The following is a 72,089-nucleotide window of genomic DNA, read 5'->3' on the forward strand; positions in this document are numbered from 1 at the left end:
GAGACTGGGAGTTCTAGTCCTGCCTTAGGCATGGAAGCTAACTGGGTGACTTTGGATCAATTAACAGGAGACTGGGAGTTCTAGTCCTGCCTTAGGCATGAAAGCTAACTGGGTGACTTTGGATCAATTAACAGGAGACTGGGAGTTCTAGTCCTGCCTTAGGCATGGAAGCTAACTGGGTGACTTTGGATCAATTAACAGGAGACTGGGAGTTCTAGTCCTGCCTTAGGCATGAAAGCTAACTGGGTGAGTTTGGATCAATTAACAGGAGACTGGGAATTCTAGTCCTGCCTTAGGCATGAAAGCTAACTGGGTGAGTTTGGATCAATTAACAGGAGACTGGGAATTCTAGTCCTGCCTTAGGCATGAAAGCTAACTGGGTGATTTTAAGTCAATCGGCAGGACACTGGGAATTATAGTCCTGCCTTAGAAATGAAAGCTAAACTGGGTGACTTTGGATTAATCAGTAAGAGACTGGGAGTTCTAATCCTGCCTTAGACATGAGTCAGTTGGGTAACTTTGGGCCAATCATTCTTTCTCAGCCCAACCCACCTAAAAAGGGTTGTTGTTTTGGGGAAAATAGAAGGAAGGAAGAGTTATTAGGTATGTTCACCGCCTTGAATTGATGATTAAAAAAGGATTTTAAAAAGTCTATTTTTTTAAAAAAAGCTAGTAATTTGCTATTTATTGGTAACCCATGATACACTCCATCAATACCATCAAGCGCAATATACAAGCCAGAGACGCAGCATGTGTATCTGTAAGAGTTTGTGTGTCTTTACCTTTGTGATAACAAAAAAAGGAACAGATCAATATTGTATGCAAAGACATCTGCTTCCAATGATATCTGTTTACATATTAGTGTGCAGGACAAATTTGTAAACATGTACATTTGAAACCTGGGGAGAAAATAATACCGGCTTTCTCCTTTTATTGGAACAGTATGGCATGGTGGCATGTGAACCACACATGTAAATAGCTTTCATATTGGACAGGTTTCAAGGAGCACATGTACCTTTTTGCCTGTTTCGCATTGCCATCCAATCCAGGTCTGTTTATATAATTCCAATGCAAATTATCATCTAATTGCAGGCCTTACTGGAAGAGAATCTACGGAGGAATACATATCAAAGTGAAACCACCACAATTACAAGCATGCATTCAGTTTCTTTTAAATTTGTACCGTAAACACGACAGCAATTTCTGGGGGCAGGCAGCTGGGACGCTGAAGTTGGATACCAGCTCATGATTTAATTTGGACTCGTAGAGGATCAAAAACGTAATGCATTTCAAAGAGGTCGTAAAATCACCATACTTTAAATACTGTCAAATCCATTCACCCACTTCTGTAAATGTAAGCAGACATTCCAAGGTAGACAGGATTGGGAGGGAGGTTTTTTAAAAAGGAAAAACACACACACACACCCCTCAAAAGAAAAGCCCTCTTAAGATTGATGTATTCTGGGCAAAAGTTAGAATATTTATCACGTGGGGGTATTACCTTTCTAAGGAATTGTAAGGGAGAATTCTGCAGATAAATTGGAGGCGATCCTGTTGAAGGTGGGAGAATTAAGTGAGGAGTCATATTGTCTTATGAACCTTTTGTGTGTACAACGATGCTATTAGGTATTGATTTTGATACACTCGTGCAGGTACAGAAAACAGAAGGGGGCCAAGTTTGAATAATGGATGAATGGAATTCATTATTCAAATTTGGAGGCCCAAATTTGAATAATGAATGTTGGAAATGTAAATCAGCACATGGCACATACTGTCCTATATGGTGGACGTGCCAGGAAACAAAAAAATCTGGAACAAGTTTCAAAATATTGTCTTTGTCTTACATATCAGATGTACAGTACAGTATGTATGTATGTATGTATGTATGTATGTATGTATGTATGTATGTATGTATGTATGTATTTATGTATTGATTGATTCATTGATTCATTGATTCGTTCATTCATTCATTCATTCATTTCATCTCCTATTCATCAGTCTGTCTTTCGCACTCCCCTCCCTCTACCTTCATCACTTCTTCCTACTTTCTTACTCCATCTCTCCTCTTTCTTTCCTCCATTCATTCATCTCTCTTCCTTAACTCTCTTCCTTCGTTGGCCCTCTATTTCCATCTTTACTTTCTTCTTCTCTCCACCTTCTACTTCCTTTGACTTCTTCTCCTCTACCATCACTTTCTACTTCTTCCTTCCCTTTAGTTATTTATTCATTCATTCATTCATTCAATTTTTATGCCGCCCTTTTCCTTAGACCTAGGGCGGCTTACAACATGTTAGCAATAGCACTTCTTAACAGAGCCAGCATATTGCCCCCACAATCTGGGTCCTCATTTTACCCACCTCGGAAGGATGGAAGGCTGAGTCAACCTTGAGCCGGTGATGAGATTTGAACCGCTGACCTTCAGATTTACAGTCAGGTTCAGTGGCCTGCAGTACAGCACTCTACCTGCTGCGCCACCCTGGCTCTTTAGTGGAACAAGATTCTAGGAAACACTATGAACTAGAGTTAAAACCCAAAATGTATCTCTTAGGAATAATTAGAGGACAACATGAGAATGATAATTATTATTTAATAACGCACATATTAACTGCGGCACGATTGGTTTTTGCTCAAAATTGGAAAAAAGAAAGCATACCATCTGACGATATGGTAATTAGGGAAATATTAGAATGCACAAAATGGAGCAAACTTACACTAGAGTTACAGAACAAACAGGGGAAAAATACTATGTTGTGTGGAGTAAATTCTATAATTGGGTTGATGGAAAAAACGGAACCAAAATTGGGGAAACCAAAGAAACAGAAATGTAATTGTAAATATGTCTTTAAGTTTGATGTCTTTGTTGTCCTATGCCCTTTTTTTGTTTTTAAAAACCAAATAAAAGTTACCAAAAAAAAAGAAAAAGAAAACAGAGGGGATGGAGCCAGATACAATGACTTGAAAATGTATAGGCTTCTAGTCCTCAAGTATTCTAAAAAAAACCATGGAGTGATTCAAGGAAACAATTTCATTCGAGTTTAACTGGGCATTCTTCAGTCATGCTAGTTCGACCCTGTGCTCTGAGAATAGAGGTGTAGAAATGAAGGGTGTGTGTGTTTGTGTGTGTGTGTGTTTGTGTGTGTGTGTGTGGTATGTCTAGGACTTATGAGCATGATTGAGTTATGGGGCAGTAGACCAGCCCTTGAAATCTCAAGTTCCAATTCCTGGATAAAGGTATCGTTTCCCTCGCTAATCATGCCTGACTCTAGGGCACATTGCTCATCGCCATCTCTTGACAGAGGGAGCGAGCATTATCTGAAGATATTTTCCAGGATCATGTGGCCAGCATGGTTATAACACCAAAGATGTGTAGAACACTGTAACTTTCCCACTGAAGTGGTTCCTGTTCATCTACTCGCATGCTTTCTACTCGTGGGCAGGAGCTGAAGCAGGAACAGAAGCTCACCCCATTGCGTGATGCTTGGGTCACGAACCTGGGCTCTCTCTCCCTCCCTCCCTCCTACTTCACTAAATTGTCATGGGACAAAATAGGAGGAGGAAGTGCTCTATAAGATCCTTGAACTAGGATAGATCTATTTCAGCCTTATTTTGGCCTCATCAGCTAGCCATACCCTCACTGTGACTTGAACTTGCAACCTTGGACTTGTAAGGCAGAGAATTAACCTCTAGGCTACAGTATCTAATCCCTTCAGCTTTGTACCAGGGAAGGGTTACATGTTTTTTTGAGTTGAATCACCCTGGTATATTGAAGGAACATCACAGCTCCTTTTTACTGTAGCCTAGAAGATAATTCTCTGCCTTACAAGGCAAAGGTTGCAGGTTCAAGTCCCAGTGGGTATGGCTAGCTGATGAGGCCAAAATAAGGCCGAAATAGATCTATCCTAGTCTCCCTTAATTTTCAAATTCAGCAAAAAAAAAACCCCATGTGACACATACAGATAGAATTGTCGACTATCAATAAAATTAACTGCCTTGGAAATGGCCCTGGGTTGGGCCGAGAGGCAAAAAAGGAGCTGTGATGTTCCTTCAATATACCAGGGTGATTCGACACAAAATGTAACCCTTCCCTGGTGCACAGCTGAAGGGATTGGATACTGTAGCCTGGAGGATAATTATCTGCCTTACAAGGCAAAGGTTGCAGGTTCAAGTCCCAGTGGGTATGGCTAGCTGATGAGGCCAAAATAAGGCCGAAATAGATCTATCCTAGTCTCCCTTAATTTTCAAATTCAGCAAAAAAAACACATGTGACACACATACACACACACACACACATATGTTTTCGTAGATTTTCATGGGTACAGATATGAAGGTCTTGGCATATTCGGGTTTCTTCCCATGTAGGATTTAGAGATTTCTGGCGACGTTTCGATGAAGTCCCACTCGTCATCTTCAGGCTGGTGTTTCTGTCCTTGTTCTAGGGTGAACACAGCGAGACCTGAGCTGCCCTCCCTCTATAAATACTGGTGGGTGGGTGTGGTTTGAATGCTCAGCAGCTGCAAGCTGTGTTGAAACTTCCTGGTGAGTCAGTGGAGTAACACCTGGGGTCGTTGATGTAATTGATGTATGCTGATTAGTTGATGTTTCTGGATTGGGGGTGATATCCTGAGTAGTTGGAACTTGCAGGCTACTTAGCTGTTTTGTAATGTATGTCTGGGGTATAACAATTTTTTTTTGGCTGTGAGATGTTTTTCTATCTCAATGGCTTCCATGATTATTCTTTGGTTGTATTGTTCTGTTTTAGAAATTAATTTAGTTGTGTCAAAATCAATTCCAATCAATGCCCACAGAGAGGATACTGCATGCTATCTCTGGCACGTGTGCCATAGGTTCTCCATCACATCTGTATATCTATGTATTTCTCTCTGTGTGTGTCTTGGAATGGTGAACTCACACACACACACACAAACATACACACACGCACATTTCTGTGGCCATATACATAGAGAAAGAGCCACAGAAATGTTTAGTCTGCTATCTCCAAAAGTGTCAGTGATAACTTGATGATCTGCGTAAGTGAAGAGTTGTAGAACAAAATCAATTGGTGGAAGAGATCTCCTCAGTAGTTTCTCATCAGGATGATGGCACGGAACCTCAAGGCTGAGAAGTGAAGCACAATTTGATCGCAGACAACCACGAAAGAGGAAGACAAAGTTTGAGCTTCCTAGACTGCTGGATTTCAGCTGTGGACACTGGAAGAGAAACTCCAGCAGTTTTGGACCCAGATGTGGAATTCAGCAGGTTCTGATCAGTTCTGGAGAACCAGGAGCGGAAATTTTGAGTAGTTTGGAGAACTGATATACCACCTCTGAAAGGCCCTGCCCTCAACTATTCTCTGCCTTCTGAGTCCCAGTTGCTTAGGAGGAAATGGGTATTTTGCAGTATCCTTCCCCCAGGAGTAGAGAGGGAATGGAGATTTTGCAATGTCCTTTCCCCAGGAGTGGGGAGGGAATGGCGATTTTGCAGTATCCTTTCCCTCTCCATCCTTTTCCCAGGTCTTTTTCAATGCTGTTATTTCCTTCCTCCCTTCCTCCCTCCCTCCCTTCCTTTTTCTCTTCCTTCCTTATTCCCTCTCTATTTCATTCTTTCTACCCTCTCTATTTCTTCCTTCTTCTCTCTCTCCTTCCTTCCTTCCTTTTTCTCTTCCTTCCTTCTTCCCTCTCTATTTCATTCTTTCTACCCTCTCTTCCTTCTTCCTTCCTTCCCTCCTTCCCTTCCTTCTCCCCTCTCTCCTTCCTTCTTTCCTTCCTTCCCTCCAGTGAAGAGCTACCAAAATTTTTACTACAACATTGTGGGTGTGGTTTTCTTTCAACATCTTTCAGTGCAAATTGGGTGCTTTGGGGTGGAGATCCATCTTTGCTACCCCACTGCGTTCCCCCCACTCTGTCCGGGCAGTAGCCCACCCCTGCTTCCCTCCTTCCCTTCCCCCCTCTTCCTTCCCCTCCAACTTTCCCCTCCTTCATTTGCATTCTATTCAGCTGTATCCCCTCCCCCCCCATACCTAGGCATGAACCTCTGTTCCATGCTGGACCATGTGCAGTGTAATTTCTTCCTTTTCTATGTCATCTTATTCTTTAATCCGATGACAAACCAATGACTGTTGACTTCTATTTTCAGCAGACTGAAACTCAGATCAGGGGACTTGCCTAGCTTCTCACATTACCTTCATCCGAAGGTGTGTCTTTCATTGCACAGCCTTCCTCCCGTGACTCTGCAGCCTCCTGGGTTCCCTGCATTTCAATAAAGTTCTAAGAGAAGACGTCCCAGGACTGGATATTCCCACCCACCAATTCCCAGGATCAGGAAGCAAGGACAGCTGCAAAGATTGCAACACTGCAACCATTCATATTATATTACCCTTTTACTACTTTGCAATCCTCAGGTATATTCAAACCAGTATTGGGTTGCAGCCGGTGCAGCTGGGATCAGGGTTCTGGTAGCGGAAATTGAGATGCATATGCATCTCTGCACACCCCAACGCATGTGTGCACATGCCCGCATGAGATTTGGCTTCTGCGCATGCACAGCAAATGAAATCTCACACAAGGATGCTCTTGCACATGATATTTCACTGATTTTCTGCATTCTTTTGCTCCTATGCATGCACGAGAGCAAAGGAAAATCAGTTAAAATCAGCAATCTCAGTGCATGAGCATCCTAGTGCAAGATTTTGCTTGCTGTGCATGAGTAGAAGCCAAATCTCACACTTATGGGTGCACATCTATCCGCACGATGCACTCATGCCTGCAACAATCCCAGAGAATGTAACAATAACGACCCTTAAGTGCAACCCCCACCTGATTCAAGCATCTGTAAAATCTAATTTTTGTTTTTAAAAAAATCTGAGAATATGTGTTTAAAGGAGCTGGGGGGGGGGAGGGCAGTAGAGAATAAGTTCAGGAAAGCGGAAGTTTTTAAGGAAACCTTTTCAACAACAGCAAAAACAAAAAGCCCATCCTCATGTTTTCAGGGGACCAAATTTAGATACGTCAGGACTATTGTTGACTGTGTGTGCATCAGAAAACTTTTCTGACCTAGATTTCCCCCCCCCCCGGAATGCACAATTTAATTTATGTAGAAGATGGTCATGGATCATATACACACAAGGGAAGAACATCCAGAAATAGTCCTAACTAGAGGTGGGTTCTGATCGGTTCGCCCGAACTGGTAACAAACAGCTGGTGACATCATGATAATTTCACAGAATCAGATTTTTCGGTGCCAGTCCATGGGCACCGCCATCTCTTTAATATTTTTTAAAAAAATATTATTTCATTTTTTTTAAATCCTAAGTTTTATTTTTTTCTGTGCATACACAGAAACTGAATTTCCAGCACAGCACATGCATTACCACCTGGTTTTCAGGATGTTGGGAGTTTTTTTAAAAAAAAATTCAGATTTTTCAGCATAGCGCATGCATGCCTATGTGGCATGGGAGGAAGTGAACCTCCAGCAAGGTTAATTGGAACCCACCCCTGGCTCCTAACCATAGGCAGGAGATGACTCCTTGCAGTAAATAATAATATCAATAACAATAATTCTATGCTACTGAATACAGTAGTACCTCTACCTACAAATGCCTCTACTAACGAACTTTTCTAGATAAGAACAAGGTGTTCAAGATTATTTTTCCTCTTCTCAAGAATCATTTTCCACTTACAAACGCGAGCCTCCGAAACTGTAACCGGAAAAGGCAGGGAGAAGCCTCCGTGGGGCTCTCTAGGAATCTCCTGGGAGGAAACAGAGCTGGAAAAGGCAGAGAGAAGCCTCCGTGGGGCCTCTCTAGGAATCTCCTGGGAGGAAACAGGGCCTCCACTCTCCCTGTGGTTTCCCCAATGGCACGCATTATTTGCTTTTACATTGACTCCTATGGGAAAAATTGCTTCTTCTTACAAACTTTTCTGCTTAAGAACCTGGTCACGGAATCAATTAAATTCATCAGTAGAGGTACCACTGTACTTTGAAGTTGACAATAAGTAGTTACTATGGAAGGGGATGAGATAATGAAGTGCTTTTACTCAGGAAACCATTGAAGAAAAAGAATGAATAGCATAAGCTCTTTAAAAGAGCCAAGAAACCAACTTGAGGATTAAGTGATATTCTCAAAACAATTCTCGGATGAAAGATACAAAAAATAATAATAATAATAATAATCTCACGAATATTTGGATCACAATACATTTCGATCGTGATGTGACATTTAAATTCTGCTGCAAAGTGCAAATATTCCAAGAACAAAGCTGTACTTTTTCAGCCAGGCAACCCAATAAATTAGCTTTTAAGACCTCCGCTATCCTACACGTATAAGAACATCCCCGACACTAATTGGTTCGTAGTGCTTTGTATCTGCTTATCAGATGTTTTGAGGAAAGTTGGCGAGATAGCTTGCTTAGAGTTTGTTAAGGTTTCTTTTCCCCCTCTCTTGTGAAAATAATTTCCTGTCCTGGTCTGTGTAGCAGAGCTGACACGAGTCTTGCGAGCCTCATTGTGTTGCACTTCGTCCTGCAATTTTTTAAGTTTGGCGAATTAAGGAGATGTCTGTCTGAGTCACTTCTGAATATTATTTACCTGTTGCCGACCTTAAGTATGTTTCATATCCCGCCCCCTCCATCATCCTGGCAAAGGAACTTGCAAACCAGAGGCAGGTTCCTACTGGTGCAGTTTGGTGCAGGCACCTGTTGATGATGCAATTTAGGCGTGACGGCTCTGGTGCCGTCTTTCCTTGTCCACAAGGGTCGCCATCTTTTTTTGGTAATTTTCGGCTCGAAATATCCTTCTGCGCACGCACGAAAGTAGAATTAGTGCTTTTTCGTGGTTTGGATGGCTGTGTTTCAGCTTGAAATTTCCTTCTGCTCATGTGCAGAAGTAGAATCACGCAGTGGGATATGCGTACACAAGCATAGCAAGAGCATGCACGCAAAACATCGCAATGCGCACCGGTAGTGAAAGGTAAGTGGAAAACCACCACCCCCTGCTGCAAACCTCCATCAAAGTTCATCTTCTATATTTCCCAACTTATTACCCGCCTGCTCTGATGGGCCCAGAGCAGTGTTTCCCAACCTTGGCAACTTGAAGACATTTGGACTTCCAGAATTCCCCAGCCAGCAAATGCTGGCTGGGGAATTCTGGGAGTTGAAGTCCAGATATCTTCAAGTTGCCAAGGTTGGGGAACACTGGCCCAGAGTTTTCCCTGTCTATGAACAGAAATAACATTCCAGGAAGCCCTTTGGTCCATCTCCTTGTGTTTTTTTTTGCAACATTCCAGACATCGCAGTCCGTTAGTGTTTGGTGAAGGATGTGGTCCAGATATGGTTGGTGGCCTGACGTTCGAGAGGCTAAAAGTCTTTTTTGTTTAGAGGCAGTGGTTCACTGTGGATATCCAGGGGGAATGATTACACCTGCTGTCCTGGAGCAGAGATGGCATGCTGTCACTCACTTTGAAGTGGCTCAGTGAATTCATTAGCCTAGAAGGCACTGAGAAGTTATAGCCGTAGAACCCATAAGGAGGGTGCAAGGCACAGTTTAATGTTTCTCGGGCAACGGGCGCTGACGGGAAAATGTTTCCAGATGCATGCAAGCCATACAACATCTGGGCTGCAGAACTGGGCCCTTGGGACACTGCTCCATCTAGGTCTTCTGCTTTGCCGCTCCTGACGTTGCCAAGGCTCAGAGAAGACAAAGTGGGTACCTCCACCATGAAGTGGGGGAAAAAATGAGGACTGGCGGCACTTCCCAACTTATGGTGGCTTGGGAACATTAGGGACGGCTGTCTTAACAGATTGCTCGGGCAAATCTTGTAGCAGATGGGTAGACCAAGATGGTGCAGGTAGGAATCCGGGCAGGGCACGCCAAGGTTGGTTGCAGAAAGGTGAAAAGTAGAAGGAGACCCCGCAGGAGGAAAGAGAGAGCCGAGCGGTGATGGGATTCCCCCAGAAGGTGTCGCGGGAGATGAACCAGAACTTTCACCTAGGATAAAAAGAGTTAAAATGACAATATGAAATGATGGCAAACCCAACAGGATTTTTTTCTCCACTTATAACTTTATAATACTCAAGTTGGAAACATTTACGGGAGAGAACTTGAGATGCCGCTTGGCCACAACTTTAGATGCCGCATGAGTCCGAGGACCGGTTAGGTCTCACAGAGTTGGTCTTCTCCAGGTCCCGTAAACAAGACAATGTCGCTTGGCAGGACCTAGGGGAAGAGCCTTCTCTCTGGGGGCCTCGGCCTTCTGGAATCAGCTCCCCCAAGAGATTCGTACTACCCCCCATCCTCCTCACCTTCCATAAGAGACTAAAGACTCATTGGTGTTGCCATGCTTGGGGCCATTAGACTCTAGCTCCCTAGACGCCGAGTGTAGGTAGGTCTGCTGCTGAATGGGAATGTGATTTCTAAATACACTGCTCAAAAAAAATAAAGGGAACACTTAAAAAACAGAATCTAACTCTGATATCAAACTATCCACGTAGGAAGCAACGCGGATTGACAGTCAATTTCACCTGCTGTTGTGCAAATGGAATAGTTGTGCAAATGAAATATTCAATGAGAATATTTCATTCACTCAGATCTAGGATGTGTTATTTGAGTGTTCCCTTTATTTTTTTGGACAGTATACTATTAGGGTTTTTTAATTTAGTTAGATAAATTGATTGGATGTTAGATATTTGTACTCAGGAACACTAAATTGGGCTTGCGGGAACAGCTAATGAGCGTTTGCGGGCCAGTGCAATTTTGCTTCTGCACCTGTGGAGATAGAAAAATCGGGTATGGAGCTGCAGGAGCGCCCGTGTTTCAGTGAGGGTTTTTTTTGCTTCTGCACATGCCGAAACACGGGCGTACCTGCAGCTCTGTGCTCGATTTTTCTATCTCCACAGGTGCAGTAGCAAAATTGCACTGGCCCCGCAAACACTCACGAACTGCAGCAGCGAGCCCAATTTAGCATTCCGGCTAGAGCCCACCCCTGTTTGTACTGTACATTGTATTTCTTGATATGTTGTAAGCCGCCCAGAATCCTTGGAGAGCAGCGGCATATAAATCCAATTAATAAATAATAAATAATACATACATTTCTTCAATCATAGATAGATAGATAGATAGATAGATAGATAGATAGATAGATAGATAGATAGAGAGAGAGAGAGAGAGAGAGAGAGAGAGAGATGATAGATAGATCGATAGATAGATCGATAGATAGATAGATAGATAGATAGATAGATAGATAGATAGATAGATAGATCATAGACAAATAGACAGACAGACAGACAGATAGATAGATGATGGGTAGATAAATAAATGATAGGTAGAATATGAGATACCATATTTTGAATATAGCTTTTTTTTTGGGGGGGGGGTTTCATGATCATGTTGGTTGGATTAAAACAACCTGATAACAATTTTAAGTAAGATGTTTTCCCTGTGCTTTTCCACTGCCAAAAATAATAATATACAGTGGTACATCTACTTACGAACTTAATTCGTTCCGTGACAAGATAGAAAAGTTTGGAAGAAGAAGCAATTTTTCCCGTAGAAATCAATGTAAAAGCAAATAAGGCATGCGATTGGGGAAACCACAGGGAGGGTAGAGGTTTCCTCCCAGGAGATTCCCAGAGAGGCCCCATGGAGGCGTCTCCCCGCCTATTCCGGCCCTGTTTCCTTCCAGGAGATTCCTAGAGAGGCCCCACGGTGGCTTCTCCCTGCCTTTTCTGGTTACAGTTTCGGAGTCTTGGGTTTGTAAGTGGAAAATGGTTCTTGAGAAGAGGCAAAAAAATCTCGAACACCCGGTTCTTATCTAGAAAAGTTCGTAAGTAGAGGCGTTCTTAGGTAGAGGTACCACTGTATTTTTTAAAAAAATAAGTAAATATTACAGACACTGAATAGATTTACACTGATTTCCAATTTTTCCTTTGCTTAGAGTTTGTTAAATTGTTTGCTGGCAACGTTCAATTATATTTTTCTATTACTGTGTGAAACAGCAAACTCAAATCCTACCTATGTATTATTTTTGAGGGTGGTTGTTTAAACAGGCTGCTCGGTTGTGGATTGTCCTAAAACAAACAGAGGCTTGTAGTACCTTTTGTGTCACATATGTTTTGGGGTTTCTCAATTGACCAGATGTGTGGGATAACAACTTCAGAGAGAGCTTTGGCTGGACCCACAATATTGTTGTGGAAATAAGAAGGAAGTAGGAGGGAGAAACGGAAAAGGAAAGAGAGCTGTGTTGAGGCTTAAGTGCCAAAATAAAACTGGCTTATTTTCAAGATTTTACAGGTCTTTGTGGACCTTTCCTTTTCCTTTTCTTTTCCTCTTTCCCTTCCCTTCTTTCTTTCCCTTCCTCGTCACTCATCTTCCTTTCTTTTCTTCGCTTTCTCTTTCTTTTCCTTTCCTCTTTCCTTTCTTTTCCTTTCCTCTTTCCTTTCTTTTCTTTTCCTCTTTTCTTTCCCTTCCCTTCCTACTTTCATTTCCTCTTTCCTTTCTTTCCTTTCCTTCTTTTCCTTCCCTTCCCTTCCTACATTTTCTTTTCTTTTCTTTTCTTTCCCTTTCCTTTCCTACATATTCCTTTCCTTTCTTTCCCTTCCCTTCCTACATTTTCTTTTCTTTTCCTTCCCTTTCCTACATATTCCTTTCCTTTCTTTCCCTTCCCTTCCTACATTTTCTTTTCTCTTTCCTTACTTTTCTTTCCTTTCCTTTCCTTTTTTTCCTCTTTCCCCTCCCTTCCTTCTTTCCCTTCCCCCTCACTCATCTTCCTTTCTTTTCTTCACTTTCTCTTTCTTTTCCTTTCCTCTTTCCTTTCTTTTATTTTATTTTCTTTCCCTTCCTACTTTCCTTTCCTTTCCATTCCTTTCTTTCCTTTCCTTCCCTTCCTACATTTTCTTTTCTTTTCCTTTCCCTTCCTTCTTTCCCTTCCCCCTCACTCATCTTCCTTTTCTTTTCTTTTTCCCTTTCTTTTACTTTCCTTTCCTTCCTTCCTTTCTCTCCCCCCTCCCTTCATTATAAAAGTCTAACTCTGCTTCCTTTGTAGAAAGATACAGGCATTATTAATCTGCAAACGAATCTGGACCGCGTCTTCTTGTGTCTGAATTTGTCCCATAGAGAATATAGTTCTTGAAAGCAAATGAAGTTGTACACATCTGGTCTCAACAGCCCAAGCGCATTTGGAAGAAACACCATGCTTGACTCACAATGTTGGCATCAGCAGTGCCACACATACAAATCTTTGCCTACTTCTGGCAGAAGAGGACATCTGCTGAACATCTGGTCCATCAATATAGAACCCAGCTACGTAGTAGAAGAAACACTTGTCCATTCAGATGCATTATTCCAAAAACCATCCAGGGTCTGTGGTCCAAATGGAAATCATTCTTCATCTAGATGGGAATGGGGAGCCAGATTGACCCAAGGGCTGGTCTTCTGGCAAATTTGGAACCATATGGCTGCTCTTTCTTGCCTTGTTTCCTGGCTGAAGCTCATGCCATCTACTCTTTGACAGGCATCCTTCACCCCACGTCCATATAGTGTTTTTACTCTTGTTTATACTGTAGCTGTGTTTTATATTACAGCGATCCCTCGAGTTTTGCGGTCTCGATCTTCGCGAAATGCTATATCGCGATTTTTCAGAAAATATTAATTAAAAAATACTCCACTCTTCTCTCTCTCTCTTTCTTCCCCTCTCTCACTCTCTTCCTTCCTTTCTCATCTCTTTCTTTCTTTCCTTCTCTCTCTTTCTCTATCTCTCCCCCTCTTGCTCTCCCTCTTTTTCTCACTTTCCCTCTCTCGTGCACCGAGCGGCGGGGCGGGCGGGCAGGCAGGCGGTGGACAAGCGGCGGGCGGACAAGCGGCGGGCGGACAAGCGGCGGGCGGGACAAGCGGCGGGCGGACAAGCGGCGGGCGCGGCAGCAGCGAGGAGCCGAAGATCGGGGTTTCCCCTTTGCGTGGGCGGCGGGGAAACCCCAATCTTCGGCTCCTCGCTGCTGCGGCGCTGCCGAGCAGATCAGCTGCTGGGCGGCGGAAGGAACCTTCCCTGGGTCTTCCCAGGTGCGGAAGTAAAAACACCATCTGCGCATGTGCGGCCATGGAAAAAAGGGCGCGCATGCGCAGATGGTGTTTTTACTTCCGCACCACTATATTGCGAAAAATCGAGTATCGCGAGGGGTCTTGGAACGTAACCCTCGCGATACTCGAGGGATCACTGTATTCTATTATTGTTAGCCACCCAGAGTCCATTTGGAATTGGGCAGCATATAAATTTATTATTTATTATTTATTTATTAGATTAGTATGCCGCCCTTCTCCGAGGACTCAGGGTGGCTCACCGCATATAATATAACAATACATTACAACGGCAAATCTAATTACATTTTAAATTACAATCTAAAAATCCAATGTTTAAAAAAACAATCATACCTGTTCAATCATACAACACATACAGTAGTCCCTCACTTATCGCTGGTGTTACGTTCCAGACCTGGCCGCGATAGGTGAAATCCGCGATGGGGAATTTATCGACTGATAGTACAGTACTGTACTTATTTAAGTATTTATATTGTAATTGTTTGGTAAGTTTTCATTGTTTTAAGTGTTTATAAACCCTTCCCACACAGTATTTATTTTAGATACAGTATTTAAATACAGTATTTACAATTTTAGATATTATTTTTCTTTTGAAAAACCTGCCGATCGAGTTCTGCGGGCTGTTTAAATCTGCTGATCGGCTTCCTCAGAAACCCGCGATGAAGTGAAGCCGCAGTAGGTGAAGCGCGGTATAGCGAGGGACTACTGTATCTCATTTTGTTGGCCAGGGGGCTGAGATCTAATTGCCCCAAGCCTGGTGATATAGGTGAGTCTTAAGACTCTTACGGAAGGCGAGGAGGGTGGGGGCAGTGCGAATCTCCAGGGGGGGGGGAGCTGATTCCAGAGGGTTGGGGCCCCCACAGAGAAGGCTCTTCCCCTAGGCCCCGCTGAGTGACCTTGTCTGGCTGACAGGACCTGGAGAAGGCCGACTCTGTGGTACTTAATCGGTTGCTGGGACTCATACGGCAGAAGGCGGTCCCGCAAGTAATCTGGCCCGAAGTACAAACTGTTACAAACAAACGTTACAAACAAATGTTACAAACAAACAAATAAATAAATAAGAGGTTAGGGGAGGGGAAGAGAGGGGAGGGGAGGGAAGTCAAAGGAAGTGAAGAGAGAGTTGAGGGAAAGGAGGGGAGAAACATGTGAAATGAATGGGTTAGGGTTAGGGTTAGGCTGAGGAAAGGGAAGGGGAAGGGAAGTGGGCGGAAACAGGGGAGGAAAAGGGAGGGAAGTCCAGTGAAGTGAAGTAGGAGTGGATTGGATAGAAGGGAAGGGGTTAGGGGTAGGGAAGGGGTGGGAGGAAGGGAGGAGAGGGAAGTCACATGAAATGAAGGGGAGGGAGGGGAGTCAAGTCATGTGAAGGAGGGAGGGGAGGGAAGGGAGGGCAAGGAAGGGAAGGGAGAGAAGTTGTGATGTGAAAGGTTTACGGGTAGGGAAGGGGAGGGAGGGAGGGGAGAGAAGTCAAGTCAAGTGAAAGAGGGAGGGAGGGGAGGGAAGGGAGGGAAGGGAAGAGAGAAAAGAGAAGTTGTGACGTGGAAGGGTTAGGGGTAGGGAAGAGGTGGGAGGGAGGAGAGGGAAGTCACATGAAATAAAGGGGAGGGAGGGGAGGGGAGGGGAGGGAAGTCAAGTCAAGGAGGGAGGGGAGGGGAGGGGAGGGAGAGAAGTTGTGACATGAAAGGGTTAGGGGTAGGGAAGAGGAGGGAGGGAGGAGAGGGAAGTCAAGTCAAGCGAAGGAGGGAAGGGAGGGAAGGGAAGAGAGAAAAGGGAAGTTGTGAAGTGACGGGAGTAGAGTTTATTTATTTATTGGATTTATATGCCGCCCCTCTCCGAAGAGTTAGGGAAGGGGAAGGAGGGAGGAAAGGGAAGAGAAGGGAAGGGAGGAGAGAGAAATTGTGAATTGAAGGGGTTAGGGGTGGGCTGAGGAAAAGGAAGTGAAGGGAAAAGGGAGCGGATGGAAGCGGGAGGAAGAGGGAGGGAAGTCAAGTGAAGTGAAGGGTAGGGGGAGGAGAGGGGAGGGGAATCAAGTCAAGTGAAGGAGGGAGGGGAGGGGAGGGGAGGGAGGGGAGAAGAGAGAAGTTGTGACGTGAAATGGTTAGAGTTAGGAGAGAGGAGGGAAGGGAGGGGAGGGAGAGGAGAAGAGAGAAGTTGTGACATGAAGGGGAGGGGAGGGAAGGAGAAGGGGGAGAGGGAGAGAAGTCAAGTGAAGTGAAGATGGTAGGGGAGGGAAGGGAGGGGAAGAGAAGAGAAGAGGAGCGAGCGGGGATGGTGTTGGAGATAGTTTAAAGTAAAATTAACATTCTACACACAATTGCCTCGCTCAGAATAGAAGCCTTGATATTTATCCAGACTGCTCGCTTTCAGCAATTACATTCATCAATTAAAAAGCACAAGCCTTAAACGGGGAACAAATATCCCCCTTTGATTAATCAGTTCAGCTCAGAATAAAGCCAAGATGAATGATCCACAAAGGAGGAAACTGCTTCAGGGTCCCAGAGTTTTTACTTGCTCCCTTCGTGCCCCGATGATGAAAAAGAAACTAATTTTCACTACCGACTTTGCAGCCAAACTCCCCACACGTTTTAAAAAAGAAGTTCTTTAAACTAAAATAGTTTTGGTTTAACGTTTTAAAGATGCATGTAGAAATGTAGGAGAAAAAGAAAGAAAAAATCACCGAACTTTCAATACTCACTTTGACGTTCTGGCCCAAAATGCTTAAAATCTAAGGTTAGAGAAGGTCTCCATGGATAGGATTCCAGAAGTCCATCCAAAACTCCTCTGCAACATGATAGAATTAAAATTAGATATAAAGATAGGAATATTTATTAATATATACTGCTCAAAAAAAAATAAAGAGAACACTTAAACAACACAATATAACTCCAAGTAAATCAAACTTCTGTGAAACACACCTACGCAGCTTCTGCTCCAGCAATCTCACACTACTCACCAGCGCCTACAAAACTTTTGCCAGACCCATCCTTGAATACAGTTCATCTGTCTGGAACCCATCCCACATCTCGGACATCAACACCCTAGAAAATGTCCAAAGATACTTCACCAGAAGAGCCCTTCACTCCTCCACTCGAAACAGAATACCCTACGAAAGCAGGGCAATCCTAGGTCTAGAAAGCTTAGAACTACGACACCTAAAATACGATCTACGTATTGCCCACAAAATCATATGCTGCAACGTCCTGCCTGTCAATGACTACTTCAGCTTCAACCGCAACAACACAAGAGCATGCAACAAATTCAAACTTAATATTAATCGCTCCAAGCTTGACTGTAAAAAAATATGACTTTAGCAATCGAGTTGTCGAAGCGTGGAACTCATTACCGGACTCAGTAGTGTCAACCCCTAAACCCCAACATTTCTCCCTTAGACTATCCACGATTGACCTCTCCAGATTCCTAAAAGGTCAGTAAGGGGCATACATAACTGCACTAGTGTGCCTTTCGTCCCCTGTCCAATTGTCTCTCCTTATCTCATATATCATATATCTTTTCTTCCTTCATATATCTTCTCCTCTATTTTTATATCTTCTCTTTATATATAATACTTCATGTCTATTCTCTTCAATATGTATTGTGTATTGGACTAAATTAAATCAATCAATCAAACTGCCCACTTAGGAAGCAACACTGATGGACAATCAATTTCATTTTGTTGTCAGCACATTCAACTTTGTACAGAACAAAGCATTCAATGAGAATATTTCATTCATTCAGATCTGTTACGTGTTCTTTGCGTGTTCCCTTAATTTTTTTGAGCAGTGTATAAATGAAAACTTAACATCATGACTATTTACTGTATAAATGTTATAAAGGTTGTGGCGTGGTATTTGTAATGTGTTGTTTTGTATTGTCTATAGTATGTTTGCATTTCAATGTTTTTAATGTTTTTTAATATTTATACTTTAAAAAGATAATAAATTTTATTAATTTTTATAATAATGAAAACATGCACACTATATATAATGCAGTACTCAATTATCTGTGCGCCCATCACCAGACAACATTCAAACCCCACCATCAAAATGAGGGTATGCTGTATATATAACATTTTAAATCAAGATTGATCGGTCGATCTCTTTACATATAATAAAGTAATTCCAATTTATTCTTTATAGCTTGGTTTCGAATTCTACTAGCCATGTAACTTCTAGCCCTATCCCATCATCCCATCAGTTCTCGCAATTTATTTTCATTTAATATTTATACTTAATAAAAAATATTTTTTTAAAAATAGATTCATTCATTCATTCATTCATTCATTCATTCATTCATTCATTCATTCATTCATTCATTGTATTTATATTCCACTCACTCCAAACGGACTCTGAGTGGCTAACAATGGGAATAAATACAACAACAATAAAAACAGTTAAAATCTAATGATAAAAGTCAGTAATAACAGTAATAACATAAACAACATACATGCAATCAGCCTAATTCCATGCTTGCCGGAAAAGCCAGGTCTTAAAAGCTTTCCAGAAGACCGGTAGGGTGGAGACAGTACTGATCTTTGGAGGCTGTTGGTTCCAAAGGGTCAGAGCCACACAGAGAAGGCTCTTCCCTGAGGTCCCACCAACTGACATTGTTTGGCGGATGGGACCTGGAGAAGGCCGACTCTGTGGGCCCTTACTGGCTGCAGCGAAATATGAGGATGTGTGACCAATAAGGGACCAATAAGAGCCTACAGGGTTGGCCTTCTGCGGGCCCCGTCGGCTAAGCAATGTCGACTGGTGGAGCTGCCACGGAAGGCCTTCTCTGTGGCGGCACCGGCTCTCTGCATGGAAAGTTCTACCTTCATATAGAAGTTATAATTTACCTATTTCTTCCAGGGTCTCTAAATCCTTTAGCAAAGGGATTCCGGTCAATCTTCAGTTTGGTTATCTAGGGATGTTTTTCAGGCAAAACAACAAAGGAAGAACAGTGAATATCAAACTTCTCACCAATCCTGCTCACAAAAACCTGCTTGTGTCTCTGACAGGTTCATTTACCTGCTGGTTTTGATAGGCAGTGACCGTCGTAAATTCGGTTTCTTTAAAAGAGAAGGTCTGAACACCAGCTGCAGGCAGAGATGGGGTCTGGGAAAGATCAAAGCGGGAATCCTGGATGACAATGTGGACTCTGGGCTTGTATTTGTGCATCGATTGCAAAATTATCTGTCGTCCACAGAAAAAGAGAGAGAAAAGGAGAAACAATCAGAAAAAGTGAACGTTATCATTCTTAAACTTGGAGACTTTTTTTAAAAAAAAGTTCTACCTTGAGCTTGGTCACTTAGGAATAATCCTCATTAGATTTCCCTTAAGAACAACAAATATTATTTGAGGCCTGGAGGCTAAAACATACCAAGAATGGTTGCAGGAATTGGATATGTTTAGTCTAGGGCAGTGATGGCAAACTTTTTTTCCCTTGGGTGCCAAAAGAGGATAGGAGCACGCTATCGCACATGCACGAGTGCCCACACCCATAATTCAATGCCTGGTCAGGGCGAAAACAGCCTTCCCCCACCTTCCGGAGGCCCTTTGGAGGCCGGAAACGTCCTGTTTTCCAACTTCTGGTGGGTTCAGTAGGCTCATGTTTCACCCCCCACAGGCTCCAAAGGCTTCCCTGGAGCCAGGGAGGGTAAAAAAAAACCCCCATCCCTCCAGAGGCTCTCTGGAAGCCAAAAACGCCCTCCCAGAGCCTCTGTGTGAGCCAAAATCAACTGGCTGGCACACACATGCACATTGGAGCTGAGCTACCGCAACGGCTTACGTGCCAGCAGATATGGCTCCGCGTGCCACTTGTGGCACCTGTGCCATAGGTTCATGTTGGTATATCTCGGTATAGCTAGGCTATGATACCTTTGACATACACTGAGCAGAGAATTTTAACAGAATGTAGATGTGTGGTAAAGCCAAAGAAAAAGACACAGACTTAGTTTTGCTTAATAAGTACTATTTACATATGTACAAAATAGAAACAATCCATAACAAGCACTAAGCAAAGACAAGCACTAAGCAAGTACACTCCCCTCTCAAGGCAAAGCAAAAGTGAATGAGCGATAAAGCATCATTGAGGGAAGGAGTACTGGCGCCCTCTTATGGCGAACCAGCCCAAAATATTTAAAGTGATAGTACAAAAGACCAAAATAGGTAGTTTACAATGGCAAACCCTAACAACCATGTACCCTGCACTAAAGTTCATCATCACTGGTCTAGGGAATAAATGGACTAGGGGTGACATGATAGCAGTGTTCCAATATCTCAGGGGTTGCCACAAAGAAGAGGGAGTCAGCCTCAGAAGGCAAGACAAGAGGTAATGGATGGAAACTAATCAAGGAGAGAAGAAATGTAGAACTAACGAGAAACTTCCTGACAGTGAGAACAATTGCCATAACCCAGGGGTTGGCAATGGTGGCTCTTCTATGACTTGTGGACTTCAACTCCCAGAATTCCTGAGCCAATCATGCTAGCTCAGGAATTCTGGGAGTTGAAGTGCACATGTCAGAGAAGAGCCAGCTTTGCCTACCCCTGCCATAACCAGTGGAACAATTTGCCTCCAGACATTTTGGGCGCTCCAGCACTGGAGGTTTTTAAGAAGAGATTAAACAACAGGACCTCCTCAGATCGGAGTTGCTGCTCCTGCTGCTATCGGTACACTGTGAGTGCAGCTTTGGATGATTGGCAGGTGTGCATGTACATTCCCCAGGAAGGAGCTGGGGTGGCGCAACAGGTAGAGTGCTGTACTGCAGGCCACTGAAGCTGACTGTAGATCTGAAGGTCAGCGGTTCAAATCTTACCACCGGCTCAAGGCTGACTCAGCCTTCCATCCTTCCGAGGTGGGTAAAATGAGGACCCAGATTGTGGGGGCAATAGGCTGGCTATGTTAACAAGTGCTATTGCTAACATGTTGTAAGCCACCCTGAGTCTAAGGAGAAGGGCGGCATAAAAATTGAATAAATAAATAAATAAATAAGTAAATAAGTAAATAAATAAATAAATAAGTATGTAAGTAAATAAGTAAGTAAGTAAGTAAGTAAATAAGTAAGTAAGTAAGTAAGTAAGTAAGTAAGTAAGTAAGTAAGTAAGTAAATAAATAAATAAATAAATAAATAAATAAATAAATAAATAAATAAATAAATAAGATCTTGCTTCTGTGCATACACAGGAAGCAAAATCTCCCGAGGGGAAGCACACACACACGTGAGATTTTGGCGATTTCGCTGGCAAATTGGTGAATCGCTGAAATCTTGCAGCACACTTGTCCCCTTGCGAGAATTTGCTTTCTACGCATGCACAGAAGCAAGATCTCACCTGCCACAGCTCAATTTTCACTACCGGTCCAACACCCTTATCTGTACCGCTAGCAGCCCGCTACTGGATCTCCTGCTTGAACAGAGGGCTGGGCTAGAAGATCTCCAAGGTCCCTTCCAACTCTGTTATTCTGTAATTTAATATGAGTCCAATCCAGGGGTGAAACCCAGCAGGTTCTGGACAACCGTTGCAGAAATTTTGAGTAGGTTGGATAACCGGTGGCAGAAAATTTGAATAGTTCAGAAATGCAACAAATATCACCTCTGGCTGGCCCCAGAATTTATTTATTTATTATTTATTTATTAGATTTGTATGCCGCCCCTCTCCGTAGACTTGGGGCAGCTAACAACAGTAATAAACAGCATGTAACAAATCTAATGTTTAAAATAATTTAAAAACCCTTATTAAAACCAAACATACACACAAACATACCATGCATAAATTGTATAGGCCTAGGGGGAAAGTGTATCAGAGGTGGGTTTTGAGGAGCTTACGAAAGGCAAGGAGGGTGGGGGCAATTCTGATCTCCGGGGAGAGCTGGTTCCAGAGGGTCGGGGCCACCACAGAGAAGGCTTTTCTCCTGGGTCCTGTCAGACGACATTGATTAGTCGATGGGACCCGAAGAAGACCGACTCTATGGGACCTAACTGGTCGCTGGGATCCGTGCGGCAGAAGGCGGACCCAGAGATATTCTGGTCCAGTGCCATGAAGGGCTTTATAAGTCATAACCAACACTTTGAATTGTGACCGGAAACTGATCGGCAACCAATGCAGACTGTGGAGTGTTGGTGTAACATGGGCATATTTGGGAAAGCCCATGATTGCTCTCGCAGCCGCATTCTGCACGATCTGAAGTTTCCGAACACTTTTCAAAGGTAGCCCCATGTAGAGAGCGTTACAGTAGTCGAGCCTTGAGGTGATGAGGGCATGAGTGACTGTGAGCAGTGAGTCCCGGTCCAGATAGGGCCGCAACTGGTGCACCAGGCGAACCTGAGCAAACGCCCCCCTCGCCACAGCTGAAAGATGTTTCTCCAATGTGAGCTGTGGATCGAGGAGGACGCCCAAGATGCGGACCCTCTCTGAGGGGGTCAATAATTCCCCCCTCCCCCAGGGTTATGGATGGACAGATGGAATTGTCCTTGGGAGGCAAAACCCACAGCCACTGGTGAAATCACTTGAATAATGTGAAATTTGTATGATGAATAAGCCATTTCTCCTTGTGTTTGGCACTAATGAGATCTAGTCTAGGATTAAAACCAGAGATTGTGGCTCAAATTTTCATGCACTATTTTCATTTCCTTTCCTATATTTTCCTTTCCTTCCTTTCCCTTCATTTCTTTTTACTTCCCTTCCCTACCCTTTTCTTTTCCCTTGCTTCCTTTTCCTTTCATCCTTTCCTTTCCTTTCCTACCCACCCTCCCTCCTTTCTTTCTCCTTTCATTCATTCCTTCCTTCCTCCAACCCTCCCTCTCTCTCTCTCTCCCTCCCTCTTTTCTTTTCCGTTCTTATCCTTTCCTTTCTTCTCACCCACCCACCCATCTTCCTTCCTTCTTTCATTCCTTCCTTCCTTCCTCCAATCCTCCCTCTCTCCCTCCCTCTTTTTGTTTCCATTCTTATCCTTTCCTTTCTTCTCACCCACCCACCCTCCTTTCTTTTTCCTTTCATTCCTTCCCTCCTTCCTTCCTCCAATCCTCCCTCTCTCCCTCCCTCTTTTCTATTCCTTTCTTTTCCTTTCCTTTCTTCTCACCCACCCACCCATCTTCCTTCCTCCCTTCTTTCATTCCTTCCTTCCTTCCTCCAATCCTCCCTCCCCCTTCCTTTTTTTCTCTTCTTTTCCTCCCCTCCCCTCTTCCCTTCCTCTCCTCCCCTCCCCTTCCTTTCTTCCTCCCTCGCTTCCCTTCCCTCTTCTCCTAAGTCTCTCAAGGCAGCCCTCTTGCTGTGGCCAACGCTAGAGCCAGCCCTACTTTCTTCCCTCGTCCTCCCTTCCTGTAAAGCAGCAACCTCCAATCCACACCTACATGCCCTTTGTCGTCCATCTCATTGTTGGTGAGCTTCACCCGATCGAAGCTGATGATCTGCCTCATCCACGTCTCTCCCGAGCAGGGGGAATCCGGGTGGATGTAAAGCCGAGGTGTGATGCACGAATGGTCTGTGTTTCCCGCCACCATCCACTGTGAGCTGTGATAGACGTATCTGCCAAACGGAATAAGACTTTTACGACAAACCCAACCAGTTGGCACTGCCGTTTTTGTTGAGTAAGACACAAATGGCTGATTTTACCCAATCGGTATTAAGCCATGAATTACAGCTTAAAAGCCACAAACAAAGGGATTCGTGGGATAGACTAAGCCAAAAATGACATCAGTTACGTTACAGTTTCACATATGGGAAATTAAAATATTAGATCTTGAGCCAAGGATCGCCAATTAGCTTGGGAAATGAATTCACCAGAGTCTACTCTCCACTGTGTAACAGCAATCAGTATCATTTACACCTTTGAAGTCAGGCTAATCATTGGCAGTCCACTTAATCAACAGATCTTTCATTCCTGCTTTCTGTGTTCCTTATTAGTCTCAGTATTGGAATGATCCAAGCATAGTTCCCTCTAAGCTGAGCAGTGAGCAATCGCTCACTTAAAAATCATCATCAACTCAGAGTTTTCCAAACCTGCCCAGAAGCCGAGAGGGAAGGAGAGAGAGAGGAAGAGAGGAAGAGAGAGAAACAGATAGAAAAAAGAGAGGAAAGAAAAGAGAAAGAAAAAGAATGGGAGTAAGGAAGAGAGAAAGAAAATCAAAATCTAGTTTGAAACTAGCTCAACTATTTAAGTAGCATTTTGATATTGATAGAGTTGCCCTATTATGAGCTCACTGTTATAGACACACAGTACAGTATTTTATTTTGAAATTCTCTGAGGCAAAACAGGGTGCGTTTTTTATTTGTTTATTTATTTATTATTTCTGTGCCGCCCAGTCCCGAAGGGACTGCCGCTCAGACACTATACTTTTCCGCCCACCCACCCCCAAAAATTAGAGGGCACACTGGATCCAAGCGTTGCTTGCAAAAACTCTGCTGCGTGCTGCGTGTTTTGCAGGTTTATTGCCATTTCTCTTCTTTTCACTCTTAGCTCGGTTAAGTTCATGGCTCTATCTCAGTGGTTCTCAACTTGGGGGTCAGGACCCCTTTGAGTCATCGAATGACCATTTCACAGGGGTCACCTAAGACAAAATTTCCCTGGTGTTAAGAACTAAAGCTTCTATTCTGGCGCATATTTTTAAGAACTTTTTAGAAGTTTTAAGAACTAAAGCTTCTATTCTGGGACATATTTTTACAGTGTTTTTAATAGGAAAGTGAACAAGGGGACACAATCTGAAGTTAGTTGGGGGAAAGATCAAAAGCAACATGAGAAAATATTATTTGACTGAAAGAGTAGTAGATCCTTGGAACAAACTTCCAGCAGACGTGGTAGATAAATCCACAGTAACTGAATTTAAACATGCCTGGGATAAACATATATCCATCCTAAGATAAAATACAGAAAATAGTATAAGGGCAGACTAGATGGACCATGAGGTTTTTTCCTGCCATCCGACTTCTATGTTTCTATCTGACCAATTGGGCATTTACAGTGGGGGTGTCCCTCTGACCTTCCTGCCAATCAGCTTAAAGCTCCGTTGGCAGAATTGGCAGTAGACTTATGGTTGGAGGTCAGCACAACACGAGCAACTGTATTAAGGGGTCACAGCATTAGGAAGGTTGAGAACCACTGGTGTATCTCAATCTCAAATTCAGGGAGAAGACAGAAGTCTCAGTGTTGGGTGGACATCTACAGTAGACTGAGGCCTTTCCCTCTCTTCCCTCCCTTGTTCCTTTGGGCATGTGGACATAGGGAAGGGGCCAGGCTAGAGGAAGACGAAGATGAAGATGAAGACGAAGAAGAAGAAGAACAAGAACAAGAACAAGAACAAGAAGAACAAGAAGAACAAGAAGAAGAGGAAGAGGAAGAAGCAGAAGCAGCAGAAGAAGAACAAGAAGAAGAACAAGAAGAAGAGGAAGAGGAAGAAGCAGAAGCAGAAGAACAAGAACAAGAAGAAGAACAACAAGAAGAACAAGAAGAACAAGAAGAACAAGAACAAGGAGAACAAGGAGAACAAGAAGAAGAAGAAGAAGAAGAAGAACAAGAACAAGGAGAACAAGGAGAACAAGGAGAACAAGGAGAAGAAGAAGAAGAAGAAGAAGAACAAGAACAAGAACAAGAAGTACAAGAAGAACAAGAACAAGAAGAACAAGAAGAACAAGAACATGAACAAGAAGCAATGATGTAACAATGCAGAATCACTTATTGTATTTATTGTATTACTGTTTTTGCAAAGGAGACTGAAAATTAATCATCTCTATTAATTTTTTTTGAAACCACCTTTGAGCTTAGAATCTAAGTTTCAAAAAATCCACAGGTTTATGTGCTTTGGGGTGGGTGGGGAATAAAATCAAAACTTTTTTTACCTGTATCTTTTTGAGTCCACTGGGACCACGTCTATAGCAATGTAATACTGTTTCACTGGATCCAAACCTTTGACTTTAATTCTGACCGAAGGAAACATTCTCCTGCACGAAAAAAAAAAATTCTGTCACCTTGCTGTAACTTTTCACTTGGATGCCTCCTGGCTCTTTCCACATTCAGACATTTTAGCCACATGAGCTGGACCCTCACCCCCCTGCCAACCCCAAAGCATTTATAGCACACCTAGAATATTAATCAGAACTACCCATTCATAGGGAAAAATACAAAGAAAAAGGGAAAAAAACAGTAAATTGCTTAGTTATAGAAGAAGGCATTTTTGTTAGTGGCAAAGTACAAAATATTGATAGAGGAGAATATTTGCAGACTATCGTTGATTTGTAGGGTTTGTGGTGGTCTCTTTTCTTGGTTGTTTTCTTGCATGTGTTTCATTACCCAACAACAGGATAATATCGGAGGAAGAGGAGGGGAAGGTGAAGGAGATGTTGTATATGTTTCATTACACAACAAGCATGTAACATCAAAGGAGGAGGAGGAGGAGGAAGAGAGGAAGAGGAGGAAGGAGAAGAAGGAGAAAAGGAAAAAGGAAAAGAACTACTACTACTACCGCAAGGTTCTTGCTGTTGTCTGAGCTTGGTTGTTTTATCGTATATGTTTCATTACACACCAACTAGGTAACGTTAGAGGAGGAGGGGGGAAGAGGAAGAGGAAGGAGAAGGAGAAGAGGAGGAAGGGGAAGAGAAAGAAGAAGAAGAGGAGGAGGAGGAGATGTTGATATGATGATGAGGATGATGATGAGAAGGAGGAAGAGGGAATGAGGATGAGAGGAGGAGGAGGAGAAGCAGAAGGAGAAGAGGAAGAAGAAGAAGAAGAAAAGGAAGAAGAAGAAGAAGATGAAGAAGAAGAAGAAGAAGAAGAAGAAGAAGAAGAAGAAGAAAAGGAAGAAAGGGAAGAAGAAGAAAAGGAGGAAGAAGAAGAAGAACAACAACAACAGCAACAGCAACAACAAGATTCTTGGTGTTGTCTGAGCTTGGTTGTTTTATCATATATGTTTCATTACACAACAACCAGGTAACATCAGAGGAGGAGGAGGAGGAGGAGGAAAGAAGAGAAGGATTGAGTCATTTTTGCTGTTCTCTGAGCTTGCTTGTTTTCTTGCATATTTTTCATTATGCAACCACCAGGTTACTTAGGAGGAGGAGGGAACCATTCTTGGTGCTGTCTGAGCTTGGTTCTTTGCTTGCAAACAATTTATTACCCAGCTAAGTAACATCACCAGTGCTTGGGTAATGAAATGCCTTCAAGCAAACAATCAAGCTCAGAGAACATTAAGGACCTTACAGTACAGAAGACCTTTAGAATAAGACTTGCAGATAAACAGCAGAGGAAAAGCAAACTAGAGATAAAAGTCAGCTCCTTCAGAATGTTTCACAGAACTGTAATAACATTTAATTTTGTTTTCCATAAGAGAACATAGCCCATATTCAAGAATGCCATTTTGGTCTCTAGGTTTGTTTTCTTTCATTAACAACAAGGATTGTTCTAGGTTCAGCCTTGCTAATATTTTTGTTTTTCTGGGCATTTAAAATGAGAGTTAGCTGTTGCTTTGTTGTGTTAACCAGGATGCCTTTTTAACTCACTTTAGGAAAAGGGCAGATGAATCCTAGAAGTAGCAAGATGTGCAACTCTTTTCTGAATTTTAATGCTGAAATGACTACATCTGACATATCAAGATCATTACCATTACTGTCTTAAGTAGTTTGCTTAAGCCAGCAAAGAACATTTGCCTGTCGAAAAGAGAAATCATGGAGCCAAGAAAGCGAAACAAGGCATTGTGATATGATTCTAGCAAACTTTAAAATGCTTAATCCCAATTTCAGAGTGACACCGAATTCATGGCACTTTACTGAAGAGACATTGCTTTAAAATGATATCATATCAGAGGACATGGTTTAGTTCCGTTTCTATACAAGCGATTTATAGCACCTTCTCATCATTACTATGGTAACATACTTCTAATGATGGCAAACTTCACATCTCCCAAAGGAAAAACAATTTGGGAAGAGCTATCCCAAATTTCCCAAACTCAGTCCAAACGTCTCATGAAACCATGAGTGAAGTGACCATGGTTTACTGAGTAAAACACTATTTTATGTATTGACTTCCGTGTTATTCCTTGTCTTCATTCACGTTGAACTATTTGTACATTAAAGTATGTTTTTTGTGTTTTGGACTCCTAAAAGGTCTATTCGGAGGCTCTGCATTGAATTTCTAAAAACAAACCATGATTGTAAGTTTGTGTGTGTAATGTAATTATTTGGGGCTTCAACACTGGGCCAGAACAGGAAGGAAGGAAGGAAGGAAGGAGGGGAGGGAAGGAAGGAAGGAAGGAGGGGAGGGAGGGAAGGAGGGGAGGGAGGGGAGGAAGGAAGGAAGGAGGGGAGAGAGGGGAGGAAGGAGGGGAGGGAGGGAAGGAAGGAAGGAGGGGAGGGAAGGAAGGAAGGAAGGAGGGGAGGAAAGGAAGGAAGGAAGGAAGGAAGGAAGGAAGGAAGGAAGGAAGGAAATAACAGAATTGGAAAGACCCTGGAGATCTTCTGGTCCAACCCTCTGCTCAAGCAGGAGATCTTATACCATTTCAGACAAATCATTGTTCAACCTCTTCTTAAAAATCTCCAGACGTGGTGAACTTCTGGAAGCAAGTCCTTCCACTTACTAATTGTTTACTTCTTGTTCTGCTCTCAGGTGCTTTGGAGAATATGTTGAGGCCCTTTTCTAAGGACTAGTTCAAAGACGTACAGTGTGCGTATACAGAATAAAATCATATTCTCATCCTCAACCACAAACATTTCGTAATTTAGCAGAAATAAATATCTTCCTAGGAACGGGACAACTGTTTAAAGTCATGATGTGCACAACAGAGGAGGGAAGATAAAATAGGTGTACAAACCTGACTATCTAAAACACTCGATCAGCGGTTCCCAACCTTAAACACTCAAAGAGCCATTTGGTCCCATTTCCCACATAAAAGAAAACACCAGGAGCCACAAAATTCTTCCCGTGCCTGACTATTTCCTGAGCTAGCATATATTAAACGTTCTGTTTTCTCCTGAAACTTCTTTTGTTGGATTTATCCATGGTTGACCTATTGGGGGTTGAAAAACTCAATCAATCGCATAACGGCGGGTATCATACATTGGCAGTTGTGATGCACATTTTGAGTGACAGGGAGCCGCAGCAGAGGGAGGAAAGAGCCACATGCGGCTCCAGAGCCGAGGGTTGCTGACCCTTGCCCTAGATCTTACCTGCCAGCTTTGGTGATGATCATTTCGGTGCCAATTTCATGAAATCTCTTCCACAGCTCTGAGCCTTGTAAGTCCACTTGAATCTCCCCGGTTTCTTCACGGGCTTCCTCACAAAGAGATAAGGTGATTTCTCCTTTGGTTTTCTTTTCTGGAAAAGGGGAGTGCCGAGATGAAATAAAAGACAAGAAGCAAGGGGAAATGTTCTTCTTTTTTTAAAAAAAGAAAAGAAAATATCTTTATTTAAATATATACACACAAGCAAACATAAAAAGTTTAAAAACATTGGACAGCATGTGATATGCCTGTTTTACAATTCTTTGTGCTCAATCCCTAGTTCTACAACTATCATTACACATAATATGTATGTATGTATGTATGTATGTATGTATGTATGTATAACATATCTTGCTGATAATGAAAAGGAAGGGAGACTATCAGCAAAATGGGTTACACTTATAGATTATAGTTGTCAGCTATAAAAAGCTTATCTGCCTTGGGGCCAAGAGGCAAAAAGGAAGCTGTGATGCTCCTTCAATATACCAGGGTGACTTGACAAGGAAAAAAAACCTACAAAAAAGCCACCAAAAAAATCACATGCACACACACACACATACAAATTGAAATTTAACCCTTCTAACCAATCCTTTTTTTATTGAATCACATTTCTATTATTATTATTATTATTATTATTATTATTATTATTATTATTATTATTATTATTATTATTTTGTTATTATTTATTGTTGCTTTGTTGTTGTTGTTGTTGTTTATTTTTGTTGTTTTGTTGTTGCTGTTGTTGTTATTATTTTGACTATATCTCTTGATACCTTCCTTTTCTTCACCCAACAATAAAAACCATTCCAACTTTTGTAATACTCTGATTCCTCTTTATTTCTTATTTCCACACTTAGTCTATCCATTTCTGCACATCTTGTTATTTTTTTCTATTAGATCTTCTTCCCTGGGTATATTTTTGCTTTTCAACTGTTGGGCATAAACAATCCAGCTGCTATAATTATGTGTTAAATGTTCTTCGATGTCCCCGGTTAGTGGCTGTCTTTACAGGACCTGCTGCTGAGCGAGAGCTTCCTTGAATGACAAATTATCCAGTCCTACAGAAAGCTAACCAAGGGGAATTATGAAGTCCAACTATTTTGGACTATATTGGATTTGTATGCCGCCCCGAGTCTGCGGAGAGGGGCAGCATACTAATCCAATAAATAATAATAATAATAATAATAATAATAATAATAATAATAATAATAATAATAATTTTGGTTGAGCCAATGCAGCCATTATTTCTTTAAGTGGGTCGAGAAGGTTATGTGAACCCAGCTTAGGAGTTCAGGGTAACTTTCATCCGGGCAGGGAAAGATGGTAATGTCAGTCTTTCTTGAGTTACTCTAGGGCAGAGGTCTTCAAACTTGGCAACTTTAAGACTTGTGGACTTCAACTTCCAGCTATGCTGGCTGGAGAATTCTGGGAGTTAAAGTCCACAAGTCTTAAAATTGCCAAGTTTGGGGACCCCTGCTCTAGGGCCTAGCAAGAAAGCTCTTTCAAAGATAGTCTTCTGCTCATTTTAGGTTGTCCCCATGGAACCCATATTAGAAGTATAGACGGGAATGTCAATAATTCTCCTATGGCACCTGAAGGAAATAGTTTCCTTACATATTATATTTTCAGCTTCCCTATTCTGTCCCAAATGAAAAGTAATATAGAATAACTGAAATTGCAGAATTGTTCAGCAATTGACTCGCTTTTTGAAATCTGAAATTGACATTTGTTATTGAAAACTAAAGGCCCCCTACATCAGCTAGTGGCCATATTACTAAACCTGAAATTGACATTTGTTATTGAAAACTAAAGGTCCCCTAGATCAGCTAGTGACCATATTACTAAATCAATAAATTTTGTAAGTATTGCTATTTTCTGTTCCACAGAAGAGGTGATTCTCCTATAGCCTTTGGACTCCTCAATCTCATAGTTGAAGCTTATCTCAATCCATATTCTTCTCTCACACACACCAGTATCTCTTCTTTAATGGATCAAACAAACATGCTTTATTTTGTTTCTTTTAATTCTGAGAAATTAGCATTAATTTCCAATCAATAAAGGGGGTCACACAGAATCTGTTAATCTCCCCTCTCTTTCTTGAGAAAAGATTGGCTGTGTTCAACAAGCCAGGACTTGCTTAACCAGAGTTTAATAAATAAGCCACAATTTCTGCCTTTTTCCAAAGTCAGGAATCTCACATTCTGGCTTAGTGCAAATATTTTTAGGTTGCCCAACAAATTTCCCCCCCTGATGTAATGCTTTGCCTTTCTTATTTGCAAGCCACTTGGAGTCAGGAAGGAATCGAAATCAAATTAAATTCATAAATAAAGTTGGCCTTGTGTTTGGGGAGAGGAAATCACCATGTCCAAAGGATGGATTCGTGTGACTTTAACCTCTTCAGCCTTCTAAGCAGCCCCACTGCCAATCTCAGTTAGCGTATTTTGGGAACTGCACTCTGATGGGCCAATCCCTGATCCTATGTTATTGCCCAGGGATAGTTCAGCTGAGCTGGGAAAACCCAATCCTATAACTTTGCTTTTGCAAACTCTGGGAAACAAATGAGAGATCTCAGGGAGGGAGGGGAGAGCTGAAGCTTGTGCCCTCTCTAGGTGGGGGGAGGCTCCTGTGGATTTAAGGATCCCGATCCTTCATTGCTGCTGATCCCTCTAAGTCAGGGGTCTCCAACCTTGGCAACTTTAAGATTTGTGGACTTCAACTCTTTCTTTCTTTCTTTCCTTCCTTCCTTCCTTCCTTCCTTCCACCCTCCTTCCCTTCCCTCCCCTTCCCTCCCATTCCTTTCAATTTTTCCTTCCTTCCTTCTTCCCTCCCTCCTTTCCCTTCTCTTCTTCTCTCTCTCCCTCCTTTCAATTTTTCTTTCCTTCTTTCCTTCCTTTCCCTTCTGTCCTCTCCCCCTTTCAATTTTTCCTTCCTTCCTTCCTTACTCCCTCCCTCTCTCCCTTCCTTCCTTAGTTCCTTTCTTCTTCCTCCTTCCCTCCCTCCCTCCCTCCCTTCCTCTTTTGAAAAGACAATGGTTCCTGCAGGGATAACTAAACCCTTTAAAACAGGGGCTAGCCAATTTGAGGGCCCATAAAAGCAACCAGTGCTCAGTGCATCCTTGTCACATCTATAAAAAGGGACCACTTTAGCTTCCCCCCTCCCCCCTGCAGTTCTCTCCATTTCATGTTTTGCTGTCTGAGGGATTCTGGGAATTGAAGTCCACAAATCTTAAAGTTGCCCAAAGTTGGATACCCCAATTCTAGACAAATGCTTCACTTCCTCTCCTGGTGGCCTTGTTCCATGGGATTAAAAATCTATTTTTTTAAAATAACTTTTATTAATTATAAATATTAAATACATTGAAATAATACTGCTCAAAAAAATGGAACACTCAATGAACACATCCTAGACCTGAATGAATGAAATATTCTCATTGAATACTTAGTTCTGTAAAAAGTTGAATGTGCACAACAACAGCAGGTGAAATTGAGTGTCAATCAGTGTTGCTTCCTAAGTGGACTGTTTGATTTCACAGATGTTTGATTTACTTGGAGTTATGTTGTGTTGTTTAAGTGTTCCCTTTATTTTTTTTTTTGAGCAGTGTACAAACCTATAATCCACAAGTCTTAAAGTTGCCAAGGTTGGAGACCCCCTGCTCAAAAGTGGATTCAAAAGTGGGAAAAGAGCCGGGGGGGGGCGGGGGGAGAGAAAACGGGCTTACCGGGCGCTTGGCTTCTCCTGAAAGCCGCCTTTTCCGTCCTGGTCTCGGAGGAGACCTCTTCGTCCAGTTCTTTCACTTTGCGCTTGGTAGAGTTGGCACTGCCCATCAAAACCTCCACGGAAAAGGCGTGCGCCCGGGAACTCAAAGCCATGTTCTCCTTGCGCCAACCGCCCAAAGAAAGGCGCGCGCAGAGGAAGGACGTGTCAATCAAAGGGGAAATCCCAGTTCTCCGACCCACCCTTCGGCTACGGTTCCTCTTCGAACCCGGACGGCGTTGGACAGCTCAGCGCAGAAATTCAACCTTGGTTTTTGGGGGGCTTTTTTTCTTTCTTTCAGCAGTGGGTCCGCATCGCCGGCAGGATTTTTCTTTCCCAAAGTTTTCTTTCCTCGGTTCCATGCAAACCTCCGAAAAGGAGGAGGGAAAAGTTGCGTTTTGTTTGTCTTCTTCTTTTTCTTCTTCCTCCTCCTCCTCCGGAAAATAAAAATAAAATAAAACAACCCCAAGAGCAGCGCGGAGGGGGGCGAAGAGGACGGGGGGAGAATATATCTGTTCCTCTCTCTTGCCCCCGATGCGTTGGTGGTGGCGGTGGTGGGGAGTCGCGCGGGTGCGAGGCTGGGTTTAGGGAAGCGGAGCCACGAACCGGTAGAAGAAGCGCAGCGGGTTTCGGAAGGAGCGGAGAGAAGGAGAGAAAGAGGAGGAGGGAAGCAAGGGACTCGGGTAGAAACGACGAGAGGGATGGAAGAGGGAGAGAGGTAACTGGGGAGGGGGGGTGAGGGTTGAGGGGGGGAACGGCCGGCCCCTCCTTACGTGGGGAGGGGGGAGGATAAATAGCAGGCGCTCATTGCTGCCTTCCCTTGGCCGAGGGGGAAGGATAGGCGCTTTCAGGAAAGGTTGGAGTCCTTTTGCCCGAGCAAAGTGGGAAGGGGGGGGGAGAAAAGATGGGGAGGGGGCGAAGGAGACGAAGCTGCGCTTTCTCACTCCCCCCCCTCGCAGTTCAGGGAAGGCGACTGGCCCCTTGGAGAAAGGGAGGGGGCGCGCGGAGAGAGAGGTTCCACTGAGTAATGTCACAATAAGTCAAGTTGCCAAGCCAAAAACTCTCGCTGAGAAGGGGGGGGTTGTCCTGTACAATCCACTTTCTCTTCTAATTGGTCTTCTTTGGCGTGGAAGTCAGACGGGCTTTCTCCCGAGTAGAAAGGAACTCGCGGGTTGAAGGAGTTGAGTTGAACTCGCTGATGTGCTGGAGTCCCTGGGAAGCCCCTGGTCTGTTTTCAGCGGACCAAGTAGTTATTCCTATAAAGAGTGGAGTCCTTCGATTTATTTGAGGGCTGATGCTCCTGTTAAACACCTTTAAGGCTTTTTAAGATGGGCTCGATCGCGCTAAAACTTGCTGCCCGGCGGGATAAAGGAGCCAAACTCTATCAATACTGGGCAACACTTTGGAGACCGCGCAATCTCGCCCACTTTCTCGGTATCCGTGGACTCCGCTTTCCATCGTCCCCTACACCACCGCCCGGTCAAATCTATCGCCTGGGAGTGATGGGAGGTGTAGTTCAGGATGCCTAAGTGGTGTGTTGCGACTCGCCTTGTATGAGGGCGCGACCCACTGCTTCGAAACGGGCACTGCTTTCCATAGGAACTAGAGAACGGTCAACACAACCAGGAGCAACGGTTTATTGAACAGAGGAGAGGAGATGAAAGGAGAGGAGAGAGAATAGAAAATTTAAAAAATAGACAATAATAGAAAATAGAACAGAATAGGAGTAGAGGAGAGGAAAGAACATAGAAAATAATAGACAATAGTAGAAAATTATAGAAAATAGAACAGAATAAGAGGAGAGGAGAGGAGAGTGGAGGAGAGGAGAAAACATAGAAAACGATAGACAATAATAGAAAATAATAGAAAATAGAACAGAATAGGAATAGAGTAGAGCAGAATAGAATAGAATGTAGAAAAAGAATATAGACTAAAATAGAATAAATGGGATAATATAGAATATAGAATATAGGAATACAGAATACAGAATACAGAATACAGAATACAGAATATAGAATATAGAATATAAAACTTTATTATCACTTTGAATTAATTAATTAATCAATGTAAGTAAGTTAAAAAATCCATTTCTGGCTGGCGCGTGCTTAAGAACTCTATTTTTCGGTCGAGAGACCCCACCCTTCGGTTGAGTTTGGAGGGGAAGAGAGACCAGCCGAAGCCGAAGGGGAGCCTGATTTAAACCCAGGGATTTCCCCTCAAGGAGAAAAGTTCGCCCAAGCGTTAAAAGGAAGCCGTAGAAATATGGAACCCGCGAATGTCTCACTAGATGGACATTCACTGGTTCCATTGCAAGCCTAGCGGGAGGTCTGCAATCGGCAACGAATTTTCGTTGTGGTTCTTCACTGAGTTGTCTGTCTCTCTGTCACACTCACGCAAAAGGCAGTCAGACTGTGAATACGAGGTGCTCAAATCCAACCTGAAACCTTTCACCGCTCGATTCGAACCCCAATAGCGCCTCGATATCCTATCGACTTCGGTCACTTTTCATTCTCTAATAATAAAGGTTTTACGATAACAATCCACAACTGGTTAAAGATAGATGGCTGATAGATGATGGATAGATGGATAGATGGATAGATGGATAGATGGATAGATGGATAGATGGATAGATGGATAGATGGATAGATGGATAGATGGATAGATGATGGATAGATGGATAGATGGATAGATAGAGAGACAGACAGACAAGTAGGTAGGTAGGTAGGAAGACAGACAGATAAGTAGGTAGGTAGGTAGGTAGGTAGGTAGGTAGGTAGGTAGGTAGATAGATAGATAGATAGATAGATAGATGAGAGAGACAGAGAGAGAGAAAGATACAGAGAGACACACAGTAAGAGAAAGACAGAGAGAGAGAGAGATGTACACGACATCTTTCATAATTGGGTGCGTGATTATGCCAGGTAGCCGAATAGGGTTAAAAATTCATTAAAAAAAAACCCATCACGAACTCTAAGCTAGCAAAATGGAAGAAAATATACAATAGACTCTAACTAGGTTACTTGAAAATATGTTTGTCAAGCGCCTGCCTACAGTAAAACAGACGTTAAAGCGATTCAACAGCTTCGCGGGGTTTTGGGTTCGCTAATATTTTTGCGCTCTCCGCGTTTACATCCAAGTGGGATTTCCAAAATACGCGTAAGTTTGTTGTTGTGGTTGCCGTTGTTGTTTTAAAACTGCCGAATCCCTAATGGAAGAAATCCCAGGAGAGCTCCGCTTTTTCAACTTTGCAAACATTTAACCTAGAAGGCAAACTATAGGAGATGGAGAGATCTGTCAAACCTCGGTGAAGAATTTCCCTTTGAATCGCGGTGCAAACTCCGTGTAGGTTTCTAAAAAAAAAGACCGATTTTTTTTTTATTTAGTTCCGCGAGCTTTTTGCATTCGGCGTAAATAACGTGGTAGCCTTCTAATGTAATCCTAGATATATTTCATTTTATACACTGCTCAAAAAAAATAAAAGGAACACTTAAACAACACAATATAGCTCCAAGTAAATCAAACTTCCGTGAAATCAAACTGTCCACTTAGGAAGCAACACTGATTGACAATCAATTTCACATTTATTATTATTATTATTATTATTATTATTATTATTATTATTATTATTATCATTATTATTATTAATTAGATTTAGATTTGTATGCCGCCCTTCTCCCTTGTGCACATTCAACTTCGCACAGAACAAAGTATTCAATGAGAATATTTCATTCATTCAGATCTAGGATGGGTTCGTTGAGTGTTCCCTTTATTTTTTTGAGCAGTGTATATTTCATTCAGTTCAAGGAATTTTTAACGTATATAGAATTGCATGGCTTCTTGATATCTCCCTATCTGTACCCCTCTTGGAATGGCAATAGTTCGTGCGTAATTTCAGAACGCCTGTGGTTCACTTTTGGATTTTAATTAGAATTATAAAACGCTACTTCAGTTTGGTTTCTGAACTTCGAGGACAACCGGACGCCTTCCGCTCAGTAGATTTCCCACCACTGCAAACCACTGGATTTCTTTTGAGGTCAGTATGGGAAAGCGTAGCGCAATTATTAGGGTTGGTCGCACAGCGGGCCAGTTGTTTAAATTGGATCTGGTATTTATGTTAATCTACATATAGAGGTACTTCAAAAGGACCTGGGATAGGCGGATATGGATTGTTGCATGGTGTTAAATCAGAGGTGGGCTGCTGAGGTGGAACGGCGATGTATGCTCGCCTCCGTGGCTCTGAGGGCTAGCGGAATCCAGCGCAATTCTGCTACCACACCTGGGCAGGCATCTGCGCGCGATACTTGGCCAGGTGTGGTACCTGTCCAGGTGCGGTAGCAGAATTGCGCTGGACTCCGCTAGCCCTCAGAGCCACAGGGGGGGGCGAGCGCAGGTCACCGTTGCTCCTCAGCAGCCCACCTCTGTGTTAAACATATAAATCATAAACATACAAGAGGTGCTGTAAGCTGTTCTTGGAACTGCAGGGGGGGAAATGCCGCCAACCTGCCTTCCGTTGAGAACTTGTATATTACAAGGGTCAAAAAGAGGGCCATGAAAATATTGACTGTCCCCTCGCATCCTGGACACTGTTTCAACTCCTATCCTCAAAAGGTCGCTACAGAGCACTGCACACCGACAACTAGACACAAGGACAGGTTTTTTTCTCCAAACGCCATCACACTGCTAAACAAACACTGTCAAACTACTATTACTACTAGTTTTTTTCCTCATCATTCCTATCACCCATTTCCTCCCACTTAGGGCTGTATGACTGTAACGTTGCTTGTATCCTTAAGATTTTTATTAATATTAATTGTTTCTTCATTGCTTATTTGACCCCTGTGACAGTCATTAAGTGTTGTACCTCATGATTCTTGAATGTATCTTGTCTTTTTATGTACAGAGAGCATATGCATCAAGACAAATTCCTTCTGTGTCCAATCACACTTGGCCAATAAAGAATTCTATTCTATTCTACTCTACTCTACTCTACTCTACTCTACTCTACTCTACTCTACTCTACTCTACTCTACTCTACTCTACTCTACTCCACTCCACTCCACTCCACTCCACTCCATTCCATTCCACTCCACTCCACTCTATTCTATTCAATCTGCCTTTTGTAATTGACTGATGGTGGATGTGTCAATGGCGATGGTGTTCAGGTGGTGTTCCAGTTGTTTTGGGATTGCAGTAAACCCAAAGGCACCTATTGCTTTTGAGACCATCTTTGCTTACTTTTGCCACACTGGTCTTTCTGGGTCTTTGTACTTTGTGATTTTTTCCCCTCTTCCATCCTTTGTCTTCTATTCTGGTGCCTCCAGGTACTGCAATGTTGTTATCCAGACTTTTTTTCCCTTTGTCTTTCTTCTCAACAATTATTAAGTTTTAATATGGTAGGTGCCTATCTGTTTGAATTCTAAAGATCCAGAGTGCTTTCCTTTCTTCTTCCTTTTCTATTACTTTCTCTATTTGATGGTCCCACCAGTTTTTGCTCATTTCTTGCAGATCTTCCAATGCACCATTGTGGCTACTTTGTCACGGCCGTTGTTTGTAGTCAGAATGTGCAACAGCTAACTAGATGCTCCACTATTTCTTCAGTTTCCTTGCAGAAGGAAAGGTATTTTTTTGTGTTCTGTTCGATTCTATACCCAATCCATCCATCTATCCAACCAACTATCCAAGCAATCAACTATCCAACCAACCAAACAACCAAACAAACAACAAAACAACCAACCACCTATCTATCCATCCATCCATTCACCCACCCACCCATCCATGCATCTATACATCCATCCATCCGTCCATCCGTCCATCCATCCGTCCGTCCGTCCATCCATCCATACATACATACATACATACATACATGCATCTGTACATCCAACCACCCCTCCCTCCCTCCATCCATCCAACCACCCCTCCCTCCCTCCATTCATTCATTCATTCATTCACCCGTCCAACCAACCAACCAACCAACCAACCAACCAACCAACCAACCAACCATCCATCCATCCATCCATCCATCCATCCATCCATCCATCCATCCATGCACCCAATCATTTACCTACCCTACCTACCTATCTAGAAATGTCAAAGGTCAAACTAGGCGGGAAATTATCCATCCATCCATTCATGAGGAAGGCAATAGCGGTTGCCAAGAAAATTGCAAAGGTAACCCTTGCCCTTGGCAGCTCATAAGACCTGAAGTCCAGCCTCAAATTGAATTGCTGCTGGATGATGAGGTCACCCCCCCCCCCCCAGATCTAACCAAGATGTAGCTGGGGGGATCTCTCCTTCCAGAGACCGTGTTCAATTGCAACACCATCTTCCCAAACTTCCACCCTGCTCCTCGTTTTAAAAATAGGGCTCCAGAGACCGGCCTAGTGCAGGGAGAGGGAGAAAGATGAGGAGAAGAAAGAAGGAAGGAGGAGGAGGAGGAGGAGGAGGAGGAGAAGAAGAAGAAGAAGAAGAAGAAGAAGAAGAAGAAGAAGAAGAAGAAGAAGAATGCAGCTGCAAGAGCAGTCATGGGCTTACCTAGGTATGCCCATGTTTCACCAACACTCCGCAGTCTGCATTGGTTGCCGATCAATTTCCGGTCACAATTCAAAGTGTTGGTTATGACCTTTAAAGCCCTTCATGGCATCGGACCAGAATATCTCCAGGACCGCCTTCTGCCACACGAATCCCAGTGACCGATTAGGTCCCACAGAGTGGGCCTTCTCCTGGTCCCGTCGACTAAACAATGTCGGTTGGCGGGCCCCAGGGGAAGAGCCTTCTCTGTGGTGGCCCCGACTCTCTGGAACCAACTCCCCCCAGAGATTAGAACTGCCCCTACTCTCCTTGCCTTTCGTAAGCTCCTTAAAACCCACCTTTGTTGTCAGGCATGGGGGAACTGAGACATCTCCCCCGGGCATATACAATTTATGCATGGTATGTTTGTGTGTATGTTTGCTTAGTAAATGGGGTTTTTAAATATTTTAAACTATAATTTAGATTTGTCATGAATTGTTGTATTCTGTTGGGAGCCGCCCCGAGTCTGCGGAGAGGGGCGGCATACAAATCTAAATAATAAATAAATAAATAAATAAGAAGAAGAAGAAGAAGAAGAAGAAGAAGAAGAAGAAGAAGAAGAAGAAGAAGAAGAAGAACTTGGTTGGCAACAACCTGTATCAACCATTACCACCAGTTACTGACATTTGTGACACCTTTTTAAATGTTCACTTGACTTCTGTTTCATGTTTAATGAATAAAAGAGATGATGATGGTGATGATGATGATGATGATGAAGAAGAAGATAATAATAATAATAATAATAATAATAATAATAATTATTATTATTATTATTATTTAATTTATTAGATTTGTATGCCGCCTCTCTCCGTAGACTCGGAGCTTGGAGGAAATTGGTCTTTTGGGTCGTGATGGGTTGGATATGACCAAGTTTCATGTCCGCAGCGCACCAAGCTTAGTAGATCGTTTTACATGGCACATGGGGATTTTTTCCCCAATGGGTTAACCACAATTACCCTCAGCTCAGTCCATTCCTCCGGGCCCTGCTTGAACCAAAGCCTGCCATCTCGTTCTCCCGGGCGATTAAATATAGCCACCCGTTTTTGTAAACAGGGAGTTGCAACCTGCCACCGCTAGAAATTCAGACCACAATTTCATCCCTGCTCGTTAGCTATACACACCACCACGACGGCGCTCTATACTTTTATTTTATTTTATTTTATTTATTTTATATTTTATTTTATTTTATTTATTGTATTGTATTGTATTGTATTGTATTGCATTGCATTGCATTGCATTGCATTGTATTGTATTTATATGCCGCTCACTCCAAGCGGACTCTGAGCGGCTAAGTCTCACGTAGCTGGCGTTAAGATTGATCTCTTAGATCAGCTAAGATATAAATCACCCCGAGGGTGTCTTTATATTGCGTGTGTACGCACGCACACACGTTTACTAAGTCTGCACTATTATTACTACTAGTTTTTTCCCATCATTCCCATCACCCATCTCCTCCCACTTAGGACTGTATGGCTGTCTATCTATCTATCAAGTGTTGCACCCCATGATTCTTGAGTCTTATCATTCTTTTATGTGCACCGAGAGCATCTGAACCGAAGACAAATTTCTTATGTGTCCAATCGCACTTGGCCCATAAAGAATTCTATTCTATTCTATTCTATTCTATTAGTAGCAAGGCTGGAGCGCGGGCGTGCAAACGAACGCGCGGGTTAAGCGACTTGGCGCGACCTCATCCGTGGAGGTGGACGTGGGGAAGCCTGGTATTTGGCGACCCTGACGAAATCCCCGCCGGTTCTCCCTGGGACAGCGCTGCGCCCGAACTCTCCCCCCTTCTTTTGCCGGCGAGTTAGGGAAACCGTTGGAGATGGCAGGCGCCTAGCCGTGGGAATCCTTCTTGGCGGAGCTGGATGGACCCGAGGCTCTATGTAGGCTCAAGAAAACCCCCTCCCTCCGCGGGGGTTGTGCCGGGAGGAGGCGAGGGAAGCCGGGCAGCGGGAGTGTCCGCTCCTCTCCCTCCAGAAAAATCTCATTTTTGCTGGAAGGCAAAGAAAAGAAATTCGTAGGGTCCTCGTTTTTTCTGTCCTGCTTTTCCGCACGGGCCAAATCGGGAGTGGGGGTTCTTCTCTCTCTCTCTCTCTCTTTCTCACTTTCTTTCTTTCTCACTTTTTCTCTTTCTTTCTCTTTCCCACTCCCTTCCTTCCTTCCATCCTCGCGTACTTTCTTTCTCACTTTCTCTCTTTCTTTCTCTTTCCCACTCTCCTCTTTCCTTGCTTCCCTCCCCCCTCCTTCCTTCCTTCCTTCCTCACGTTCTTTCTTTCTCACTTTCTCTCTTTCTTTCTCTTTCCCACTCCCTCCCTCCCCCCTTCTTCTTCCCTTCCCTTCCTTTCCCTTCCCTCCCTCTATCCATCCTGAGCTCGCCTTTCAGCCCTCCACTCGAAGAAGGGCGGGGCGAGGCAAACCTAACCGGGCTTTCGGGCAGAGGTCTCGCGAGCCCCTCCGGGATTGCACCTGCTTTGCGAAAGCCGTCAAGTCTGGCCTTGTTCCCTAACAAACTCGCCCGGCCGCGACGGATCCCAAGCTGAGCGTTTGGTTTCACCCGTGGGTTGCCCTTCTTAAGGGTGGGGGCTGCCTGCGCGGGTGGAAAAAGACCCCTACCGAATCCCACTCAGTAGAACCAAGAAAACCTGGTGCGTATTTTTCTTGGAGATCTCGACTGTCTTTCAATTTCCTTAACTCTTCCCCTCAACGAGAAGGGTTATTATTATTATTTTATTATTATTTATTAGATTTGTATGCCACCCCTCTCCAAGGACTCCGAGTGGCTCACAACAAGGAAGACAATACAATGAATACAAATCCAATACAGTTTAAAAACCCTTATAAAAACCAAACAAACCATCCATAAACCTCAATAGCTACGGGGTGTGCTAATTTCCCCATGCTTGCTGACATAGGTGAGTTTTCAAGAGTTTAGGCAGTGGGGTGGGGGTGGGGGCAGTCCTGATCTGGGGGCGGGTGGGTTGCAAAGGGCTGGGGCTGCCACAGAGAAGGCTCTTCCCCTGGTCCTGCATTGTTTAGTCGATGGGACCCAGAGAAGGACAACTATGTGGGACCTAATGTGGTCGGATGCCACGTAGGGCTTTATATCAGTGTGATGTTGCATGTCTGGAGCAGGGGTCCCCAACCTTGGCAACTTTAAGCCTGGCGGACTTCAACTCCCAGCATTCCCCAGCCAACTGACTGGGGAATGCTGGGAGTTGAAGTCCGCCAGGCTTAAAGTTCCCATGTTTGGAGTCCCCTGGTCTGGAGAATTGCCTTTCTTGTTTGGATCCTTTCCTCTTTCTTTCCCCAGTTGTGGGCACCCAAAACTTCCACCACGCTTCGGAACCGGACCCGAAACGAGGGAAGGTCTCACTCCAGGTTTTTCTGCAGAATTATTGCCGTGAATTCTCACCCAAGACTTATATACTTGCACATGAAATTCAGCCCTATGGTAAAATTTAATACATTGCTCAAATAATAATAATAATAATAATAATAATAATAATAATAATAATAATAATATATAATAATAATAATAATAATAATATAATAATAATATATAATAATAATAATAATAATAATGGGAGCACTTAAACAACAGAATATAACTCAAATTAAATCAAACTTCTGTGAAATCAAACTGTCCATTTAGGAAGCAACACTGATGGACAATCAATTTCATTTTGTTGTCAGCACATACAACTTTGTACAGAACAAAGTACTCAATGAGAATATTTCATTCATTCAGATCTAGGATGTGTTATTTGAGTGTTCCCTTTATTTTTTTGAGCAGTGTATATTCTATACAAGCGGAAAGGGAAAATACTTTTTAAGGGCTGGGGTAGTAAGCAAATTGTATTTGCAAATGTTTGATTTGTTTGTTTGTTTGTTTATTTGTTCTTATAGCTGCCAACTCCCAAAGGACTCTGGGCAACTCACAACCAAATACACATAAAATGTTATATAAAACGCCCTAAAAACAGTTCAAAACAATTTAAAACCAGCAATTAAAACAATTAAAACAATTAGTAGATCCACATTAACTGAATTTAAACATGCCTGCGATAAACATATATCCATCCTAAGGTAAAATACAGGAAATAATATAAGGGCAGACTAGATGGACCAGGAAGTCTTTTTCTGCCGTCAGTCTTCTATGTTTCTATGTTTCCCTTTGGAGGGACAGGTTAACCCCCCCCCCCAGGCTCTCTGGAAGCCAAAAACGCCCTCCAAGAGCCTCTGTGCAACCCAAATTCAGCTGGCAGCAACATGCATGCTGGAGCTGAGCTAGGGTAACGGCTCTCGTGCCAGCAGATATGGCTCCACATGCCACCTGTGGCACCTGTACCATAGGTTCACTATCACTGCTCTAGACCAGTGTTTCCCAACCTTAGCAACTTGAAGATATCTGGACTTCAACTCCCAGAATTCCCCAGCCAGCATTTGCTGGCTGGGGAATTCTGGGAGTTGAAGTCCAAATATCTTGAAGTTGCCAAGGTTGGGAAACACTGCTCTAGACTATCCATATGCAATTCCTGCAAGTTGCTCTTCTCTGCACTTTTTCCAAAGCCTTAGCATCTTTTTTGTTGTGTGGTGATCAAAATTGGTCGCACTATTGCAGGTATGGTCCGACTAGGGTTTTGTAAAACTGTACTAATATTTCACGTGATCTTGATTCTATGCCTCTATTTATACAACCCAGGATTTGCTTTTTTTAGCTGCTGCAAGCATTACCTATTTTCTCTTGGGGTATTATTGTTGTTTTAAGAATGGCAATCTGGGCTTGCCAGCCTGTGTTACATACATACATACATACATACATACATACATACATACATACATACATACATTTATTTACTTACTTACTTACTTACTTACTTACTTATTTATTCATTTGTCCAATACACAATACATATGGAAGACAAAAGACATGAAGTAATATATATAAAGATAATATGTAAAAATAGAGGAGAAGATATATGAAAGGAAGAAAATATATATGATATATGAGATAAAGGAAAGACAATTGGACAGGGGACGAAAGGCACACTAGTGCACTTATGTACACCCCTTACTGACCTCTTAGGAACCTGGAGAGGTCAATCGTGGATAGTCTAAGGGAGAAATGTTGGGGGTTAGGGGTTGACACTATTGAGTCCGGTAATGAGTTCCATGCTTCGACAACACGATTGTTAAAGTCATATTTTTTACAGTCAAATTTGGAGTGGTTAATATTAAGTTTGAATCTGTTGCGTGCTCTTGTGTTGTTGCGGTTGAAGCTGAAGTAGTCATTGACCAGTAGGACATTGCAGCATATGATCTTGTGGGCAATACTCAAATCGTGTTTTAGGTGCCGTAGTTCTAAGCTTTCTAGACCCAGGATTGTTAGTCTATTACATTATAGGAATAAAAAACCCTTCCTTTTGGAAAGCAAAGTTAGGACTTTTTAAAAGAGGATTTGCATACCACTTCTTTCTGCCTGCACAACTTATCATTCTGAGAATTCACAATATCTTTTCAAACCTTTTTTTAAAAAACAAACAAACTTCTCACGAGGGCCAGCACCTTGATTCCGAAAAGAAAACACAGTGGTTCTTAACAAATACCACTTATGCCCTTCTGAGTTAGAAACAAAGGGAAATATGCATTGCTTTGCCCCGCATTTGTTGTGGTTGTGCTTGTTGTTGTTGTTGCTGTGATACTTTCATTTCCAGCTGTGGTGATGATGGAGTGTTATACTTCAAGGATGAAATGTGGGTTTTTTAAAAAGAGTGTAGACACTTGTTTTATTTCTTTGTTCTCTTATTGATACTGATTGAATCCATCTGACCGTATTCTGAAGCCACAGTTATCTTTGCTGAGATGACATGTTGTTAAGGGGAAAAAAAGTATTTCAAGGGCTCTTTTATTTCCTTCTCACTGCAACACATTTGAAAAAAAAAATATCTTGGCTGAGGATCAACTGAACTTTTTTTGTGCGTGTGTTCAGTGAAGCGTAGGGAAAAATTAAATAAAAGCAAAGGACAATTGGGGAGCTGGAGATATAATCAGGAATGGTTTGGAGGCTTAGGTCATATTAATGTATTATTATCTTTTAAGAAATATTCCAAGGATATAGAAACCCTTAATCTTCATAGGCTGATGGATCCTGTTCTGTGATCTTATTTTGTGAATGAAATTGTTTGATAGCAGGCCCACGATTTTGTCATCGGAAGAGAAAGGGAGGGAGGAAGGGAAGATAGAGACAGAAGGAAGGGAGGGAGGGAGGGTGGGGAAGGAGGAGGGAAGGAGGCAAAAAAGCAAAGGAGGAGGAAGGAGGGGAGAAAAGGAGGGGGGAAAGAAGGAAGAAAAGAAAGAAGGAAAGAAGGAAGAAAGGAAGGGGAAGATGGAGGGAGGGAAGAGAGGAAGGAAGGGGAAGCGGGACAGAGGGAAGAAGGGAGGTTAGGAAGAAGGGAAGGAAGAGAAGGGAAGGGAAGGGAGGGAAGGAGGGAGGGGAAGGAGGAGGGAAGGAGGCAGAAAAGCAAAGGAGGAGGAAGAAGGGGAGAAAGGGGGAAAGAAAGAAGGAAGGAAAAAAGAAGGAAGGAAGGAAAGAAGGAAGAAAGGAAGGAGAAGGGAAGGGAGGAAGGGAAGGGAAGGAAGAGAGAAAGGAAGGGAGAGAGTGAGTGAGAGAAGAAGAAAGGGGAAGGGAGGGAGAAGAGAAGGGAGGAGGAAGGGGAGGGAGGGAGGGAAGGAGGGAGGGGAAAGAGGCAGAAAAGCAAAGGAGGAAGAAGGGGAGAAAGGGGGAAAGAAAGAAGGAAGGAAAAAAGAAGAAAGGAAGGAAAGAAGGAAGAAAGGAAGGAAGGAGAAGGGAAGGGAGGAAGGGAAGGGAAGGAAGAGAAAGGAAGGAAGGGAGAGAGGGAGTGGGAGAAGAAGAGAGGGGAAGGGAGGGGGAAGAGAACGGTGGATTAAGGGAAGGGAAGGAAGGGAAAGAAAGAAAAAAGAAAGAAGCAAGGAAAGAAAGAAGGAAGGAAAGAAATGGATGCACCACTTTGCCAAAACATTCCTCAAACTTCTCTTTAGAATTTTTCTGCTTGAAATTTCTTCATCTTCTCACCAGGAGGAACAATTGCATCTCGTGTAACTTGCTCACCAGGAAGATTAGAGTTTGCAGTTCAATGAAGGGAAGGGGCAAGGAAGATGGAGTTTGTAGTTCAATGCATGTAGGACTGAGAGGATAGGTCTTGCAATGAAGGACACGCAAAAAAAAAAAAGACATTTTAAGCCAGGGCCTCCCTTTACCCAGCATTCTTCTGGCGGTTCCTTTTGGTGTTTGAGTTTTGAATGCCACTCTTAAAAGAGACGGCACCACCAATACAATCTCAACAAGTTTGGGGAAATGAAGGTGAGCGGCTTTAGACAGCTGTAAGCAGGGAAGGACTTTCTGCCAAGAACCCGAATGAGGAATTAAGGTGAGGGCGGATGGAGATGGAAAAGCAGTTGGAAGTTTGTATATAAAGTTTAACTCTAATATGAAACAGGACCGTTGCACGTTGCAATGTTTTTCTTCAAGGCTTTATTTATTTTTATTTTTTATTTTAGAAGTGATTCGTCTCTGAGTCCTAAAGGAAAGCGATGGGCACGTATTTTCATTTAAAAGACCCTTTGGTTCTTTCCCACCGATGTCCACCACGTGAGCTGGGTCAGAATCCAACCCGAGTCAACCTGGATGGGAGTGGTTTTTGTGCGGTGGTTTAGGCCTCTGTGGCCAGAGAGCTTGTGGTAATCAGAAACACATCCAGCTTTACACGTAGAGTGCTTTTTTAAAATATATATATATATATATTTTGGGGGTCTGGCTGCGCTCCCTGCCAGTGAAGAGAAAGGGAACATGGCAAAGGATCAGAAGGTTTCCAAAGTCCCAGCCAGCTACACACATGTCCCACAGGGCTTTTAGAAGTTTCCCTAGTTTAATTAAAATGTAGGGAACTGGACCTCAGGAACAGAACAAGTGGAGGGGAACAGGAGAAGGTCCAAGAAAGGTATTCTGTTGGTTTCAGAAGAACTCCCCTCTAAAATCAGCTAAAAGTCCTGATTTTGAATTTCTGCATTATCTGGCCCCTCTTTTGGACACATTCAGAGTCATTTCTTCTTCTTCTTCTTCTTCTTCTTCTTCTTCTTCTTCTTCTTCTTCTTCTTCTTCTTCTTCTTCTTCTTCATCTTCTTCTTCATCTTCTTCTTCTTTATCATCTTCTTCTTCTTCTTTATCATCTTCTTCTTTATCATCTTCTTCTTCATCATCTTCTTCTTCATCATCTTCTTCTTCATCATCTTCTTCTTAATCTTCTTCTTCTTCATCATCATCATCTTCTTCCTCTTCTTCCTCTTCTTCATCTTCTTCTTCTCCTCCTCCTTCTCCTCCTCCTTCTCCTCCTCCTCCTTCTCCTCCTCCACCTCCTCCTCCTCCTTTTTTTACTTTCTAAATTTTCCCCAATTGCTGGAATTCTATAATTCAGTTTGGGAATATCACTGAGATTTTTCCGCTTTTATTTTTCCTTTTCCTTTTCCTTTTCCTTTTCCTTTTCCTTTTCCTTTTCCTTTTCCTTTTCTTTTTCCTTTTCCTTTTCCTTTCCCTTTCCCTTTCCCTTTCTCTTTCCCTTTCCTTTTCCTCCTCCACTACCACCTTGACATTCTCTTTTCCTCCTTCTCCTGCTCTTTCTCTTCTACCTTCCTCCTTCTGTTTTTCCTCTTCCTCTTCCTCCTCCTCCTCCTGCTGCTCTTCCTGCTTCCTTTTTCTGCTCTTCTCCTCCTCTTTCTAAATTTTCCCCAATTGCTGGACTCCTATAATTCAGTTTAGGAATATCACTGAGATCTTTCTCCTTTTCCCTTTCTTCCTTTTCCTCCACCTCCTCCTTCTCCACCACCTCGCCATTCTCTTCTTTTCCTCCTTCTCTTTCTCGTTCACCTCCCTCCCTTTGTTTTTCCTCTTCCTCTTCTTCCTCCTCTTCCTCCTTCTGCTGCTGCTTTTCCTCCTTCCTTTTCCTGCCGTTCTCCTCCTCTTCCTCTTCACTTTCCTCTCCTCCTTCTCTTGTTGTACTGGCACTACACAGCAGCACCTTGAAACACGGATAAGTGAAAGAAAGAAAAAACCCAAACAAACCAGAAGGGTATTCTGTTTATTTAAATGCCTTGAGAGTTACCGCATAAGCACAGAAATCTTACGGATTACAAAATGCCCTGGGCTCGGTTCAATGTATCTTTATTTAAAACTGATACAGAAATTTGGAGGGGAGTGAGCTGGCTTTCCAGAGCAGACATCCTGATGTAAAACTGCTGAACTGATCTGCAAATCCAGCGTAACTCTTTCCAAAAGCTTGAGCAAATCCTACAAAGTATAGAATGGTGTCCGATGGAAATTGTAACCGACAGGATGCTGCTTGCCTCTATCTGAGGACAACCCTGGTGTATCTTGGGATACAAATGGTTATTGGTTATATTGTGTCTGCAAGCTGGGCAGAGTTGACTTCTGGGTGGGGGGGATATAATTGGGGGGGGGATATATATATTTTATTTTTCTTCCACCTTAAAATAAAACGTACATGAATAAGAACACAACATCAATACCTAACAATAGCATTTTCTTATCTTATCAAATAAACACTTAATGGAGCATCTTCATTTTCTATTTTCATTTAAGGAATCATGATTTCAACCCTCTCGCCTTTATACTAATTTACAGCTAAAAACTATAAAAGTCTTCGGAGAGGGGCGGCATACAAGTCCAACTAATAAATAAATAAATAAATAAAAATAAGAAAATACAACTTCAATGGCTAACAATCTACTGTATATGTTTAAAATTTTCTTACCTACTAAAAAAAGATGATTTCATCACTCCCGCAATTAAACTAATTAACAAATAAGAATAAAATGTATATCTTTAAATTAATATAAGTCATAAACTACCTTAGATTTGTGTTACATTATTATCTATTTCTTTTTTTGTCATCTGGGTTCTTCTAATTTCTAATTATTTTACATCACTTCTAAAATAATTATTTATCTTAACTATTTTGAATTTCCATGCATTCATAAAACTTTTCTGAATCTTCTTTATCTTTAAGTTTCACAGTTAAGTCTGTTCATTTCAGCACCATCCATAATCTTTCTTAATGTTTTTTCTTTCAGTTGGTATCTTATTCAATTTCCAATTTTGTGCATATACAATTCTAGCTGCAGTCACCATGTGAATAATTAGATACGTTTCTTCTTTATTAAATTTGGATATAATTGATAACTATAAATAACATACTGAAAATGTAAATAATTGATATACGGACTAGATAAAGTAATAATGAGATACGTAGAGTTTGCTTTTTGATTCACCCGGAATATAAATAAGAAGATAACGGTGTATCATGTAACTGGTTTTTTTCTTTCTCTCTCTCTTTTCTTTTTCTCTCTCTTCTTTCTTGTTATCTTTCCCTTTTTCTCCCCTCTCCTTTCTTTTCTGTTTTATAATTGTACATTTTTAATTGTTGTTTATTGTTCTTTTTGAATTGTACCATTGTTTTATTTGTGGATAAAAAAAAATTTTTAAATAAAGGGGAAAAAAGAAATAATAACAGGAAAAATATTTTTTAATTATGCAGCACTGGGACCAGTAGATGATGTTACAATTCATCTTCATTTTTCATCTTGCAGAGACACCTCTGTTGTAATCAATTTGATATCAACTCACTTTCACTCCCAAAGTGAAACGTTCATAAACTTTCCCCTACAGTCGGAAAAACTCTCCATTGGAGAATTTTTGAAGTCTGTTTTTACCCTTTGTCGGGAGTCGGGCGCAGGCCAAGTTGATTTTCTTGTGGTACAATTGGTTGCCACATGTGATTACAGTTGTTTATAAAGCGGTCTGCAGTTCTTTGCACCGTTATGAGGTAATAGACCCCATTGAAATCAACAGGCCTTATTTCCAAGTAAATATGCATTAGACTGAAAGCGATATTAGCTCCTTTTATTAAGAAAACGTAAACAGGGTTCCAGTCTGTGAATCAGAATACAAATTGCACTGTCTCTATTGCTCTCCTGGGTGTTTCTAATCCATTAGGTGATTTGGAGGGGGAGGATTTTGGGGTTGCTTTAAAAATGTTCTTTTGCTGGTAAAATTTACTGATGCTGTATCTAGTAGTTCATTTTTGATCATGCCCAAGTCATTTCCTCTGTGTGCTCAAATATCAAATCCCACAGCATAATTTTAATTGCACGCTTCATCACAGCTAGCCCAGAATGAAGTTTAATAAACCTTGCTCTATATATTGACATAATTTGGGTTTTCACCAAACTACTTTCTTCTTTCCTTTCCCCTTATATTTCCCCTCTCCTCCTTTCCTTTCCTTTCCTTTCTTCTTTCCTTTCCTTCCTTTTCTTTTCCTCTTTCCCTTCCTTCTTTTCCTTCCCCTCACTCATCTTTCTTTCTTTTATTTTTTATTTTCCTTTCTTCCTTTCCTTTCCTTTCCTTTCCTTTCTTCTTTCCTTTCCTTTCCTTTCTTCTTTCCTTTCCTTCCTTTTCTTTTCCTCTTTCCCTTCCTTCTTTTCCTTCCCCTCACTCATCTTTCTTTCTTTTATTTTTTATTTTCCTTTCTTCCTTTCCTTTTCTTTCTTCTTTCCTTTCCTTTCTTCTTTCCTTTCCTTCCTTTTCTTTTCCTCTTTCCCTTCCTTCTTTTCCTTCCCCTCACTCATCTTTCTTTCTTTTATTTTTTATTTTCCTTTCTTCCTTTCCTTTCCTTTCTTCTTTCCTTTCCTTTCTTCTTTCCTTTCCTTTCTTCTTTCCTTTCCTTCCTTTTCTTTTCCTCTTTCCCTTCCTTCTTTTCCTTCCCCTCACTCATCTTTCTTTCTTTTATTTTTTATTTTCCTTTCTTCCTTTCCTTTCCTTTCTTCTTTCCTTTCCTTTCTTCTTTCCTTTCCTTTCTTCTTTCCTTTCCTTCCTTTTCTTTTCCTCTTTCCCTTCCTTCTTTTCCTTCCCCTCACTCATCTTTCTTTCTTTTATTTTTTATTTTCCTTTCTTCCTTTCCTTTCCTTTCTTCTTTCCTTTCCTTCCTTTTCTTTTCCTCTTTCCCTTCCTTCTTTTCCTTCCCCTCACTCATCTTTCTTTCTTTTATTTTTTATTTTACTTCTTTCCTTTCCTTTCCTTTCCTTTCCCTTCCTACCCTTTCTTTTCCTTCTCTCCTTTAAAAGGACTTTGGATAAACTATTCCATCAACCTACCCTCTTTCCTCCCCCCCCTCCTTTTGAATTTATCTATCTATCTTCCTTTACATACTGGAAGAACTGAGAATTGTCAACAGATCTAGATGAAGAGTCTTTGTCCATCCAGCCACCAGACTCAGTGGCACCTAGTTAATTATGGTGCCATAGCCCAGATTGCTATTATACTATCAGGAAAATATCAATTCACTAAGTGACTTCTGGCTGGTGGAGTTCATGATCTCCAATAGGTAAAGGTCAGGTGTGACTAATTCAGGAAGTGTTATCCTTCCCCTTGGGTGATTTGATTTGCCTGCAAAACTAAAACTGTTTAGTTTTATACTTTAAATGATGCTATCACATTCAAAACATGATCCCCCATGAGGTAAGGTTGCCTAGGTGCCTACGTGGTAAATTCAGAAAGGTTTAGAGAGAGAGAGAGAGATGGATTGATTTAGTGGTTAAAACACAAAAGAAATCAGGAGATTATGAGTTCTAGCCTTGCTTTAAGCATGAAAACTGTCTGGATAGTTTTGAGCCAGGAGACTGGAAGTTCTGGTTCTGCATTAGGTATAAAAATTGACTGGATGACTTGGGCCAATCACCAGGCGGCTGTGAGTTCTAGTCCTGCTTTAGGTTTAAAAGTTGACTGGATGACTTTGGACCAAACACCAGGCAACTGTGAGTTGTAGTCCTGCCTTAGGTATAAAAATTGACTGGATGACTTGGGCCAATCACTAGGCGGCTGTGAGTTCTAGTCCTGCTTTAGGTTTAAAAGTTGACTGGATGACTTTGGACCAAACACCAGGCGACTGTGAGTTGAAGTCCTGTTTTAAGTATAAAAATTGACTGGATGACTTGGGCCAATCACCAGGTGGCTGTGAATTCTACTCAGTGAAGGGCTACCAAATTTTTTACTACCACATTGTAGGCGTGGCTTATGCAGGACACCCTGCATTTTCTTTCAACATCTTTCAGTGCAAATTGGGTGCTCTGGGGTGGAGCTCCATTTTCGCTATCCCACTGTGTTCCCCCCTTTCTGGGCAGTAGCCCACTCTTGGTTCTAGTCCTGCCTTAGGTATAAAAGTTGACTGGATGACTTGGGCCAAACACCAGGCGATTGTGAATTCTAGTCCTGCCTTAGATATAAAAGTTGACTGGATAACTTTGGACCAAACACCAAGTTTGGTCTTTGGCTTAGGTATAGGTAGAAATAGGTAGTCCTTGACTCACAACCACAACTAAGCCTAAAATTTCTGTTGCTAAGTGAGACAGTTATTAAGGGAGTTTTGCCCCATTTTATGGCGAAAAAGACGAGAGTACAGTTCTCCAGAATCAGGAAGTGTGGGAAATGTATGGAAACTTTCTTGAAAGAAAAGAAGTGAAGACAAAAAGAAAGAAAGAAAGAAAGAAAGAAGAAGAAAGGAAGATAAGGTGGGAAGTAAAGAGAGAGAGAAAGAGAAAGAAGGGAGGGAGGAAGAGAAAGAAGGAAGGGGGGAAGGAAGGAAGAGAAGGAAGGGAGGGAGGGAGGAAGGAAGGAAGAGAGAGAAGGAAGGGAGGAAGGAAATAAGAGAAAGAAGGGAGGGGAAAGGAAGGAAGGAAGAAAAAGAAAGAAGGGAGGAATAAAGAAAGAAAGGAAGGAAGAGAAAGAATTAAGGGGGAAGGAAGAGGAAGAAGGAAGGAAGGAAGAGAAAGAAGGAAGGGGGAAGGAAGGAAGAGAAAGAAGGAAGGGGGAAGGAAGGAAGAGAAAGAAGGAAGGGGGAAGGAAGGAAGGAAGAGAAGGAAGGAAGGAAGGAATAGAAAGAAGGAAGGGGGGAGCAAGGAAGAAAGGAAAGAAAGACAGAAAAGAAAAAGGAAAGGAAAGGAAAGGAAAGGAAAGAATAAAGTGAGTTTACAAAGGCTACTTGATTAGAGTAGGGTTGTACCTGCCACATTCAATGAAGGAAAACTGATCAGCACTGAGCTTAGCCTCCAGGAAAATCATACAATATTTTAAGAAAAGGAAAGCATACAGAGCTCTAGGAAAGAAAGAGGGAAAAAATGTTGCAAAGAATTCTGCAGGTGTTGGCTGCTTTCCCTCATCCAAACGTAAATCTGCATTTCCTTTGTCAAGTAAAATTGAGTCCTTGTGCACCGACACACCCTGCCAAATCAGGTTAGATCCCTCTGCTTATTTCACCTTGACTGCCCCGTCTCAATCAAGCCGTAGACTGAAACAAGGCAGCACATACAATATATTGGAAAGGACTGAAAGAGGGTGGTGGGGTTATGCTTTGATGGAAAATTGATACTTTCCACCAACCAACTTGTTGAGCTGGCCCCATTCTATGCAGTAACTAGATATAACTGTAAATTTAGCATTAGAGGAAGCTGCTTTCTACCAACTCAGACCAACCAGGTTGGGTTTCATCTTGGCTTGCAAGCCTTTTCAGACCAATCCTTGAATACAGCTCAATTGTCTGGAACCCACACTGCATTTCGGACATAAATACTCTAGAAAATGTCCAGAGATACTTTACTAGAAGAGCCCTCCACCCCTCAACTAGACTTACAAACCTAGGTTTGGAAAGCTTACAACTACGTCACCTTAAACACGACCTAAGCATAGCCTATAAAATCATCTGCTGCAATGTCGTTTCTGTCAATTACTACTTCAGCTTCAACCACAACAACACACAAGCACACAACTTGTTGTGGTTAGCTCTGGCCCAGCTCCTGCCCCAAGGACTGTGGATGTGGGGGAGACATCCACATGCTGCAGGCCTGTTTTGCCCCCCCCCCCCGGTGGAATCTGCTGATGAAGGCTCCTCTGACCAAGAAGACATGAGTGACAGGGAGGAGGAGAGTGTGGCAGACAGCTCAGAAGGAGATCAATTATCCTTGGATTCAGAACAAGAGTTAATGATACAGCCACGCATGCGGAGAGCGATGCATAGGCAGCAACAACTGAGAGATTATTATCAAAGAAAATGAGGCCACCTGTGGTTGGGTGGGGCTGTGGTGATTAGTGAGGCTGCTATAAATAGCAGCCTGTGGGTTTAGCCGTTGTGGAGGATTATCTGATCGTTGTTTTTCGTGACTGCTTTACTGACTTTGACCTTTTGTGTGCTGATTTTTCCCCGCTTTGAAACTAAACCAGAGCAACGTGTGTTTCACTTTGTGAAAAAAGGACTGTGAATTGCGTCACAGCTGCAAGCTAAATATCACAGAACTGATAAGGGACTTGTACAAATTACCAGTTTGTTTGGAGACGAGTGCTCTTTGCTATACCAAAAGAGGGCTTAGTTTAAGTGAATTTTCATTATAAAGAACATTGTTTTGAATTTTCAAAGGTGTGTGTGTCTAAAATTTGTACCTGTGAATTTTTGGGAGGAGTCTATCAGAGAGCCCGACAGAACACAACTTATACAAATTTAAAATAAACCACTCTAAATTCAACTGCAGGAAATACAACTTTAGTAGCCGAATAGTTGATGCATGGAACTCACTACCTGTAGTATTATAGAAACATAGAAGACTGACGGCAGAAAAAGACCCCATGGTCCATCTAGTCTGCCCTTTTACTATTTCCTGTATTTTATCTTACAATGGATATATGTTTATCCCAGGCATGTTTAAATTCGGTTACTGTGGATTTACCAACCATGTCTGCTGGAAGTTTGTTCCAAGGATCTACTACTCTTTCAGTAAAATAATACTTTCTCATGTTGCCTTTGATCTTTCCCCCAACTAACTTCAGATTGTGTCCCCTTGTTCTTGTGTTCACTTTCCTATTAAAAGCACTTCCCTCCTGAACCCTATTTAACCCTTTAACATATTTAAATGTTTCGATCAGTGGCACACTGGTTAGAGTGCAGTACTGCAAGCTACTTCAGCTAATCACTGGCTGCCAGCAGTTTGGCAGATCGAATCTCACCAGGCTCAAGGTTGACTTAGTCTTCCATCCTTCCAAGGTCAGTAAAATGAGGATCCAGATTGTTGGGGGCAATAGGCTTACTCTCTGTAAACCGCTCAGAGAGGGCTATAAAGCACTGTGAAGTGGTATATAAGTGGTATATAAGTGGTATATTGCTAATTCTATCATCACCTAACCCCCAAAACTTTACCTTTAGACTCTGTCTTGACCTCACCTGTTTCCTAAGAGGTCACTAAGGGGGGTGCATAAGTGCACCAGCATGCCTTCCGCCCCTTGTCCTAATGTTTCCCTCTTATACCCATCTCATGTATTTAAATAGCATTATATCTATGTATACTACCAATACATACTGGACAAAATAAAAAGAAATCAAATAAATTACAGAGGAAACTCTCCCAGCTCAACTTAACAATTTGGGGAACTGGTCCTTGGACTTTTTCTTTGATATGGCAAGGGAGGTTTTGTATGTTTTTCCCTGCTGTTGAGCTACGGAGCAATCTTTCTTTCAAATTACTGGGTTGAGTGGTTTCAACCATAGATACCTCCTGCCTTTGTGAATCTTGCCAAAATGGATTGAGAGGGTGATTGGGGAGCTTCTGCCCTTGTATCTCAATTTCTACATTGTGGAATGAATAGTTGAAAAAGTTTTTTAGTGGGATCCTACATGATCAGGATCTCTAATCACAGTGGGATTCCCCAGGGCTGCTGCTTATTTGTTTGTTGAGCTTTCATTCCATTGTGTTGGGCTTCATTTATTATTATTTATAACTTTTATGTACACTGAGAGCTTATGCACCAAAAACAAACTCCATGTGTGGCTAATAAAGAATTGAATTATCTTCTCTTCTCTACTCTTCTCTTCTCTTACTCTTCTCTTCTCCCCTCCCCTCCCCTCTTCCCTCCCCTCCTCTCCTCTCTTCCCTTCCCTTCTCCTCTCCTCCCTTCCCCTCTCCTCTCTTCCCTTCCCTTCCCCTCTCTCCTCTCCTCTCCTCCTTTCCCTTCCCTTCCCTTCCCTTCCCTTCCTTCTCTTAATATTCTATTGAAATAAAACTCAAAGTTGTCTGCCTAGCTCTCTTTTGCACAATTTCCTTCATCTTTTGCTTATTATTTGGTGCAATTTTTTTTTAAAAAAACTTTCTTCATATTCCAGCTTATCTTAATGTGTATATGGTTTCCATCGCATTGCATTACGCTAAGTAACAATGTATATTCTTTTGCTAGGAGATATTTAAAGGGTTTGTAGACTAATTTTGATGCCTTTTGAATCTTCTCCTAGAGACTGATATCATACTTTTGATTCAATTGAACCATTGAAATAGATTTGGCACATCAAGCATCAAACCCATTTTCCAAAATGAGTTAAAGAGCACAAAACCTCTTCTACACCATTGATGTGATCTGAAGACAGCTGATCTAATCTGACAATGTGATTTGAGCTGTCAATCTCATTGGGAAAATTGACTCTTGGAATTTTGAGCAAAAGCTGCATTTATACTCACTCGCTGAACTGTATCTATGTATAGCCCTAGAAATTAAAGAGAGACAGGATAACTCCCTGTGAACAAAAATACTGTTGCATGCTGCATGCTAAATTGAGCATGGATAGAAACAACTATGACTTTGTGGCCTTTTTCCTTTGCAAAGCGAGTAAAAGTATCTAAAATGTACCGAACTTATTAATGATTGGCACTTGGGACTGAGAGTGAAATCATACACCTACTGGATCATACTAAAAAGATCTGTGAAGGTCTATTGTTGAAACTATGAAAAAATTAAAAAATGCAGGATAAGGCACAAAAGTAGGGTGATTAAAATCGAAATTCTGTGATGTTCATATAAATTCTTAAGCTGTACAGTTTTTATTTTTGGACACCTCTCATCAGGCAACAGAATGATGTAGAAAATAGTAGATTGAAAAACAAAATGCCATCACATTCTCTAGAATGAGCCTCTTGTTTATTATTTGAAAATCCGTTTAACGTAACGTGATTTTAACAGTACTGAGCATAGAAACCAAAGTCTATGGATTGAAATCTTCTTTATTGAAACCGTTGAAGCCTTGAGAAATTCCTTCCATCAAACAAAGGAAATTTTTGGCTCCAGCACCACAATTTTTGATTTATGCCAGAGTAAGTCATCATGGGCAGTTTTTAGTAGAAAATATCATTTTTGGTAGTTTGAAGGAACAAAGTATGTTTAAGCAATCTTTGGGTTGGCATATAAAAAAATACTATCAGAAAAAATATTGTGGCCTAAATTGTTAGTATTTATTTATTTATTTATTTGTTCGTTCGTTCGTTCGTTCGTTCGTTCGTTCGTTCGTTCATTTATTTATTTATTTATTTATTTATTTATTTATTTATTTATTTATTTATTTATTTATGTATGCCGCCCCTCTCCGCAGATCAAATCCCAGTAAGGGTGTGGCTAGCTGATGAGGCCAGAACAAGGCCGAAATGGTACCACCCTAGTCTCCCTTAATTTTAAAATTTCAGCTAAAAACATTTGATATATATATATATAACTACCTACACCTACCTACCTACCTACCTACCTGCCTGCCTGCCTGCCTGCCTGCCTGCCTGCCTGCATATCTCTCTCTATCTCTCTCTCTCTCTCTCTCTCTCTCTAATCTATCTAATCTATCTTACTCTGTATCTATTTGTTTCTAAAGCAAAAGGGCACAATTTTGTAGACAACATTGTCTTCAATTGTTTTAGGGCCGTATTGTATAAAGGAAGCAGACCAAGAACAAATACATGTCAAAAAGTACATTTTATTTAGTTTCCTTTATATTTCATTAAACAAGGCTACTCTTGTTTTTAATAAGTGTAAGAGAAGAATTATTAAATGCATGTTGTGCATTTATATATTTCTTATATTTATTTAGTGAGTTTAATTCTACTTATATTAAATTTAGCTTTGTTGATGCTACAGCCTTTTTTTTAATAGTGCATGTCTCTCAAAAGCAAAATAAACCTGATATTTTATGAACCAAGCTCTATTTTCTAAATAGACTGGGGAGCCTAGTTTCCTATTTTGCTCCTAACAAAATTGTTAATTGGAATTTTATGATACTTATAGGTTGATGGTGATAAGTGCCCTGCCATAGTTTTCCTCTTTTTTTCTTCTTTTTATGAAGCTAAAACTAAGGTGAAATTTCCAGAACAACCTCGAATTAGGGAGAAATTTCCTAATGGTGAGAGCAATTAACCAATGGAATAACTCATCCTCAGAACTTGTGGGTGCTCCATGATGAAAGCTTTCAAAAAGAGACTGGACCCTATTTGTCTGAAATGATATAGGGTCTCCTGTTTGTGCAGAGGGTTGGACTAAACAACCTCTAAGGTCCCTTCCAACTTTACTATTCTATCATAATAGATGATAGATGATAAATGATAGATAGACTTCCTATCGACTTCGGTCGCTTTTCACTCTCTAATAATAAAAGTTTTACAATAACAATCCACAACTGGTTAAAGATAGATGGCTGATAGATGGAGAGATGGAGAGAGAGAGAGAGAGAGAGAGAGACAGACAGACAGACAGACAAGTGGGTAGGTAGGTATACAGACAGACAGACAGGCAGGCAGGCAGACAGATAAGTAGGTAGGTAGGTAGGTAGGTAGGTAGATAGATAGATACCCTGTTTCCCTGAAAATAAGTCACCCCTGAAAGTAAGACGTAGGAGAGATTTCGTAGAATTGCCTAATATAAGGCATCCCCGAAAGTAAGACGTAGGAGACGTTTAGTTTCTCAGCATTCCCAAACAGAACATAGAATAGAATAGAATAGAATAGAATAGAATAGAATTTTATTGGCCAATTGTGATTGGACACACAAGGAATTTGTCTTTGTTGCATATGCTCTCAGCGTACATAAAAGAAAAAGAGACATTTGTCAAGAATAACACTGCTGTCTATAAATTGCATCCCGAAACACTGCATCAATCAGATTTAACACACATCCAATACACATCCAACATGCAGCTTGGATGCATTTTTTTCTGCAGCAGAATACAGGATACAATTCATTGAAAAAAATAAGACATCCCCTGAAAATAAGACATAGCACATCTTTGGGAGCAAAAATTAATATAAGATGCTCTTATTTTCGGGGAAACACAGTAGGTAGGTATGTATGTAGGTAGATAGATAGATAGATAGATAGATAGATAGATAGATAGATAGATAGATAGATGATAGAGAGATAGAGAGAGAGAGATATACATAGATGGATAGATAGATAGATGGATAGATGAATGGATGGATGGATGGATGGATGGATGGATAGGTAGATAGGTAGATAGATAGATAGATGGATAGATAGATAGATAGATAGATACATACATACATACATACATACATACATACATACATACATACACAATACAATACATATTATAAAATACAATATATAACTATTGTACAATACAGTGATGTAGGAGATGACTAGGCTGAGCCTGAGAGAGGGATCAATTATATCATAAGTCACGAGTCCTTGCTCACCTGCAAGAGATCTAAGTCCAGCTCACCATGACTGCCTTGCTTATCTCCCACTCATTTCAATCGACTGTTAGTTGGTCAGATTCCTGTAGAGAGCTGAAGTTGGCAATAAATCTTTGTACTCATTTGAACTGCCAGGATCTTTTGATTTCTCCAGCACTTGATGGGACACATTATAAAGAGCAAAAAGTGAAAAAATAAGGCTGAATAAATAAAGAAACCACCCCAAATCTCTTTATCAGCCTAGAAAGGTAATAGAGAAATACATAAATTGTTTTGTGGAGAATATAGTGATTAAAGCATCAGGGTAGAAACCAAGAAGCCATGTGTTCTAGTCCTGCTCCAACAAGAAGTCAGGTTGGACCTTGGGCCAGTCATGTTTCCTGAGCTCTCGGAAAGGGGCAATGGCAAACCACTTCCCAAAAACTTTGCAGAGAAAACTCCAGGGATTGTTGTGCAGGCAATTGCCAAGAAGCAACACCAAGTCAAAAGCCTGAAAAGAGAAGAAAACAAAAGAAGGACTTTACAAAAAAAATAAACATTGAAGCAACAGCTGAGAAATTACTCCACTGGGTTTACAATCTCCATTTTCATTTTCGGCTTAATTTGATAAGCATTTCATACTAAACAATGGGAAATAGAGCCATAAACTTCATTCATATAGTGTTGGAGCTGCCAATGTAAACATCTGATTATAGGATAAAAGAATATCTTATTAAAATGGAGGAGGAAAGAGGAGGAGGAGGAGGAAAAAGAAGAATAAGAAGGAGAAGGAGGAGGAGGGGAAGGAGGAGGAGGAGGAAGAGGAGGAGGAAAAAGAATAAAGGAGGAGGAGGAGGAGGAAAAAGAAGAATAAGAAGGAGAAGGAGGAGGAGGGGAAGGAGGAGGAAGAGGAGGAGGAGGAGGAAAAAGAAGAATAAGAAGGAGGAGGAGGGGAAGGAGGAGGAGGAGGAAGAGGAGAAGGAGGAGGAGGAGGAAAAAGAATAAAGGAGGAGGAGGAGGAGGAGGAAAAAGAAGAATAAGAAGGAGAAGGAGGAGGAAGAGGAGGAGGAGGAGGAAAAAGAAGAATAAGAAGGAGGAGGAGGGGAAGGAGGAGGAGGAGGAAGAGGGGAAGGAGGAGGAGGAGGAAAAAGGAGAAGGAGGAGGAGGAAAAAGAAGAATAAGAAGGAGAAGGAGGAGGAGGGGAAGGAGGAGGAAGAGGAGGAGGAAAAAGAAGAATAAGAAGGAGGAGGAGGGGAAGGAGGAGGAGGAGGAAAAAGGAGAAGGAGGAGGAGGAGGAAAAAGAAGAATAAGAAGGAGGAGGGGGAGGAGGGGAAGGAGGAGGAAGAGGAGGAGGGGAAGGAGGAGGAAGAGGAGGAGGAAAAAGAAGAATAAGAAGGAGGAGGAGGGGAAGGAGGAGGAGGAGGAAAAAGGAGAAGGAGGAGGAGGAGGAAAAAGAAGAAGGAGAAGGAGGAGGAGGGGAAGGAGGAGGAAGAGGAGGAGGAGGAGGAAAAAGAAGAATAAGAAGGAGGAGGAGGGGAAGGAGGAGGAGGAGGAAGAGGGGAAGGAGGAGGAGGAGGAAAAAGGAGAAGGAGGAGGAGGAGGAAAAAGAAGAATAAGAAGGAGAAGGAGGAGGAGGGGAAGGAGGAGGAAGAGGAGGAGGAAAAAGAAGAATAAGAAGGAGGAGGAGGGGAAGGAGGAGGAGGAGGAAAAAGGAGAAGGAGGAGGAGGAGGAAAAAGAAGAATAAGAAGGAGGAGGGGGAGGAGGGGAAGGAGGAGGAAGAGGAGGAGGAGGAGGAGGAGGAAAAAGAAGAATAAGGAGGAGGGGGAGGGGGAGGAAGAGGAGGAGGAGGAGGAGGAGGAAAAAGAAGAATAAGAAGTAGAAGGAGGAGGAGGGGAAGGAGGAGGAAGAGGAGGAGGAGGAGGAAAAAGAAGAATAAGAAGTAGAAGGAGGAGGAGGGGAAGGAGGAGGAAGAGGAGGAGGAGGAGGAAAAAGAAGAATAAGAAGGAGGAGGAGGGGAAGGAGGAGGAAGAGGAGAAGAAGAGGAAAAGGAAGAAAATGACCACCACTAAATAAGCTATATATATATATTTATATTGGAAATTAAAACCTTATGAACTTTCTGCGTGAAGCAGAGTGGAATTACATTCCCTAAGGATACTAGTTATAGTTTCCAGGTTTACATTTTAAAGTAATAAATACGTGGAAATGAAGACTGAACGTCCAGTAACACCAGCTGATTTGGACAAAAGCAGACAAATTGAGACTTTGAATAGGAATGGGAACTCAAGACAGTTTTGATCTGTATTTCTGTGTAATCTCATGTTTTAATAGAGATGTTACTCAAAAAGAGAAAATGTAGCTGAGCTGGAGTCCTTGGCAAGCTGTACATTTTTTTGTCCTGGAGTTTGTTTGATCATGGAACTAACTAATCTGCCCCTAAAGTATTATCTCAATTTTCAGTATCCCTCTGGCCATACAGATGGGCTCCAAATTATTTTGTGTTTTTAAAAACGATAATAATCACTTGGAATCAGGTAATAAGGGAAGCCCACCATTAATATATGAGCTAGTGAAAAACTTGCAAAATAAGACTTTGTTCAGATTCCAATCTTAAAACCATCTTAAATGACTCCCCAGCTATTAATCATCTGGTGGCTTCAACACTTTCCATGAAGTAAATTTCATCCTCAACGGTCCTTGTTAGGGATATACTTGGCCATAAATATTGGAAACTCAAGGTCAATACAAACCGCTCTGGAAAACAGCCGGGATGGCGCAGCAGGTGGAGTGCTGTACTGCAGGCCACTGAAGCTGACTGTAGATCTGAAGGTCAGCGGTTCAAATCTCATCACCGGCTCAAGGTTGACTCAGCCTTCCATCCTTCCAAGGTGGGTAAAATGAGGACCCGGATTGTGGGGGCAATATGCTGACTCTGTTAAAAAAGTGCTATTGCTAGCATGTTGTAAGCTGCCCTGAGTCTAAGGAGAAAGGTGGCATAAAAATTGAATGAATGAATGAATGAATGAATGAATGAATGAATGAATGAATGAATGAATGAATGAATACATACATACATACATACATACATACATACATACATACATACATACATACACTGTACTGTACTGTACATCCGATATGTAAGACAAAGACAATTTTTTGAATCTTGTTCTAGAATTTTTTTGTTTCTGGGCACGTCCACCATATAGGGCAGTATGTGCCACATGCTGATTTACATTTCCAACATTCATTATTCAGATTTGGGCCTCCAAATTTGAATAATGAATTCAATTCATCCATTATTCAAACTTGGCTCCCTTCTGTTTTCTGTACCTGCACGAGTGTATCAAAATCAATACCTAATAGCACTTTTGTACAAACAAAAGATTCATAAGACAATATGATTCCTCACTTGATTCTCCCACCTTCAACAGGTAAGCCGCCCTGAGTCTAAGGAGAAGGGCGGCATAAAAATTGAATAAATAAATAAATAAATAAATATGTTTTGGTACTAGGTGTAACTCAACGCCCAGGGGCCAGATATGGCCTACATGGTGCTTAGATCTGCCCAGGGGACACCCTAGAACAGTGATGGTCAACAGGTGGCATGCAGAGCCATATCTGCTGGCACGTGAGTCGTTGTCCTAGCTCAGCTCCAACGTTAATGTGTGTGCCGGCCAGCTGAATTTTGGCCTGCACAGAGGTTCTTGGAGAGCATTTTTGGCTTCCAGAGAGCTTCTAGGTGGATTGGGCAGTGGCTCCAGGGAAGACTTTGGAGCCTAAGGAGGGTGAAACATGAGGCTACTGGGCCCACCTTCAGAGGGCGGGGAATTATGGGTATGGGCACTCGTGCATGCATGACAATGCACACGCACGCTCTTTTGGCACCTGAGGGAAAAAAAAGGTTCACCATCACTGCCCTAGAAACAGTGAAAGACTGGCCCTAGGTGCCTCTACTAGTGAAAACGGAGGTCAGAAGCCCATCTTCTCTGGCAGAGTGCTCGGACCGCCACAGGTGCCTCTGACACGAGTGATACTCCATCTCCTTGAGGTCAAGCACAACCCTGATGGGACCTTCAATGAACACCCTTGATGCAGCTGGTTTTTATTGTAGCATTTTCTGTCCTAAAGGCCCTGGCATGAATTCCTATTTGGATTTAGAGAGGTAAATTCAAAGGACAAGGTCAGCAGTGGTCTGCACCTGGTACGGGTCACACTATAGTGTGGTAGCGAAAATTGTGATGCGTGTGAAGCTGTACGTACCAGACATGCTCCCGTATGCTCCGGTTTGGCTTCTTCACATGCGCCGCAAGTAAAATCTCACGCCAGGATGCTTGCACGTGTGAGATTTTGCCGATTTTTTGCCGTCTTTTTGCTTCTGTTTTTTTATAACCATTTTTATCATTATACAGTGGTACCTCTACCTAAGAATGCCTTTACTTACGAACTTTTCTAGATAATGTTGTGGTTAGCTCTAGTCTAGCTCCTGCCCCAAGGATTGTGCAGGTGGATGTGGGGGAAACATCCACATGCCGCAGGCCTGTTTTGCTCCCGATGGAATCTGCCGACGAAGCCTCCTCTGACCAAGGAAGCGTGAGTGACAGGGAAGAGGGGAGTTTGGCAGACCGCCCAGGAGGAGATCAATCATCTGTATCATCCTTGGATTCTGAACAAGAATTAATGACACATCCACGCATGCGTAGAGTGATGCATAGGAGACAACAACTGAAGGATTATTACAAGAGAAAATGAGGCCACCTGTGGTTGGGTGGGGCTGCTGTAATTAGTGCTACAGATAAAAGTGCAACCTGGTGTTTTAGCCTCATGGCAGTTTATCTGATTCATTGTTTCATCAAGATCGTGGTTTTTGTGCTGTTCAAGATTGTGTGTGGACTCTTTGGACTTTAGAATTGGACTCAATTTCCCAGTTATTGGGTGAGCAATTGGATTGCATTTAACCTGTGCCTTGTGTATACCAGAAAATCCCTTTGACATTTAAAAATGGAGCTGTTTCTGTTTTTCTGTTTATAAAAACTTTTGGGTTTTCCTTTTATCGTGTGGTGTGTGTCTTCCTGGACTAATTACCCTGTAATTACGAGCGGTTGAAACATGCCAGCAGAACAGATAAGAACCGGGTGTTGAAGTTTTTTTGCCTCTTCTCAAGAACCATTTTCCACTTACAAACCCAAGTCTCCGAAACTGTAACCAGAAAAGGTGGGGAGAAACCTCCGTGGGGCCTCTCTAGGAATCTCCTGGGAGGAAACAGGGCTGGAAAAGGCAGGGAGAAGCCTCCGTGGGGCCTCTCTAGGAATCTCCTGGGAGGAAACAGGGTCTCCACCCTCCCTGTGATTTCCCCAATCGCACACATTATTTGCTTTTACATTGATTCCTATGGGAAAAAATGCTTCTTCTTACAACCTTTTCTACTTAAGAACCTGGTCACGGAACGAACTAAGTTCGTAAGTAGAGGTACCACTGAAAGACAAATGCAACTCGGGATAGTAGGAATATCCCAAATCAGATAATTCCACTTTAGAAATGGACAAAAGTGGAATTCTTAAATGCTTCTAAACCTGGCAGGCAACGATTGAAATAAGGAATTGCCCTTTCCCCCCCTTATCTTTTAAAAAAAGTTATTTTTTTTCTCTTTCCCTTTCAGCTTTTCATTCTAATCCCTTTATTCTTATTTTACATTTTATGAACTTCGGAATCATTCCACAAATGGACTAATGGATTTATTTTCATTTCCCAATGGGGGCAGGAAATCTCCAAGCTTAGATTTTTATGAATAACAAATGCACACGGACCACAGTTCTGTTATTGTGATTTTTCTTTCAAATCAAGGACCTTAGGGATCTGCTTGCTGGAAATTAAAGAGGCCTGCAGTTGTACAATATTATCCCAGAACGGAGGATAGAGAACAGTTTAGTGACTAAATACGTACAAATTGGTCATGCTTTTTTTTGACTGACGTTTGCAGAAGTAATCGTTTGACCCATTATGTTTACTCTGCAGAATTCAGGGTCACGCAGGAAGCAATCTACTGCAAGAGAATTCTGAAAGTAATTGTGTGATTTAGAGAATTTAGGCTAGTTATAGTATCAAGGTTTTTGGGGGGTGGGCGGGGGTGTTCCAGCAGACTTTTAGGACAATCTTCCCCCCATCCCTTTTCTTTTAATGTTGAAATTATGACCTCCAATATTTTCCTCCAATCTCCTAGAATTCAGGGGAATGTTTGCAAATGGAAAGCAACTGAGTGTTTTGTAGGGAATTAGCACCCACCCCATTCCTAGAAAAATATCCTAGGAAATATTAAAAAGGTAGAATATTATATGGAATATTCTGGGAAACATTATTATCATTATCATTATCATTATCATTATTATTTGTTGTGGTTCAGCCTGAGGCTGCTCAGGGACCGGCTGTGTCTCTGCTGGCTCCATGCCCGGAGGAGGATGACAGCGAAGAGGAGGGGGCTGAACAGTCGGACGGGGGAGAGGAAAGTCAGGAATGGGATGAAGGAGAACAGCATGAGAGCCCTGGGGGGGGGGCTCTCCCCAGCCAGTAGCTTGGCGTCATTAGGTGATGAAGCACAAGCCGTCATTGACATGCGACAGAGACGTTCAGATCAAAGAAAGGAGAAATTAAAGAAGTATTATCAGCACTGAATTAGGAATAGCTGGGCTTGGGTGTGGTCCTCCTTAGCAGGGTTTAAAAGGCAGGCAAGCCCTTGAAGCCATGTGGAGTGTTATCAGTTGGAGCTACGGTGTCCTGCTTTGATCTCGGCGTCTCTGTTCCTGGCTTGTGGCCCAGCAGTTTGGAAGACCCGTGGGAGGTGTAGGTCTGCTATCTACAGCCTAGTCTTGGCAGCAAGAATCCTGTATTGCTGCATGGACTTTTGCCTTCGTGGATATATCTGAAGATACAGCATTTTCCTGTTTGTAAGGACATTTTCTGTTACCTGTGCTTTTCTTGAATTTTATAAAACTGCCTTTGCCTTTTACCGGTGTGTCTGGCTTCTCTTTTTGGGTTGGTATTGGCTTCCGGAGTGACCCAGACAGAACATTATTATTATTTATTGGATTTGTATGCCGCCCCTCTCCGTGGACTCGGGGCGGCTAACAACAGTGACAAAAACAGAATGTAAAAATCCAATACTAAAAACAGCTAAAAACCCTTGTTATAAAACCAATCATACATACAAACATACCATGCATAAACTGTAGCAGCCTAGGGGGAAAGATTATCTTAGTTCCCCCATGCCTGACGGCAGAGGTGGGTTTTGAGAAGCTTATAAAAGGCAAGGAGGGTGGGGGCTATTCTAATCTCTGGGGGGAGTTGGTTCCAGAGGGCCGGGGCTGCCACAGAGAAGGCTCTTCCCCTGGCCTCACCAACTGACATTGTTTAGTTGACGGGACCCAGAGAAGGCCCACTCTGTGGGACCTAACTGGTCGCTGGGATTCGTGCGGCAGAAGGCGGTCCCTGAGATAATCTGGTCCAGTGCCATGAAGGGCTTTATAGGTCATAACCAACACTTTGAATTGTGACCGGAAACTGATTGGCAACTGATGCAGACTGCGGAGTGTTGGTGTAACATGGGCATACCTAGGGAAGCCCATGACTGCTCTCACAGCTGCATTCTGCACGATCTAAAGTTTCCAAACACTTTTCAAAGGTAGCCCCATGTAGAGAGCGTTACAGTAGTCGAGCCTCGAGGTGATGAGGGCATGAGTGACTGTGAGCAGTGACTCCCGGTCCAAACAGGGCCGCAACTGGTGCACCAGGCGGACCTGGGCAAACGCCCCCCTCGCCACAGCTGAACGATGTTTCTCTAAACATGCTTTTAGGCAAGGAAAAAGCCTCACTCTTCGAAGCCCCCAATTTTGTCAATGTGCTCACTCAGCCCCCCACCTTTGGACCAGTCTATTCTACATAACAAAGATCTACCTCCTTTAGACAGAGCCATATTAGGAATTGCCCAAAGCGCTTTCATTATACCATCACCCAGCAAGGCTCAACTAAACTTGAACTCAAAAACACAGCCTACAGAGTTGCCGCTGAACGGTCGTAGGAGTCTCATATCCAATCAGTGCATTTCTTGCACAGGAGCAGGAAGCCCCAAAGGCAGGGCCCAAGAGAGGGCATAAAATGAGGAATTATCAGGATCTCACCCCTTCTCCCTTCACCCAACATCTGGAAGCATGTGATGTACGTTTTCTGTTCAGGAGCTCCTGCCATGCGCTCCTGTCTTCCATTAAGAGCTTCGGTGGTGCAATGGTTAAAGATTTTATATTTATTTATTTATTTATTTATTTATTTGTTTGTTTATTTTGTCCAATACACAATATATATTGAAGAGAATAGACATGAAGTGTTGTTATTATTATTATTATTATTATTATTATTATTATTATCATTATCATTATCATTATTTATTGGATTTGCATGCTGCCCCTCTCCGCAGATTCGGAGACTTATATATAAAGAAAAGATATAAAAATAGAGGAGAAGATATATGAAAGGAAGAAAAGATATATGAGATATGAGATAAGGAGAGACAATTGGACAGGGGACGAAAGGCACACTAGTGCACTTATGTACGCCCCTTACTGACCTCTTAGGAACCTGGAGAGGTCAATCGTGGATAGTCTAAGGGAGAAATGTTGGGGGTTAGGGGTTGACACTACTGAGTCTGGTAATGAGTTCCACGCTTGTGGTAGCTTGCAGTACTGCAAGCTACTTCTGCTGATCACCGGCTGCCAGCAGTTTGGCAGATCGAATCTCAGTAGCTCAAGGTTGACTCAGCCTTCCATCCTTTCGAGGTTGGTAAAATGAGGACCCAGATTGTTGGGGACAAGAGGCTGACTCTCTGTAAACCGCCTTGAGAGGGCTGTAAAGCACTGTGAAGCGGTATAAAAACCTAAATGCTATTAAATCTTCATTCCAAGCAATTTCCGTGAATCCAGGGTCTTCTTCCGCACTTGGAACTGAACCCAGAAGAATGTTACTTCCAACAGCTTGTACAATTTTTTTAAAAAAATCCATCTTCTCCACCTATAAAGACTAGTTCCAACCTGAAGAGATGGTTCCAATAGCTTTTAGAGTTGAAGGCTGGGGAATGTCCAACGTTGCCTAATCCAAGGAGACCAAAAATAAAAAAATAAAAAAATAAAAAGAACGTGCATGAAGTTTGGAGAGTGCTGTAGCATAAATCTCCTGCAGATCCAGCTTAGACTTGTTTAATCTCTAAGAAAAACTTGGAAGAAAAGAGAACATTTACCGTAATTCAGTTCTTCGCCTGATCTAATTTGAGCTTTCTCCTTTGAGATGACAGAGCTGTAGTTTGAACTATTACAGGGAAGGTGACAAGATCATATGCTGCAACGTCCTACCAGTCAGTGACTACTTAAGCTTCAACCGCAACAACACAAGAGCACGCAACAGATTCAAACGCTCCAAACTTGACTGTAAAAAATATGACTTTAACAATCGAGTTGTCGAAGCGTGGAACTCATTACCGGACTCAGTAGTGTCATCCCCTAACCCCCAACATTTCTCCCTTAGACTATCCACGATTGACCTCTCCAGGTTCCTAAGAGGTCAGTAAGGGGCGTACATAAGTGCACCAGTGTGCCTTTTGTCCCTTGTCCAATTGTCTTTCCTTTATCTCATATATCATATATATTTTCTTCCTTTCATATATCTTCTCCTCTATTTTTATGTATTATCTTTATATATATTACTTCATGTCTATTCTCTTCCATATGTATTGTGTATTGGACAAATGAATAAATAAAAATAAATAACCTTGTTTTATGCCAGAAAAGTGGCATCAGACCCCACAGAGTAAGAAAGATACATCTAAGTAGTTTTTTTTCATTGCTCCTCAACTACAGGCAGGAATCTTGCCAAACTAAAGAAACTACTGGCATCATTAAAGATGTACCTAACATATACCTAACATCAAAAACGTCATCAAAAAAGCACAACAAAGAATGTTCTTTCTGCTCCACTCAGTGTTGTGGTTCCGTCTGAGGCCCCTCAGGGAACGGCTGATCTTCTGTCGGTTTCCAGCTCAGAGGGAGAGGCTGAGGAACAGGAGGTGCAGGCAGACGAGGAGGAGGAATCCCAGGCTGAAGAAGAGGGAGGACAGCCAGAGTCCCCCCAGAGGGAGCTCTCCCCAGCAAGCAGCCTGGATTCCTTAGAGGAAAATGCACAAGCCATAATTGATCTGCGACAGAGAAGAGCTACTCAGAGAAGGGATCAATTGGCTAAGTACTTTCAGCATTAAAGAGGCAACAGCTGGGTTTGGGTGTGGTGCTCTTTGGAAAGGCTAAAAGGCAGACCCACCCTTCCTGGCTTGTGGAGTTTTATCTTTGAGAGTCTTGGGACCTGGCTGTGAACTTTGGCGTCTTGGAATCCTGGTTTGTGCCTTTGATTACTGAAACCTTGGGGTGGGTGTGCCAGCAAGAAGCTTGCTGTATTGTCTGGACATCAGGACTCTGCTGTAAAGTATTATAGCCTGTCTGTTGGGAAGAACAGGTTTTCCTCTGTGTTTATTTTTTCCAGCTATAAAATACTTTTGGCTTTTACCAGAGTGTCTGGCTGTTTTTTCCAGTTGGTGTTGAGGTCTGGGGGAACCCAGACAGAACACTCAGGAACCTCAAACTGCCCAAGGAGCTGCTGATACAGTTCTAAAGAGGAATCATTGAGTCTGTCATCTGCACCTCTATAACTGTCTGGTTTAGTTCTGCAACCCAACAAGACCGACACAGACTTCAGAGGAGAATCAGAACTGCAGAAAAAACAATTGCTGCCAACCTGCCTTCCATTGAGGATCTGTACACTGCACGAATCAACAAGAAGGCTGTGAAAATATTTACTGACTCCTCGCATCCTGGACATAAACTGTTTCAACTCCTACCCTCAAAACGTCGCTATAGAGCACTGCACACCAAGACTACTAGACGCAAGACAAGTTTTCTCCCGAATGACATCCCTCTGCTAAACAAATAATTCCCTCAACACTGTCAAACTATTTGCTAAGTCTGTGCTACTATTATTACTAGTTTTTTCTCATCATTTCTATCACCCTTTTCCTCCCACTTATGACTGTATGACTGTAACTTTTTGCTTGTATCCTTAAGATTTTTAAATTAATATTGATTGTTTCTTCATTGCTTATTTGACCCCTATGACAATAATTAAGTCATGATTCTTGACAAATGTATCTTTTCTTTTATGTATACTGAGAGAATATGCACCAAGACAAATTCCTTGTGTGTCCAATCACACTTGGCCAATAAAATTCTATTCTATTCTATTCAAAGACAAATTCCTTGTATGCCCAATCACACTTGGCCAATAAACAATTCTATTCTGTTCTATTTCTATTATTTTTATTTCTATTTATAGTTCTAATTCTATTATTTTTAGTTCTAGTTCTACCGTAGTTCTATACCCTGAGAACTTCTAGGGAGGAGCTATCTTGAGTCTCTTTCTTCCAAACTATCCAAACTTCACTGTCTCTTGGTCCTCTTGAATTAAGTTGTCCCTGCCTTGGAATCCAGACTACATTCCATCTCATGTAGGGAAACCAAGGCAGTGTAAACATCATCCATTTCCATGCTCTGTTTTGCAAAAGCCCCATACCAGCAGTGGGGAAAACGTTGTTTGCATTTTATAAAAAGTAGTACTAATTTAATACAGGTAATACAATTCCTCCTCTCTACACTATTAAAAAAAAATGGTTGAGCAATTTTTATTTTCAGTTCTTGAAATTAAAAGGAGGTTATCAGGAGTAGGATCCAGTGCTACACTTAAGTAATATTTTGTTTTACTCCAATGGTAGAATATATTGCATCCTTCAGAATTGGGTA

General features: G+C 42.2%; 1 protein-coding gene across 1 annotated transcript; it reads right to left on the reverse strand.

The window, feature by feature from the left end:
• Positions 1–8,011: 8,011 nt before the first annotated feature.
• On the reverse strand, positions 8,012–33,206 carry TBX22 (T-box transcription factor 22). Its single transcript, XM_070758311.1, has 8 exons — positions 32,980–33,206; positions 29,208–29,355; positions 25,890–25,991; positions 23,408–23,582; positions 19,089–19,253; positions 18,917–18,981; positions 16,775–16,860; positions 8,012–9,981 (listed from the first exon to the last, which is right to left on the reverse strand). Exons 1-8 carry the CDS (start codon positions 33,128–33,130, stop codon positions 9,368–9,370), a joined length of 1,506 nt encoding a protein of 501 aa, XP_070614412.1. The 5' UTR covers positions 33,131–33,206; the 3' UTR covers positions 8,012–9,367.
• Between the last annotated feature and the right edge of the window lie 38,883 nt (positions 33,207–72,089).

Source organism: Erythrolamprus reginae, chromosome 8 (assembly GCF_031021105.1).
Source record: "Erythrolamprus reginae isolate rEryReg1 chromosome 8, rEryReg1.hap1, whole genome shotgun sequence".
NCBI lineage: Eukaryota > Metazoa > Chordata > Lepidosauria > Squamata > Dipsadidae > Erythrolamprus > Erythrolamprus reginae.

Coding starts and splice junctions, on each gene's coding strand:
- TBX22 (XM_070758311.1), bottom strand. CDS start 33,130: ATGGCTTTGAGTTCCCGGGCGCACGCCTTTTCCGTGGAGGTTTTGATG. Junction 18,982..19,088: donor CTGCCTATCAAAACCAGCAG/GTAAATGAACCT, acceptor AAACATCCCTAG/ATAACCAAACTGAAGATTGA. Junction 9,982..16,774: donor TTTTGGGCCAGAACGTCAAA/GTGAGTATTGAA, acceptor TTTTTATCCTAG/GTGAAAGTTCTGGTTCATCT.